This window comes from Tachypleus tridentatus, chromosome 10, assembly GCF_004210375.1.
Source record: "Tachypleus tridentatus isolate NWPU-2018 chromosome 10, ASM421037v1, whole genome shotgun sequence".
NCBI lineage: Eukaryota > Metazoa > Arthropoda > Merostomata > Xiphosura > Limulidae > Tachypleus > Tachypleus tridentatus.
Genome location: NC_134834.1, coordinates 60,497,676 through 60,557,803, shown reverse-complemented (window position 1 = coordinate 60,557,803; position 60,128 = coordinate 60,497,676). Strand labels below are relative to the sequence as shown.

The window sequence follows — 60,128 nt, the reverse complement described above, 5'->3', positions numbered from 1 at the left end:
AAACCACCTTTACACGTTTTTGAACACTGCAAATCAAGTAAACGCAACATAACCATAAAAAACACCCAGATGCTAAGTAGGAAAACAAATATAAACAAACGCAAAATCAAAAGAGCGCTACTTATACAACAACTAAAACCAAAATTAAAACCAATATAAAGGAACACCTTTATACCTATACCAATTAATAACCTAACATCCAACTGCAACTCCCCTACAATCTCGTACCCGTCTATGTTCTCGTCCCTAAGACATGTGTCCGGGAACGGTCAGTTGCAAATTCTCTTTGTTAACCTAAAGATGAGCTAGGAAGGTCGAAACATTGTTCTCTGTTTATGAATAAAAGTGTTAATACCAATATCTGCCGTTCTGATTTGCACTATCTGTGCTCTGCCCATCACTGTTAAGAAAAGCCGGTTTCTAGCGTTGTAAGTCCATAGACGTACGTACCATGTGCCGCTAAGGACCTATGGACATTTACATGAACAAGGTAATATTTACTCTGTTTTCATTGAGCTTACATGAGCTTTTTATTGTTTTACTATTTACATTTCTAAAGTACGCTCATATTTATTCATATAGCATTTTTATATCGTAATGCTTCTTCATTGCTGTTAGATAATTAATATCTTTTTTCTCATCAATAAAATTATTCAGCTGATACCTTTTAGATATTCCACAAATCCTATAAACGAATTTTATTATACAGGTTTCCTTTTTTTAAATTTTTACGGATCATAAGCGATTAATTCCAAATACACTCTAACAGAAGTTGCAAACAGCTTTAATGTTACACCATAGACATAGTCGTGTTAAAGCCAACAAGGGAATATTTCTAAGTTTAGCATTTTATTTTCCATGTTTATGTTAATATCAGGTCATCCCATAAGTAATATAGTTTGTAACACTAAGATTTAAAAGGAGAAAAAAGAACTCAAATAACAACTTTGATCAATTATGTTTTTTTCATCACTTCCAATAACACCCTGACAACGTCTCAAAACTTTTCAATGGCGTACTTATAACAAATCAGGTGGTTTTGAGACAAAATAGATACAAAAGCTATTTTTAACTCATCCATAGAAGTAAACTGTTGATTTTGTTGCCAAGAAGATATAATGTTTTCAGGTCATTTATTGGTTCAATGGAAGAACATTAAATGTTTGTTTTGAATTTCACGAAAAGCTGCACGAGGGTTATTTGTTTCTAGCCGTTCTTAATTTAGTAGTGTAAGACTGAGAGGGAAAGCATCTAGTCATCACCATCCATCCACCTGCAACTCTTCTACAAACGAATAGTAGGATTGGCCGCACATTTTAACACCCCATGGCTGAAAAGGCAAGCATTTTTGGTATAATGGAAATTCGAACCCACGACCTTCAGATTACGAATCCAGCCCCTTAAAATAATGGTCTTGACATTAAATATTTTTTTTAGAATCTGTGACTTGTGACCTCTTTGATTACTGACAGTGCAGTGGAAAGCATTCGAGTTGGACAAAAAGCAGACCAAGTACGTATCATTACTGAGAACAGGCACTAAAGTTAGTTCAAGTATTGTGTACTTGAGTACAGGCAGAACTTCACCCCCGATTGCATCTAACAAAATCAAGTATGAACTAATTCTACATTGGAAATGAAACTTGACGATACGTACTAAATGTATATAGTTGGTAACTCTACACAGTACATAAACAGATGGCACATGTACACATACATAAACTGCAAATCAAGCGTTTTAACCATCTCGCCATACTAACCATAATGTACTCGAGAACAATAGTCTACTTCCTGTGCTTTGAAAGGGTAAGGTCATCACCTTTAATGAGCAAGCTGTATTATGTGGCGTACTACAGCTGATATATGGTGTACTGTCACCTTCAGCATTCCATTAGTTGTCTAGTGCTTAAGGGTAATGATTTTTCTAGCACCCGTTTCTGTGTCATTTCCTAGCTGCTTCAGGTATGCAACAGTTTAATATACGTTATGGAAATGGAAACATTTGTACACACTGTGCACGCAAAGAAGGACAATTTATGCTGCATTACTTATTTCTCCGAAAGCTATTTGAAGAGGGTCACCTGTTTTAACCTTTCGCACCACTATATAGTATTGTGTTGTCTCCCAGTCAATCAATAAGTGCCACATTCCCAGATAGAGGTCCCTTTTTGATTATGTTGTGCACTATTGACTTCGTGATTATGGATTCTCACCTATTACAAGATACCACATGTTACTTACAATGGCTGGTGTGTCATTTATCACGGATCTTTTTCTGGAAGATTCTGGATACCCAAGTTGATACATACTCCTGTTTTTCAATTTTATTAAATACAAAAGATATTCCCATTCTGGAAATCCTAACCCTTCCAATTTGAATCCATCTTTGCGATCCAAATATTTGGTGCCAGGAAGGGCTATTACATACACTTCCCAAAAGGTGATCAATTTTTATTGGTATCACACTAACTACGTAATACCAAACAACGTCAGAATGCAGTTGTCATTCAGTCACAAGTTTAAATCAACTGAATGTCTTGTAACTTTCACAGTTGCATATTAAAATAATATACTGTTGACTAAGTACAGCCTTGGTTTGAATGTAATGGCCCTAACAAACGTATTTCATTGAACATTGTTAGAAAATTACTATCTACCATCTTTCATAAGGAAATTTAGGACACTGTATAAGGTTTTAATATATTTTCCACTTCCTGCTTTTTTGTTATTAAAAAAAGATAGTATATTTTAACACAAACACATGAAGATGGCAAATTGAGTGAATGCAGCAGTCACCTCGCATCTTAAGTTATGTTGGCTACTGTTAGATGGTACAAGATGACACATGGATACAAGGTTGAGGTTTTACTGAAAAATGGAGCAACCAGATTTTGTGCTAAGCAACGACTTCACCAAGTAACCACATACTTCGTTCAGGTGAATGGCGACAAACTAGACATGAATGGAGAGGCATATCTCTAACTTTGTCTTCGTAACATTGTGTATTGACAGGATGAAGTTGCCTCCAATATGGATTTAAGCATTTGATTTACTTTAACTGAAGGATAGTTTTGCCTTGCTACAGTTAAACTGCAGTTCTGCAACAAAACCATCCAGTGCTTGCAGACTGGACAAGAGAATAATGGAATCTATTCATGCACAATGAAAGAATGTCATTCCACTAATGTGCAAGCCATAGTATGCCATATACTACAAACAGTCTAGTGAGTTTTCACCCTCTACTGTAGTTATGTAATCAATGCATGAAGCACACTGTTTTCCGTCTAGAAAGCAGATTGTACTAGTTCGAACAGTGAACTGAGTACTACTGCTGGTCGATAACTATAGACATTCAGCTACAAGCTAGAACGACTGACCTGAACTAAGCACAAAACACGAACTCGGGGGGTTCTTCGAGAAATTTACTGATGTTTGTAGGACCAGATGGTTTATTCATATGGACAATAGCCATATATCCGTTAATAAATAATCAATAGATGATTTGGTGAATTTATTTGTTACTCGCATCTAGTTAGCAGGTTTAGTGCTAAGAATATTGACTTCGTTTTATGACGAAGAAACAACGATCGAAATTAGCAATAAGAGGAATTTGTTAGACGTAGTTTATTTACGAAATTGAGTAAATTGGTAAACCTTCGTTAAACTAAACAGGGAACTTGAAGAAATAAACGTTTTCCTCGAATGGCCTAAAACTTTCATTATTATTTTTACCTATTATTAAAAACAAACAAATACGTCATGGTAAAGAAACCAGCATTAGAATACGACGTTACTACATGTTGTTTCTAGCTACTTAAAATTAGATTAACGCATTTAAACGGCTTGTATTTATGTTCTGCTATTCCAATAAAACTCAAAGCTATAATCTAAATAGGACTCGTTTGTCTATTAGATTTCACGCAAAGCTAGTCGAGGACTCTCTATGCCAACTGTTCCCAATCTTGAAGGGGAAAGGTACTCTTCAACACCGTCCACCTACAATTCTTGGGCTACACTTTACCAATGGATAGTGCGATTGATCGACGTTACAACGACTCTCAAGGTTGAAAGGACGAGCATGTTTAGTGATGGATATTGATCCCATTGCCCGCATATTTTTAGTCGATCGCCCTAAAAACCAGGTCATCATAATGGGTACCATGCATAATTTCCACAATTCTCAATCTGCACTTACAAAAAATAACTGGGACACACAAAACCCTGAAGAAGTTTATTTTCTGACAATAAAAATCACGCGTCAACTGTAATGTTGTTTTAAGGCATACAATATTTTTCATGTCATACATACAGTATTTATACTGTAAAACACACTATAAAATTATAGAATGCATTCTCAGTTATTCTAAAATTACTACAATTATTAAAATCACTATTGAAATTCCCAAACTAGAAACTTTCCGCTACAAATTTAAATGAACACAAGAAAATTAACACATAACCGTTTCCATTTAACTAAAGGAATGTAAACGTGTAGCAGCAGAGGCGAAACACAGAAAGGAACGGTTAGGAATGATAAAATACATTCGGCAGTGTTTATATAGTTCGCTGTGGCAATTAACTAATACCGCTTTAATTGTATAGTTAAACAAACAGCATTCTTAAGTTAGTGTTGTGTCATGTTATTGTAAACAGTTGAACAAACTAACTTTCAGACTTCTAACGTGAATACTCATATTCATACAATTTATTTGGACTATCACCAAGTTGTTTAGTGTTTTGTTTAATACACAAGTTTTCAGCTCAATTATTAAGCCTTCTACAGGTGCGAAATATTTGGTAAACAACAGATCTAATGGAACAATTCGAATCACGTGCTGCCTGGCAACGAAGAAAATCGTGTCCCAATTTTCTTTACAACAATAAGCTAGAAGCCTAAATAAGTTGAAATAAAATAATGTTACAAGATATAGGAACATAGAAAGTCATATTGTTATTATTGTGGTTTGTTAACATAATGCCAGAAAGATATAACCAACAGTAAAAATAAATATCAATAACAACAAAAAGGGGTTATTAGAACACCACTACAGTTAACACATGGTTTTATTTCTTTATTGGAAGTATAATGAAGACCACAGTTATGGGCTACTACTCCCATGTTTTAATTTATATCTCTTTGGTATTACAGTCTTTGGCAAATATTTTTACATTCTTGAATTCAACGTTGTGATTTTCCTCTGTAGAGTGTAATGCAATTGCTGAAGTATCTACAGAAGGATGTGCGATGTCTCTTTGATGTTCTTTCATCCTAAACGTCAATAACGTGTCCAGTCTCTCCAGTTTATTCTTTTTTTGCACATGAGAGTCAAAGTCGGATGTTGTGAACTTGCCTTAGTTAAGATATTGTGTTGGCTATTTAGGCTTTGTAACACAGTTTTAGTGTTAAATATAATTTTTTCTCTCCAAGTCGATTTTTCTGTTTTATGGGGTTTTCCTCAATGAAGTTTTTTGACGGTTCTTTTTATTAATTGTTTTGGATAATTATTGTTAATAAAAGTCTGTTGAAGCTGCAAATGTTCAAGATTATACGTATTCGTTGCTGCATTTTCTACGCGCTGTGGTTGGTAAGACTTTAATGATATGGCTTACGTAAATGAGCCGAAAGCTTCTGAATTACATAAACTAGAAAAACAAACATGTTGATAGTCCAAATACATCACTTAATACAAAGTTGAACAAATTATTGAAAACACATTCTAGGTTGATGCAAAAATCACACATTATTGGAACAATGGATGAGTGTACGTACAATAGTCGTTTGTGTAACAGTACACAATAATGAATTTCAAACATTACGTACAATAATACAACTCGACTCGCTATTTCACATTGTAAAATCAATACTGATGTTATGATAAGAAGTAGGCTGAGTCCGAGTGTTTCATAGATTTTGCATGGATTCAAATTAACATATGGCACAAACAACCCACACAAAGCAACTGTTAAACTAACTTATTTTTCATTTGTTTGATTCAGTACACGTGCACCTACGGAATGAGCTGTTGCTCAAAATCACACATGTACTAAATCACATGTTAATCACGTGCTCGTGTGAAACAGATTAAGATATTACTTTGTTTGAAGTTACATATCTGTGAAACTATTTCCATATCAAACGGACAAGATTTACAGTTATAATAAACATACAAGTCCAATATAAAGTGACCTCTGTTGGTTAGCCACAACCTTTAATACTGAAGACATGGCTGACCGCTGATAGTCACTGAACCTAAGGACACACCGTCCTGTTGAATTGATTGTCAATAAGGAAACATCATTCGTAGAAGGATGAGAGAATGTTGCAGCTGCTGGTTCACTATGAAATACAGGATGGGTCCGAGAGTGTACTGTAAAATAAGAATCAATAACGATTATCATCGAAAATCGGTTATCACAAAATTAAACCTACATATTGTAAGTTAAGTAAATACACTTAGCACGCACATTAACATATATAACACTAAAAATTCGATTTGCGCGTTATCTATCTTATTTTGAAAAAAATGTAATTTAATGTTTCCATGTCATTTCTACTTTCTACCTCTGCACTAATTTCTATTGTAATTATGGAAAAAATGCTGACTGATAAAAAACACACGTCTCATTAATCCTTCATAATATTCATTATGGTAATAACAAAATCGTACACTTAAAATTAGAAGTTGCAGAGCTACGCGAGGGCTATCTGCGCTAACCGTCCCTCATTTAGCAGCGAAAGACTAGAAGTGAGACAGCTTGTTACCACCACCCACCGCTAATTCTTGGGCTACTCTTTTACCAGCAAATAGCGAGATTGACCGTCACATTATAACGCCCATGCAGCAAAAAGGATGAGCATGTTTGTTTTAACGGGGATTCGAACCCGCAACCCTTAGATTGAGAGTTGTACGTCCTAACCACCTGGCCATGCCGAGCCTTGCCAAATCTAGAGAAAAGTTTGTGGACCAGAAAAACAAGTGCAAGATGTACAGGTACTATATCCAGTATTTGGCGTGAATAGCTTTATAGCCCTATATTTCTGTAAAACTAGCATGCTCGGATCTATTCGTGTTGCTCTAATTAAAATGCTCATTTTAAAGTTAAATGGCCGAGACTGGCACATCATCAATCATCATTTGTAATTACGCCACTGCACTAGTAGTGTACTATATTTTAGAAATATAACTTCATTAATTTTTATTATTAAAATCAGACATTCTGAGATTAATGGTCTCTTAGAAGGGCAAAAATTATCGAAGAATTACATTTATAACAACACTATTCTATTTCATAAAAGCTCGGCTGAAATTATCCCCGCGGCATTGGTTTTCCAAATTTGGATTGTTGAATTTCGAGTATTGCTGTTCGAGAGTTATTTACACTAACCGTCCCTCATTTTGACGCGATACACTGAAGAGAAGGCAATTGGTCAACACCACTCACAGCCACCTTTTATGCCACTCTTTATCAGCGAATATCAGGACTAATCATCATGTTTTAACAGCCCCACTAATCAAAGTACTTGATTTGTGTCTGCGTTCCTTGGAAAACAGACATCAATGTCCGAGTCCTTTTTTTCATGAAGTTTTTTTTTTACTTACAACTCTCAAGTCATGAGTGATGGTAAAGGGAACTTTAATATTCGTGACCGACCCTAGTTCCTTGAACCAGATCTGGGAAAGCGAGAAAAAAAATGTTCAGTGAGGGTTTCGATCCCAGAAACCACAATTTACGATAAGAGCGCTTTAACCACCAACTTAAGCAAAGCCTGTTTTCCACATTACATGTTTTACTGCTTCATTTTCAATTTAAATGAAAGATTTCGCGTATTTCTTCGCCCAAGATAATTCAGATAATGTCGGATGTTTGAGAACTATTAAAATCTGTGGCGTCACTTGAGGACTAAAATAGTTCATTTTCACATCAATTACTGTGAGTGTTAGTTATCGAGATTTTCCAAATTTTACACCCACACCCATTTTCTTAATCATAGCTTCAACTTTGAAACCCTACTTTAGCGTCACTCGGTGGTTTAGTTAGAATTTTTCATTATTACAGTATTTTCAACTTTAGGCTAACAGCAATTGCAGAAATTATGAAACTGAATGGAACTCACTAACCTGTGTAATGATTTCAAAGGCTTAAGGTAAAGTAGAATGTTGCTACAATACTTAAAAAAAAAAAAGGTTAAATTTGTAAATGTCATGTAAATAAAAACATTTTCATTTTATGATGCCACATTTTCCATAATATTACTGCTATACAAAAATACCAAGAGTTTTGATCAACATTGGATGGGCATAGCCTAGTGATAAGCGAGCTCATCCTGGGAATTAAAAGGTTCACGGTTAGTGTCCTACTGCTGAAAAAAAAGCGTGGGCACATAATTCTAGTTATCATCCCTAAACCACGACTTTGCACACACATTTTACGTTATATAAAATGCTCTTTCAATACTCCATACACCACCAGCCCTGGTTGTACACTTACATTTTATGTTATAAAAGTAAAGTAATCACACAACTTTAGCCATTATCAACACGTCATGTCTTTACTCACATTTTATGTTACATAAAGTACATTTTCATTACTCCAGATACCATTATCAGTCACTAATGTACACACACACTTTATGTTATATAATCTAGTCAAAAATTCAAGCCATTATAAAAAAGCAACAACAACATGGCTTTACATATAGAATTTATGTTATATAAAGTAGTCTCATAATTTCAAACATCATTAACAAGTCATGGCCGTGCATACAGATTTTATGATGCATACAGTGGTCTCACTACTTCAGACGCCATCAACGAGTCACTGCTTTACAGACATACTTTATGTTTTATAGCGTACTCCCTTCACTAGCCCCAGTCATGGCTTTGCATACGGACTTTGTATTCAAAGGATTTGTTTTGATTTGAATTTCACGCAAATCTACACGAGGGCTATATGCGCTAACCGTCCCTAATTTTGCAGTATAAGACTAGAGAGAAGGCAGCTAGTCATCACCACCCACTTCCAACTCTTGAGCTACTCTTTTACCAAAGAATAGTGGGATTGACTGTCACATTAAAACGCCCCACGGCTGAAAGGGCGAGCCACGTTTGGTATGACGGGAATACGAAGCCCTTTTGTGTTCAAAGAGAAATTTTCACACATCCCTAAATTCTATTCAGTATGATCAACTAAAATGAGGAAGTGGCTGCACGGTTCTATAATAATTATATATACGATTATAACATATCAAAATAACTCCCATTAAACAATAAATATAAAAAGGAATAAATCCACACACGGATTTGATACGTTCAAATCTCCATATAATCAAAAAAGTTCACACGGTCTGTAATATCAAGCATTTTAGCTATTGCACAGATGAACGTTCTTTCAACTTTTGCTTAATTAAAAAAAGAAAATAATAAAATACATCAGAAAGATTACGTTGCAAATCTTACGGCAACTTCCTAGTACTCAAACATAAAGAAGTTCTTTAAAATCAGAGGGTTCTCTGAAGCCTATCACGTGCTCATCACATGCCAAATATCTACGAAAATACGAGTAAAGCGAAGGACTTTGCATTCTAGAATATGTATAATTATTTTTATGTAATGACCTCATTCAACTTAAGTTTCATATGTCGAACAGTTAAAGGATTTTTTTCTGGAATTTGTTTTTTGTTACGTACGAAAAGTATTTGATAAGCGAAACGTTCTCTCAGGCACTGATCTCAAGGCTATTCTTGAAAATGTCATGACTTAACATTGGTTACTTGAATAAAGAATTATTAAAAATAATATACTAATGAATATTATGAATAAAGTGTGGCCTAATAATTATAACACATTGTGAGAAATAACGTACTAAGTTCTTCACATTTGTTTTACAACATAAAGATTTGACGTTTTAATAATTGTAAAATCCGAATTTAGTATTTACACCTTGATAAATCTGGGCTGAGGTCCAACCTACGAAACTTTTATATTTTATGTCTTTGTTTGTCAGTCTTCAAAGTCGTGGGGTCATTACGTTGATACATAAGTTGTAAAATTATGTGGAAATTGAAGACTTCAAAATATGGGTAAGAATAAGAAAATAGGTGGGAATAAACGTGTTAATCACATATAATTTCTGTTACATGTGTAATTGATTATTTTGATCATTATGCTTTAAGCAAGAGAAAGTCATTAATAACTGCAGTATATGATTTGCAAAAGATGCTACGGATTTCGTTTACTTATTAAAAGTGATGTATCATTTCTGAAATATGATACCAAAGAAATGTATTGTGCGAGCAGCAATACGTTATTAAAATACACAAGTCATGTTTCTACTGTCACAGTAATTTGTTCAAATGTGCTTATTTAATATATATAATAGTCTGCATACGAAAAAATTGGTTAATTTTAATATAATTCAAATGAGCCTCCCCCTCGACTGCAACGAATAGAGTGAACAGGTTATCTTTTCCAATAATCCACTTCATGAAACTCGATCAAACACGTGCAATCCAAAAATATTTCAGTTTTGTTTCGTCAACGCAAAGGTCAGGGATGGTCAAATGTTAGGGTTCTGATAATCTTAATATGGGTCTTGTAACTTGAAGGTCTTACTTAAACAGTCACCATCGACTATAAACACATGCGAAAAAGATACTAGTGAAGACTTTGGATCACAATTGGAAAAACAAAATCACGGTATGTTCAAAACTATCCAAATGCATAGATAGAGGACGGAAGAAACTGGAGAACCAATGGTTAATCTAATATTCTGCTCATTGTACTTATCATTAAATTTAGAAAACAAATAATAAAAATAAATGGCATTTTCAATATAATTAATGATGCCATCAATTTCAACTGGAGAAACAGAAACTTAAAATAATTTATCCTAAAACCAATTAACAGAACATTTTCCAGACCTTTGGTAAACAATGAAAGAACACTAAAGGATTTCATATTAACAAGTTTATTTATCAGGCACAAAGCTAAAAATGATGTGGCCACTGTACAGAAATCCGGATTTGGGTGGTATTAATCTTCAGTAATAACACTGAGCTACAGGCAGGGATATATCAGAATGATTAACTTTAATAACAAGTACCAGTTGTTTTTTAAGGCTCACAACGAAGGTAACTTGATTTCGTTTGTTTGGTTTGAATTTTGCGCAAAGCTACACGAAGGCTATCTGCGCTAGCCGTCCCTAATTTAGCAGTGTAAGACTAGAAGAAAGGCAGCTTGTCATCACCACCCATTGCCAACTCTTGGACTACTCTTTTACCAAGGTATAGTGGAATTGACCGTAACATAATAACGCCCACACGACTGAAAGAGCGAGCATGTTTAGTGTGACGGAGATTCGAACTCGCGACCCTCAAATTACGAGTCGAGTGTTTTAACCACCTGACCATGCCAGGCCCAAAGGTAAATACGTAGAATTACACAAGTACATTGTAGCCCGATGAAGGTCGAAAGATCGCAGATAAAAGTACTTTAAAGTAGGGAAAAGTCCGCGTACAATTCTACGTACAACAAGTGACCGTTATATATTGATCAACGTACTTTTTCGCCGAGTAAAGCTTCTGAAACATGCCGTCATTTAATGGTGGTAGTCGGTAACGTTGTTATCATGTATTTTAAAGAACTGTTCATGTTCTCTATTTAAATAAATAAATATATGTATGTATGTATAAAAAATTAAAACAAATTAAATTACCATCACCTTTAACCACTGTCTTCTTGTTCATGGACATCAGAATTTTGGATTTACCTTGGAGCTATACTTGCATATAAAACCAACATTAGCAAACATGTTTCAACAGGAATGTTTAAAGGTGTAATTGTTGGAGTTATTTATAATTTTGACGTAACTGTTTAGACGTACAATTACAATGAAAGTTGAATGTACTTTACTGTTATTTTTACTGAATTAATCTTCGTTTCACAGATTGCGTTCTTAAGTTACAACTATTTTAAACAAAATAGATCACATAATGTTTAGAAACATGTACTAGTGACTCTATCCGAAGTCACGTAAAGAATGCCGTAAGCTGTAAATTGGAGAGCTGCTCAGAAAAGGTGTTCTTGCTTTTTAAGTCTGTAAACTTACTGGTGACTCACTAGGGGTAAAAAAGAAGCTAGATACACGAAGTTTAACAAAATACAGAATATCTAAAAGTAAAGACAAACTATGTGAGTTTTAATCCGATAACTGACAGATTTACTTCTAGGACAATGATAAGAGCTTATAGGCTCTAATAAGTTGCTCTGTCTTATGTACAAATTATTTTTTGGCCCGGCATGGCCTAGCGCGTAAGGCGTGCGACTCGTAATCCGAGGGTCGCGGGTTCGCGCCCCCGTCGCGCTAAACATGCTCGCCCTCCCAGCCGTGGGGGTGTATAATGTGACGGTCAATCCCACTATTCGTTGGTAAAAGAGTAGCCCAAGAGTTGGCGGTGGGTGGTGATGACTAGCTGCCTTCCCTCTAGTCTTACACTGCTAAATTAGGGACGGCTAGCACAGATAGCCCTCGAGTAGCTTTGTGCGAAATTCCAAAACAAACAAACAAACAAGTTATTTCATTAGCTAAATAAAAAATACTACACTATATGTTTATTCAACGACGTGATTTATTTGGTAAACACTTTCTTAAGCTGATTACTCATAGTTTATTAAGTGTTGGCTTTCATTTATTAATACCAGTACACTATCTTTCTCTCCCTTTTTTTAAATTTTGTTTTGATGCACTTGACATTTTTATGACTTAACTAATCTACTTAAAAATGGCAAGTAAAGAAATGTTTGTTTGCTTGTTTGTTTTGAATTTCACACAAAGCTATGCAAGGATTCTCTTTGCTAGCTGTCCCTAATTTAGCAGTATAAGACTAGAAGGAAGGCAGCTAGTTCTTTGGCTACTCTTTTAACAACAAATAGTGGGATCGACCATCACATTATAATGCCCCCACAGCTGGAAGGATGAGCATGTTTGGTGTGATGAGGATTTGAACCCCTGACCCTCAGATTACAAGTCAAGTGCCCTTACCACCTGGCCATGCCAGGCCTATAAACAAATGAGTAAACATGGTGTATGGTATAAACAAGACATCACAGCTTCAAAGTTGGGCATTTGCTAACATATATAAAATTGTATCTATGTAGGAAAATTTCAGCCACTTAAAATATAATAATACTATATTTTGAGTCTAGATATAAAAGCTCTAAAAGAGGTTACAACTTTGAATAACAGAAATAGTACCATCTGGGCCACAAAAGATTCAACAGTTACACTGTTGCACCATAGCTTTGGTGTTATGAAATATACTGCTGGCCAAAATTTTATGGCCAATGAACATAAAGAAAAAATATGCATTTTTGCATTGTTAGATTCAACCACTTATTTGAGTAGAGCTTCAAAAGATGCAAATAAGAAAAGGGAAAATAAAAATAAAAAACTTTTTTAGCATTTAATAAGAAAAATGTGAACACTATGGAATTAGCCTAAATACTAGCTGGTCAAAAGTTTAAGATCATACTGAAATGAAGCATTAATCAGAAAACACGTAACAAAATTTAGTCATTTGTGTTCAAGCATTAGCACTGTCAACATCTCCTGTGTTACACTGGGTAAAAACATAGCAAAGGCATTTACAGAGTTTGAATGTGGCAGAATTGTCGAGCTGCAAATGCAAGGTTTCTCTCAACGTGTCATTGTTGGTGAGATTGGGCAGAGTAAAACTACTGTTGCAAATTTATTAAAAGACCCTGAGGGATACGGAACCAGAATTTCAAGTGGTTGGCCCAAGAAAATTTCGCCAGCATTGAGCAGGAGGATTCAACAGGTTGTCCGGCAAGACACAAGCAGATCGTCTAACCAGATTAAAAGCCTGATGCAGAATGCAGCTCAAGAACAATAAGAAGACATCTATGACAGAAAGGCTTTAAAACCATACATGTCTTCAAAGGCCATGCCTCCTTCCACACCACGAAAGAGCTTGGTTAAACTTTGCTGAGAAGTACCAAACATGGGACATAGAAAAGTGGATGAAGGTTTTGTTCTCTGATGATAAAAATTTAACCTGGATGGTCCAGATGGCTTCCAATGTTACTGGCACGATAAGGCTATACCACCGGAGACATTTTCTACACGATACAGTGGAGGAGGTTCCATCATGAACTGGGGTGCCTTCTTCTTCCATTGAACAATGAAGCTTCAGGTTATACAGGGGTGTCAAAGCTCAGCTGGCTACATTGGCATGTTGGAGAGAGCATCCTTATTGACTGAAGGCCCTTGCTTGTGTGGAAATGACTGGATCTTTCAGCAGGACAATGCTGCAATCCACAATGCCCGCAGGACAAAGGACTTTTTCATGGTGAATAACGTGATTCTTTTGAACCATCCAGCATGTTCGCCCAAACTGAACCCCATTGAAAGTGTTTGGGGGTGGATGGCAAGGGAAGTCTATAGAAATGGTCATCAATTCCAAACAGTGCATGATCTTTGTGAAGCCATCTTCACTAGTAGGAGTAACATTCCAGTCAGCCTTCTGCAAACATTTATATTGACCATGCCAAAGTGAATGTTTGAAGTTATTCACAATGAGGGCTGTGCAACTCACTACTGAGACCTTTTGTTGGGCATTTCCTACCATGTTTAGGACTTCTTTTTGGTATGGTTTTAAACTTTTGACCAGCTAGTATTTAGGTTAACTTCATAGTGTTCACATTTTTCCTATTAAATGCTAAAAGGTTTTTTATTTTTATTTTCATCTTTCGAAGCTCTACTCAAATAAGTGGTCGAGTCTAACAACGCAAAATGCATATTTTTTCTTTATGTTTGTTGGCCTTAAGATTTTGGCCAGCAGTGTATGTCTTATAAACAGAGGTACAAAATCAATGATTTAAGGAGCCAATATGCTTTTAGCTGAAATAACAGCATTGTTTCTGATTTGAGACCTAAGTGTCATAACCACTACAATGAACTGGCCACTTTATAGGGAACCCTCGACAACAATAAACTGTTCATACGATGTATCAAGTGACTGTTTGAACCCTATAAATGCAGATATGTAAATATATCATAGACAAATCTGAGGCAGTACAAAAGAATGAATAACTCTCAGACTCTGAAATGGTAGGATGTGTTATTACAAAATGTGTCCAAGTTACGACCTTGCATCAACTTATAAGTTTTGGCAATTAAAATTAAATGCAACTGACAGTAAGAAAAATTGCAGTTAGTAACTGCTGTTTACTAAGAGTTAAAGTCACTGGGTCTGCAAAATGCAGGAGACATTAGATTAAATCCCAACTGACCAATTACTTCAGAAGTGTTTGCTATTCAAGTAATAGAATCTGCATCATGCAAATGATGTTACAAAATGTGCCATATGGTTGTCTACCAACCATAAGTTGAAAACTATCTTTGATCACAAACAACAAAATAAGCTTCAAAGTTGGTTTAAGCACAAATTGTAGAATAAAAAAGTTTATAATGTGTTCTAATACAGATTGTGTTTTCATAATTTTCTGTACTGACAGTTAAGTAAAAACTTGGACAAAATAAAATTCAGCACTTTGTATTGTTCCAAATGCCTAAGTTGAGATGCACAGTTCAATAGAATAGGCGACATTTTATTTTCAGAGATTGGATCTTTCAATTCCTTTATAACAGAAAAAAACACCCTGCATACAAATGAATGTTACTGACAAGTACAACTACCCCAAATTGCTATATTTCATTCTGATGGACAAAGTGTATTCTAAGAATAAGAAACCATAACATTAGCCATTTTTGTACCATTCAAAATTGGTTCAAAAAAGCATAACAGTGACTTTTATTATCTTCAGTCTCCAATTTCAATTTTTGGGCTGAACTTGAATGATTTACCTCCCTAATCTTCTGGTAACATCAATAAAACAACTACAAATCATATTTCATGAAGAATACATTACACCAGAAAATGTCTTTTAGACCACACCGAATTCACACTACTATTGTATCACAGATAATTCAACTCATTATTAGGTTTTGGTAGAATCTTCATAAAGTGTCTAGCCAATGTATAACTGCCAGTATTATTGAAATTCTGTTGGATGATCAAATGTTATTTGGTCGTGTTCTCATTAATCAATAAAACTTCCTTCATACTCGTAAAATTGATTCAGAAATTCTCTAACAAATAAATATATTTTTGTTTACTCCATCACATTAAAATAGTTGTCATCTGAAACTATTTAATAAAGATATCTCTGCGAGTCTGTGAAAAAAATGATATTGATAGGGTAACATAAAACAATTGAAACAATTTATTATCTAATATAAATCTCACTGTTTCCATCATTGTAATAAACAATCAAAAGTTTTCAGAAAATGTGTACTAAGGTTTAGGAAATATTCCAACACATGAATTTTACAGTGTTGTTGTTGTGAAATTAACACTGTAATATTAAGAGATAATGTCAGTTAATTTTTTGAAACTGTAAATGACTACTGTGATGACAACAGTGCACTACATGTAAGAAAGTAATGATATCCAACTGTCGTTACTCAATCATTGCGACATTATGAATTTCCTAGCAAAACAACTTATCTAAAATAATTATAACACTAAAGTAAAGCTCTGTCAAGGTTGCTGCTCATATTCCTTCTGGGAATTAAAATTTTATTTATAAATTAAGGTAACTTTTTTTTTGATTACCACTGTTATGCTGACTGAACTTTCAAGTTACACACTAAATATCAAGCCATAAATTTCCACATTTATCTCAAATTGGTTTTTACACTTTGGTTAAAAGATGCACCAAATCTTTAGAGTGGATGTTGCTTGAGTTCTCTTATAATTTATAAATTATTGCTTGTTAATTTTGTTAATCAATCAATAACAATATTCATTACAAAATTTGACTGTTTGATTGTTATTTATCATTGAAATAATGGGGTAAGTTTATGTGTAAATTATCCACTATCTGTTTTATTCTTATGTTAATCATGAGTAAAGGTGGTTTAACCTGTCTCAAACTTCTGTACAATAACGATACTTTTGACATCTCAGTATTACTTTTAGAGAGTGGCAGAGCAAAACATAAGCTTTTCCTACCTTTTCTAGATTGAATGAATAAAATATATGGACAGGTATTTTAAATCTTTGATCAACTCTTTATAGTTGTGAGAAATCAAATCACCTGTTATATACTGTAATGTCATTGGACATGTATCACCCTGAAAGTCATGCAAAGTTCTTAAAGCATGTTATTGATTGATTAACAAAATTAACAAGCAATAATTTATAAATTATAAAAGAACTCAAGCAGCGTCCACTCTTAAGATGTGGTGCATCTTTTAACCAAAGTGTAAAAACCAATATGAGATAAAAGATAAAGAAAGTATTATTCAAGCAGGTTTAACTGATAGATCATTCATCTCTTGAGCTTATTTGTTAAATATTCTAAAATTCATTCTGTAGATTAGTAAATTAAACCCTCAATGAGTCATTACATGTTACAAATACCTTCCATTTGAAGTCACTAAAACAGTATCCACATCTTATTTAACAATGTGTACATTTAAGACTTTTTCAATCTACGCTTATCTAAACCAGATCTTTATACTTTTATTAATATCACTTACAAAACGTTAATCTTTTGTTCAATGATATTAGGGATAAATATTCATCATTGGGCAAAGTGCCTACATGTGAAACTTTATACAATGGTAAATGTATTCCAGTGCTGATTGGGGTTAAGAAAATTTAACAAAGTTCCTTAGCAATACTGTATGGGTGTGAAGGGACATGCATCAATGCTTTAATAATGATTGTTAGAGTCAGATCAAGTAATTTTATTAAAATACATACAGCATCTCAAACAGCTTTGATTTGCAAAAACAGCAGTGGCCAAGCAGGAAATATGATTAGCAAATATGCTGATTAAAAAAAACTGATAAATATCCATAAGATATTCTCAACCTCTACAAAAACTATCTAATCTTTCTTCTTTTTTAATAAAATATTTGTAATGTGTATTCTTGTTGAACCTAGATTTTTAAATTTAATACACTTGTTAAAATTGTTCACCTTTGTTTGGTTTCAAAATAACTGTGATTTTTTTTAAAAAATTAGGTAAGCATTACTCACTATCCTACCATCTATTGAATGCAACCTCATTACAGTGATGAGAATATGATAATAACATTAAAATGCTTTCAAGTAATGACTTGAAAAGTTATTTAACAGATCATTTGGTTCATAAAGTATGCAGTCCTTGTTCCAGTTTTCAGTACATTTAATTTGTCAAAGTATGTCACTCTATTTTGTTGACTATCTTATAAACATAAAAATGACGTGGAATGATAAAAGATAAACATAATGACATTCACACATGAAAAAATATTACATTCATCCTTCATCCTAGAAATAAAAGGGGTTAGTTATCTTTGTGCCTGTATAGAAAATAATATTTGAGACCCTATGTACATAGCACATCAGTTTTATACCCATAAGTACTTTGTCACACTTAGCATAAGGATGAAGTGACATATGGTGACTTTCTAATTCTGTTTAATGGCAGGAGTTCAAAACTGGAAAAAAAGCCTGGATAATTCATCACATGAAACCTGATCATTAATCCATCAGCTAGTTTATTACATGTACTGTCTAATTATGATGCATGTGATGAGTTATACCTTCTTTACCAAACATACCAATCTGTTATGTATCTGGGCATGTAACCCTGAAAATTGTAATTAACAATCAAATATCATTTACTTTCAAGTAAATATTTAACAACAGTTATTTTGTCAAATTGGTAGAAAAACCATTATTCCTTTTTTTCTTCTTTCAAGTACAAAAAACTATGCATCAGAATAAAAGCAGTAAACATTTATATTTGTTTTCTAACATCTTACTGTCTATTTCAACATTATGGAAAACAGACCACTTTTTATCTGAAACTCATCCATATAGATAACATACCATGTTTACCTTTAACTCATCAACAAGAAAAATAGATTATATTCCCTTAGCATTTGTTCACATAGAAAAATAAACAAATGTTCACCTAGCTGCACATAGTTCATCTACATGGAAAATAGACCATTTTTATCTTGATTGTATTGTGTAAAAAACAGGCTAAGTTTACCTATAACTAGTAAACTGTGCATTTTCAGAACTGAAATAAATTTCAGGAAGGTCTTTACCACTGAAATACTAAAAGCCTCTCATCACTGTATTGTAACCATGCTGTCAGCAATTGTGCAATTCAAAGTTCTGAATGTTCTTAACACAATGGAGAGCATGCATAAGGTTACTCTAAATTCTCCACCCTTCCAAGCTGAAATAAGCTACATAAGTATAGAATTTCTTGCAAAATGAGACATTTTTAGTGAAACAACTTCTCAACCACAGACACCAGGTAACTGTTAATAGGAATTTTGGATGGGAAAGAAACACTTGGATATGTTACACAATACAGGAATGGATCCAGTTGGTAAGTAAACATTTAACAGAGAATAAAACTCACTTCCTATGTATTCCATTTCATTTGAATAATAACAATAGGTAGCAAATGAATTATTTTAGCTGGAAAGAAAACATTATGGAATAAAGTTGTAGCAATCTACTTGGATTTGTCACATGCTGGCTGTAAGATTTTTATTAATGAATAGCCAGAAACATCACCAATTCAATTTAAAAGTGTAATATGTATGAAATACAAGAGATATCAATTACCCAAACCAATTTGTAAGCATAGGTGGAGCAAAATGCACTGTAAGGTGCAAACAATGTATTTTGAACCCCTTTGAAAGATGACACTCATGCAATATAGAAATGACTGGATATTAAAAAAATGCTTCTTGAAATGTTGCCAATATGGGTATCAAAAGTAAAATTTTAGCACCATAAACCAGCAGACTTACCTCTTAGAAAATGTAAATTTAAAAAAATGAAATAAAACATTTTACAAGGAGTTATACATGCAAGCTATTCATATATTACATAATTTCAAGACTTTGTTTACTGTAACTTGAGTTATGTGCTCACAAAGCAATTTAAAGCTCTGTTAGACACAATCAAAAGTAATATAATTATAAAATTATATTAAAACAGAGAAACTGTTATAAGCCTAATGTTATCAAGGATATATAAAATCTGCAGTAATTCTGAAAAGAAAAAAAAAATTTCATATTTCTTGTGATGGTTACAAAATTGCTCAAACAAACAGTACCCATATATACTGTTACAGTGTAAAAAATAAAGTTTTACTGAAAAATTTTTGGATCTATTTAGGAGGTTCTACAGGTTATACAAATGAAATCTGAAAAATTATAAGGTGAAACAATGTATTTTTAATCTTAACATGAAAACCACCTTACATCCATATTAGTCACAGTTTAAGTCAGATAATGACTCTATAAAGCTGGTCTTTAGTAAAAAATAGTTAATTAAAAAGTTAACATTTTTCCAAAGTGAAAAGGTACTTCTAATAGCTACTTACTTCCCTCACAAAAATCGTTTGACTTGTGCTGCCATCTATTGGCACAAATATTTTCTCACCATTAACCTTGTTACTCATACTTATTACTATATACTGACACACAAATGATCATGCAGTAACCCTCCACCAACAGAAGTGTGATACTACCCCTGTTGTAATTGGCACCCTTTCTAATTGTGCACATATTAATCCCTCTTATATTGATCATAACTAACCAAATCAGTTCACACTGGAATGGGAGGATTAGTAGGAAATATGAGAGGAGTTAAGTATATGTCAGAAATATATTTTCAGTTTAGAAGAATGTTAACCTTTGATACAATATCTTATTCCATCTCATAATAAAAGATGAACCCCCTAACAGAAGCACACAAAAGAAGACCATGAAGCATGAAAAGGAACTAAAAACAACACACTAGTAAGATGACCACAACACTACTGAACCAGGTATATTCTTCACCTTTTAGTAATGTGTCACCAAAACACAAAGAGTGGGAACTTGAAAGGGTCCCAAAAAATACAGAAATAATTAGACTCACCATGGAGTAGAACAGCTGCAGCATGACAGACTGTAAATGGGTATTCAAATTCAATCAACATCTGGTAGCATCTGGAATTATACATCAGGGAAGAAGAGCTCCCATACCAAGAACTGGTCTCCACAATTGCACACCTCCAACACAACAAATACCAGATCTACAAGGAACTGCTATCCAACATATTGCAGGAGGAAAAAGAACTGAGGTAGATGTTAATCTCTGATTCAAAGTCTGGTGGCATTGGTAATTGTTGTCAACAAGTCCATGGTAGAAGGAGGGTACTCAGTCTTACACACTGTAAGTCATACATCTTTGATAGCTACAAATAACCTCAGATCCATCAGAAACCAACATCCAGCAGATGAAAGGAAAAGAAACAGCAAATGTGGTCCTGCAACTCCAGTCCAAAACCTGGTGGCATTGGGAATTGACCATCCAATTTGCAGTAAGAGGAGGGTACCATCCACACACATGTGAAGACTTACATGACTGAATGTCTCCAAACAATACCCAATCCCTGGGAATCTACATCTAGAGGATGGTAGGAAGGAGGATGTCTAAGCCAGAGAGGCAAACTGTAATTTATATAGCAAAGTGCTATATCCAAGACCTGATAGCATCTAGAACTGTACATCATGTCTGCAGTAAGAACAGCACTGTGCACACTCAGGAGAACAGGCCTCCATGGTAATCTAATGGCTAGGAACTGATAAGTGGCAAAAACTCCCACACTCCACTGGAAGAAGAAGAGAAATAATGCACTGGAGAGTCTGAAGGACTGCAACACCAGAAAGAGCTCAATGGGTGACCACAATGCTTTATACTAAAAAGCAGAGTGATCATCTTAACAGAATGCATCATCCAACATCTGGCAACATCTGAAATTGTACATCAGATCAGTAGAAGGACAAGCATCAAATGTAATGAATCACCAAAGATGGTCAGTGGTTCTTGTCTGTTTTACTCATGTTAGTCCATTGGTGTACAGTCCAGGATGAATGTATTTATAAAGTGATCAAATGGAACACCCCATCTAAACAGTGGGCATAAAATGACCTTGTTATTTGTAATTTTGTCTCTTGTTCTACTTTTTATATTGATGCAGAGAGGACATAATAAGGGAGTTGATCAACCAACTCCTGGCAGCATATGGAATGATACATTAGGTTTGTGGTAGAAAAAGACTCAATATCACAGTCATTTAGCAAGTTGTACAGTGATAATTTAAGACTTACCATACTTGGTAAGGCAACAATCACCACAGCGTTGGATCTAAATATGCAATAAAGGCCCCTGCAAAGAAAAAAGGAAGTAATACTTACCACCACAGATAAACAGTTACAGCAATTATGATATCCCCAAGGGAAGATGAAAATGTGCAGCTGGGGATATGATAAGGTGATGAATCTGATGGGAAGAAAACAGGAATAATAAGACAATCATCAGGAGAAAGGGATGAAAATGTCATATAAATGAACTGGCAAATCCAACCTAGAAGGGTAATGGGAAAAAAATCACAGGAGAGGTAAGGCTTCCAAGGAAGAATGAAACAGACTTAGTAAAAATGGAAGAAAGCAGTGCATGTTATATACCCTTGAAGAGACCTAAACTGACAAAGGATGTGGTGGAATAGGAACATTTGAGAGGATCACAACTGGAACATAGGAACAGGAGATAAGTACAGAACATATTTGAATAACAAGCCCACCAAAGGGAAAAAGGGTTGGTCAAGTTCCTCCCAAATGGCATGCGACTAAAAATCATATTCAGGAGTGGGGTTGGAAGCTGTCTACATCCAAAAATAAAATATCAGTAAAAACCTTGTTAGGACAATCAGTGTGTTCAGATTGTAGAATGAAAATGGTCAGCTTCAAATGGACCAAAGCTGTCATTTCATGGACCAAGAATCATAATTTTGACTTGTAGTAATTGAAATTTCACTGCTGAAATAAAAGCAGCTATAATTATGAATACTCAAAAGTGCAAGTGCATAGCTCTCAACTACAAGAGGAGAGAAGATAAAATAAATAGCGAAGAAGCAGAATAAAAACATGAAAGAAATTAACTGGCAGAGAAATTCACAAAATAAAAAAGTATAGATAAGTTAATTAAATACATTTGCTGATTGAAAAGTGATTAAAACATGCATGATTATAATATCGATAGTGTCACACTCCTATTGGTGGAGAGCTACTGTACGAGTAATTGCATGTTAATATACAGCAAAAAGTGAAAGCAACAAGGTTTGTGGTGAGCAAAAATTTGCACCAATAGAGGGCAGTTAAAATTAAGAAACATTTTTGTGAGAAGAGGCAAGACATCAGAATCTCATTCTTTGTGTACAAAAGACTTATAATGTTTACTAAAAACTTGCCAAAGTTCCTGAAGTTACAGTAGTTATACTTTTCATGATTACATAATGGTTGCAAAGTTGTCAAAGTGACCAAATACAGAGAATTAACTTCTAGCTTATGTACATGGAAAACAAAGATTATTTAACTAGATCTCATCAACTTATATACCACATCACATTAACCTACATAATATCAACAGAAACTATGTTTGCTGCATTTAATGACCAGGAAAAAGACCATAGATAACTGTAATTCTACAGGAAAAACACATCACACTAACAAATAAAAACTACATTAAAATCAGACTACTTTCCTGTAGCAGCTCTAATTAACAACACTTCATTATAACAATTTTCAACAGTTCATGCAGCAATATTGCTTTGTTTATTATGTACAATGGGCATTCTAAGCTGTGACCAACATAGATAACAAACTTCATTTTTTAGCATTATGAGCCTTCAGATGTACTGATGCAACATGGGGTTAGTATTATTGCAAATGTGAGGTATAATCGCATAGGTAATAAGCAACTATGTAATTAATTTGAAGTGTATTTCTATAAAGATTCTCATTAGAATACCACCACAGACAAACTTATAATCAAAGAGATATAAAAAAACCTTTCAAAAGTCAAATGCTAATATGGCAACTGTTCAATAATGCAGATCTAGAAGACACAACATTTTACAAAAGGAAACCTTATACTGTCTCTTGCAAGTGAAAATATAAACAGCAGAGTGTTTAAGACAACAATAGGAACTGAAATCACATCATCAGCTTATCCACATAATATCCTCATCTGCAAAGAAAAGGTTATGGTTATGACAGAGAACTCTCAAAGTTAAAAAGTCATTATCATGAAGCCAGATGTACATCCTGATTTGTTAACAAGTGGGATTTTGAAACTGTTTAGGGTTCACAAATTTCTAACCATAGCTTCAAAGCAATAGCTGCCATATGAAAAACATTACAAAAAAAAAAAAAAAAAAAAGAGGAATCACATCAACATCACTTGAGCACATATCTATCAGTTGTCCTTTGGGACCCTTTTGCCCTAAGTCTCTTTAATTGTGAGTTTAAAAATTAGCATCTATGTATAATGGAAAGTCTGTAAAAGTTTTTCCAAGATATGTAGTCTATTAACCTTGCCATGGAAGTTTGTTGCAACAAAATTTGTAGTGTCAAGTAATAAGACATCAGTCATTCACATGGAACACATCAAAATGGATTTACTGGAAACACATCTAAATGGATTTGGATCATTTATTGGGAAAACATGTAAATGGATATCTTTCATTTACTGGGAACATATCTGCATGGACATGAGTATTATACTGGGAACACATCTAAATGGTTATCAATCATTAATTAGGATCACATGTATATGGATATCAGTCTTATAGTAGGAACATATTTACAAGGAATACATCTACATGAAAAACAGGCATTTACTTCAAACATATCTACTTGAACATCAGATCAAATTTAATTATATTTCATCTATGAAAAACCAGAGTATACTGAACAATCAAATAATCAATACAAACAAGAATAATTCCATAATAATGGAATAAAATGTAAGGTTAGTAGATTTTGAGGTTTGTTCATATTTAAATTGCAAACAGTGTAATTTCACAAGGAGTTCCTAAAAGAGAATAAAATCTTAAGACCATAGTTACAGTTCAACACATTACCATGTATGTTATAGTTCATTAATAAAAGATTGTTTTTCTTCAAAAGTTTTAATCTTTTTTACTGCTTTCTGTTCTCAAAATACCAAATAAATCAATCCTATTCAAAACAAAAGACTAACAAACCTGAAAAAGCAGACTAGAACGTCGAAATGTAATGCTGACTGCCATTTTACACTGATTTTCACTCATCTTGGTGAAGAGAAACTCTACTCTTGGTCTGAATATAAAATCACTTTCCACAACCACCAGGGACCGATGTTGGTAACGAACAACTTTATACAGCACTAGGTATTCTCCTTAAATGAATACAGACATCATTATTCTTTCATATTAGGTTTTTTATTTTTTGCATTTTACATAACTGTGTGTGAATATATATTTACGTTACACACAAATTTCTTCAAGAAAAATGTATATGAACACACCAGTTTTGTAACAAAATTGAGATCAGATTCTAATGACAACAGCTCAACACTAGAGAAATTGCTGAAGAATTTCCATAAAAAGTAATAACATTCCTACATATATGTGGCATTACTTATCGAGCCACCTTCAAGTGAAATTTAAATTCCTGTTGCACATAAATGAATAAATCCCATGTTCAAGTTACAAAATTTTTTTGAGAAGATTCTGTGTGTTTCCTGTATTGATCCACTCAGTTAAATCTAGCTACAAAATGAAAGTAACAACAATATATCATCTTTTGTAAAGTTTAGCATTTCCTGTGGTCTCTACAACAACTGCATCTAAGCACAAAACTAAGATAAGAAAAATGTGTGACTATTCCATTCTAACATAATCCCAATGCAAAAATTAAAATATTTCTTAAATAATTAATATATATGCTTAAAAATTAGTATATTCTAGTATTTATTGATTTAAAGCATAATACACATTTTATGATTTAGATGACCTTCTTCTAATATAACTATGAAATAAGAATACTAAATAACTTATTACAGAAAAAGAAAATAATAGTCAATGAAAAAATATAATAGATGAAAATCTGTTTAATAAAATAAACTAAATTTCAAGTTTTTTTACTTTAAATCTAGCCAAAAAAAGCTATTTTTTATGTACACATAAAACAATTTCTTTTTATACTTCATATATATTTAAAATATAAAAAAAAAGATTTAGATTAGCAAGTAAGAAATAGGGCACAAACATTCACACACAATTAATTGGATGTTTGTGGGCATCCTTCAGGTCTGAATCTAACATCTTATTCATCAGGTTTTAGTTCTTAAGTATGAAAAGTTTCTAAGGCCACAACCCATTATTTCTTTCTATTATATTCAATGAAGAAACTTGAAAATGAATGACAAAATTATTTTAATAAACTATTTGCTTTCATTTTTGTCAGAACAAGATAAACACAAAATAGCATAGAAGAGACATTCCTGACTCAGGAACAAATGTTAAAATATACCATAACTGGATTGTAATTAATTTATGGAATATAAAATATTATTTAACTAAAATTCTATTTTTTCTCTATCACCTAAATCAACTTTTCCCTCAATCATCAGTAGAGAATACTGATCTTAGAGCGTAAGAACGATGACCTTCCAAAACTATTTTATGACTGAATCAGCAAAAGATAGAATGTGAATTATAAAAGCAGTTTTGACACTTTCACAAATACACATCTTGTTTTGGTTCCAAGTGAGCCATAAAAACATGTTTATGGTTCATCCCTGTCTCCATTCTTACTCTTACAATAGTAAATTGCCAACCATGAACGTTCTTAATTTCTACTACAAATATAGCCAAAAATGCCTAAGTTCAGTTTAAAACCACTTCTTACTTCTACTAAAGTACAGTTTATACATTCTTGTTATTTACTTTACTTCCAACTAATTTAATTCATTTATCTTTAATGATAGCAGTTCAGTACCACAAGTGCAATCAACCTTTGTTTCTGTGATTCTTTGTAGATCTATTAAATATATACATTTTTGTAATCTTCACACTGTGTTTTACTTTTTTCAGTCTTACAGTGACAAATGTCATCACCTCTTCTTCCACAACCAAGACTCTCTTACTGTTGTTGTTTCTAGATAATAACGTACCTTGGAATACTGAACAAAGATATTCCTTTCTTTTGTTGTTGTTGTTGTCTAATAACAAAATTGTATTTCTTATTTTGTGACAGTAATGTAAATGCACAGATAATGAGCTGAAATGGACAATAAAAATCTACAGAAGTTTTGTCAAATTCTCCATAGATGTTTCTTTGCATACCATGAGATTCTACTGAAAAGTTGCATGTGTTCTGGTTTATTTTGGTACCCCACTTGTACCAAAATATTTTAATATAACAAAGTAATTGCAGGAAAAAGTCATTAAAATAAATTTTACATATTTAAAATTAAAATGAATTTCAAACACGTTTTTATCTCTAAAATACTAAAATCCTTTTACAGTTTAGTTTTTCTCACATTATTTTAAATACCCTTGACACAACACAGAGTATGTGTAAACTTCCCAGAGTTCTCAACCTTCCCAAGCATCAAGAGAAAATACACAAGTTCTGCTTTCCAATCATGATCCCCATTTTCTCAGTTGCAGTCATAGTGAAGAAAGTATTTACCTCCCAATTTGAAATTAATCTTTATCCGACAAATGTTAAATTCAAATCAGACAAACTTACCTCTAACACAATAACTGTCATAATACTCACAGTGTGATGAAGGAAGAAATTAGTCATAAGGACCACTGGTTCACCAAAAACTGGACTCTTAGGCAGGAAGATATAACCTAGACCACAACAAATGAAAGATGTGGTACAGTAGAGTTCCAGAAGAATATACAACCACAATAAGAGCGGAACCAAGGGATTAGACTCACGAGAAAACTGAGTGAAGCTGACCAGCCTCAAAAGAGAGTGAATCAAGTACGAATAGTCAGTAAAAAAAAATATGCTTCTAAATATAATGCCCCATTACTCTAGACATCCTTTAAATAATAAATTTATAAAATGGGGGAAAACTGTGCAGTATGTATGTAGCTAAGAAACCATGCATATTCTCTAATGTGGTCATAGGTGGTGGTACAATATGTACCTATGGTCATAACACAATACACTGTCTTTTATCTCTAGCAGAAAAGTCTCAGAGAGAATACCAGTAACAAGTAATTACTGTACATCCTTCTGGGACTATGGCTCACCTCCCCTTCATTAGGCTTGCAAAGTCAAGAAATCAGCCTATTCAGTAGCCACCCAGGGAGAATTGAAAATATTCAGGCAGAGCCAAGAATGAGTTCAATAACTTTACACATTGCAATGAGAAACATCAAATAAAGTTAAGAAAGAACAAATGATGTTATGACATTTTTCTGTCCTTGTTTGAAGCCATTAGACATCACATAGAGGACAATTATATCATCTCTAATATATTGAATACTACACAAGAATGCGTAAGCAAAAGTAGTAGAAATACTTACCAAGCACTACAAGCATTATTAGCTACCAAATGGCATCCTCTATCTATTTTCAGAGGACATCTTCTTTTCATAGAATACCAGTACAGAGGGTTGTATTACGAACAGAACAATCACAGAAGTATGTGTAATGTACAGTATTCCAGACAAAATAAAATTTATTCAAATGCAGTCTAATATTATAAAGAAGATACACTGATTTTGTTTTTAATCAAATGATTTCCAAATCTCAAATATTTCTGTAATTGTTAAATACTCATACTCAAGTTGCCAGATACAATCTGGGTGAGGACCCAAGTGGTAATTGAGCAGGTAACAATGAAGAACTTACTTGCCAGGAATTCCATTTGGCTTACAAAACCACAACTGAAGGCAAACAGAATTTTAAAGCACAATAAGCAGTAATGCAACTAAATATTATCATAATGTATCTTGGTTTACTCATATGCAAATCTACAGAACATACTTTAAAAAGGTATGAAAAATGATAAAAAAGGATTTAACTGAACAAAATCCAGGTAATACGACAGATGGTAAATGGTGGATAATTTTACTTGTAATCAGTAGCATATTTGGAGTTGAGAGTGAGTGAAATCTTCGTTTTTTTGTGTTTTTTTCCTGGTGACACAGAGTTGGCTGTACTACAACATTATTTACTTTTTGGTGTTTGCTTTTTCAAGTTAGCAACACTCACTCATATTTTGTTATAATTACCCTACATTACTTAAATTATGGTACGAAAGTAACCAGCAAGTTGTACTGCAGGTAATGAGAGAAAAAACACCACTTAAAATGTAATAACATTAAATTAAAAGCTCAAAATTGTGAAGCACTTAGAAGAAAGGCAACATCCTACTGTTGTTGCATAAAATGTAGGTCTTCCTGCAACACCTGTAAAAACAATTTTCAAGAATGCAGAGGAGATAAAGGGATCAGCTCATACCAATGCATCATAAGCTTTAAGTAAATTAAGCTATACATGAAACAGCATCTTACATAAAAATGGGAAGATAAATAAAAATGTAGGTTATCAACCAAAATCAGAATCATGTGCCCATAAGTCTTTTTATCATATGTAGAACATTAAATTATGCTGCTGGAATACAACTCCAACTTATAACATTATGCCAATGGGGAACTAGGTCTTTAATAACATCATTTCCAATAATAACCCAGTTCTCAAGAACATAATTAGGATGTAAATGAAGGGGGGAGGGGTCGACTATATTCAGATCCAAATCTGGAAGGAGCATAAGACAAGGAAGACAAAGGCAGAAAGGAAAAAAATAAAAAATGAGAGAAGAGTATCTGGCAATGATAATAAAATTCCTGATCAAAAGAAAGTTTTACTTTAACAGCCAACAAAAATTGGGGAATAGAAGAAAGGAGATAGAAGAAAACATGATGGAAAGACCAACTATGAAATGTGTACCCTTGTTGTGGATAGACAAGGAGATGAGAAAAGCAAACTGAACAAGAAAGAAGGTACAATACACATAAAGAGAGCCTGAAACATCTCATGATGCACTGAACAAAACCCACACATTAAGTCAGAGTGATGACATTGCTGGTTGGGAGAGAGAAGAGTAAGGGTTTCAGGACACTTGGACTAAAACAAGCTATTAAATGTACTAGCACAGAATGGACCTAGAGAGAAAGATCAGTAACATGGAAACAGGGTAAGTGAGACAAAGTGTCCCCTGGTGACTGATAAAGAAGACAACTACAAACTTTATGTATCATTAAGAGACATCTACAAATCACCTTAAAAGATCCAAAACTTGATTTACTGCCAAAAGGTCTAAAAGACAAATTTTAAAGGGGAATACGTTGTGGTACTAATGACACAAATTCATGCAAGGGTCAAAACATGCTCCATATTCCATCAAGATTGCATCTAAAAACATGAAACCTACACAAAAAGAAGAATACTCTCTATGGAAGCAGTTTCATCAAGCCACCAGGTGAAGTCTCTGAATAAAGGAGAAGGAAGGAGAGCAGCTGACAACAAGGGATACCAAGCAAGGATCTACAGAATGTGCATTCCATTGTAGATGTTGCAAATGAGCACAACTCAAAGGGACACAGGATTCCATGGAAGCCAAAGTCCCCAAAAGAGAAAGAATCTCTCGGACAGTGAAGGAAAGAGAAAATACAGCACAGAAATCCAACAGCACCATGTCCCTCAAAAGCTGAGTAGAAGTCTCGGCCTAGCAGACATACAAACAAAAAAATACTCAGATGAATTAGAAATGAAATAGGTATGGGATGTAACTCCTCCAAGATGAATCAACCCAAACATGCTGCCTCCTAAAGGAGAAAAGGTTTGCTGTTGAAGGCTTGTTGGGATAAAGACAAATGAGAAAAGAAGCATCCAATATATCCAACTCATCTCACGACTTGGGGCAAAAAAACACCATAAGGTGAGAAATTTCCTATGAAAAAGCAAGGTGAGACAAGAAACTGACTGAGAAATGAAAAATGTAAGACTCAACATCTATCTACAGATCCCCTTGGAACCATTAAAAGACAGGAAGAAAAATCTGGAAAAGGATGAGAAGCACATAAAATAGTGATTGCAGCCATTAGGATCAACATTGCCATGGATCAATATTGGCAAGAAACAATATCCCTCAGATGATGTAAATAATGGGAACAGGAGAAGGAAAGAAAAAAATAAAGGTTAAGGCTCTCTGACAGAAATCCCAGTACTCAACAACTAGCTATAAACAGGAGTCACAAATCCAAATACAAAACAAACCAGACTCTGACGACCTTGGGCCCATAGGACAGCCACCACCACATTTACAAGTGGTGAAAGGATAAATGAGAAATGGTGACAGGGAGTAAAAAAAAGGACAGGAGACAGAGAGAGGCCATAAAGAATGGAAAACATGGTAAATCAGTGAGGATAATAAGGCATAATATTGGCATATAATCTCATATAACACAAGAGACAACAAGCACACCAAATGGAAAGAACAAGAAGGCATATAAGATATTGAGGGAAGCAAAAACATCACACACCAACCAACTAGCAAATGATAAATAAGTGAAAACATGACACCACTGTGGAAAAGATAAGTGCATGAGCTTTCACTGAAATCTTCACAGGAAAATAGTGGATTACCCCCCCCCAAAAAAAAATTAAAAAAATAAGGAAAAGGATAGTGTGTATAAGATGAAGGTGGGAAAAACTAAGCCTAAGAAAAATGAAACAAAATACAGAGGATTTGACCCCAACTCTACATTAAAATATTTTAATATAAAAGCTCTATTTTTAATTAATTATCTGTTCAAGTGCTCAGTCAACCTCATATCCATGTAACTATACAATTCTGAATTTAGCAAGCTTTCAGTAAGCACCACAAGTCACAAAATTAATTTTTTTTTTGTAAGATATATTTTACTGAAGATTTCTTTGTGAATTACAAAGCCTCTGTTGAGTCATTCTAAGTTACACTAATGCAAAGAACAGAAATACCTCTTTCCATCTTACAGTTTTCTTATTTCATTTGCATAATCTTTTAAACCTTCGAAATGAATGTCAAAAGTTTTTACATGGTTTCCTTTTAAGTTTATGGTTTTATTGCTATAGTTGTTGCATTAAAAGCAATAACTCACAAAAGGAGCCATTTAGCCATTTTCTATGAACTAACTTAAACACCACATGATTTATTATTTGCCCATATCTCAGCAAAACATGAAGGTAGGAGCTTCAAATTTTAAATTATTTCTTGCAATTTTGTGTGATGTTTTTAATTGACTGAAAGCTGCAGTAAGTAATTTTTGATTTTAGAAAATTCTGAAAAAGAAAAACATACACTCAAATATATCACGTAGCAAAGAGAAATGATGACTAAGAATCCTTTAAGTCGTGTCTTTTGTTTTGTTTTTTAAATTTAAGTTATCTTAATATGCATGCACTAAGACAGCTGCCTCTCAGAGGTTATGTAGCCAGTCAGACTTACCAGAATATTCATTCTCTACTGGCAACTAACTGTTGAAAGTCTTTGATTAGTATTTACTTATTAATGGAAACTCTATATACACATACAGATAATTAAATGTAAATTAATGAGAGTGAAAGAAGAAGAAAACTAAAAAAACAAAACAAAAAACCACAACTATAATAAAAACATCCAACACCAGGTCACAAATCATAAGGTGAGTAATGTAACTTGACAACTGATCAAAGGATAGGCAAACACAGTTATTTACAGATCAAATATGAATATTTTTTGTTTGACAAGGAGTTAGCACCTCTAACATCCAATGGAAACTAAATTTTAAGTAAAGTCCAAACTAGACTTAAAGAGTTCAGCTTTTTCAAAATAGTTAAAAATAAGGTTAAGAGATTTGCAATGTTAATTTAGCATTATCAAAAGTTCTCAAATAATGTCTGTCTTACATCTAGAACAGAGGAAAGTATTGTAAAACTGCTATTACACTTACTAAAAACACATAAAACTGTGTTCATATCTAATAACAAAATTTGTCATTAGTAATTTTAAAATACTATCCAAAATATAATATTTTCACTTACCCCATAGAGGTAGATCATAAACAGCATAGTATTTTTTTCCCCTCACTTATGGGTCTACTGTCTGCCTCCCTGATACGAGAAGCAAATGGAAACCACTGAAAGTGAAGATGTCTTCTTCAAGAAATGAGCCTACTTTTATGAATTAATATAATACTAATTCATGAACACAGCTTAAAATTTATTACAAGTCCTCTTGCTTCTTTCTAACAATAATTTCTTAGATTACTTAATGTGTGATAAAGTTTTCTTGGAGATGTAAGTTTTTTGAAATTTTGGATACACTTAGAAGAAATTAATTGTATTAAAGTTTTTTATAAAAATAAATGTAGTAATAATAAGAAAAAAACATCCCTAAATAACAATTCTATTTTAACATGTCAAATTAAATTTCAAATAAAATTTAGATGTTTAAGAGTCAGAATCACTCAAACACATATTTTCATTTATATTTTATAATGTGATAGTACTGTTTCAGAGCATGATCTCTGTTAAAATCATAAAACTTTCTGCATGTTGTATAATTATACTCTCACTTGATAATACACACTTTAGATACTTAGACAGCATTAAATATGTGAGTCTTGCTGTACTTGTAAAAACATTATTAAACTTTAATACGGTCTTGTATGGCTATATTTCATGCTACTGTTATTAAAGGCTTCTTTCATTCCTTCCTCTATAAATATTTCACACATCAGAAATATTCAAATAGTATTTATTTTCAAATATTAGCTTAGAAGTTATGCTCAAACAAAGTGTAGAAACACAGAAATTGATATATTCCAATATAGCAAGGTACATAAAGAAATAAAATGTATAAATATAAAAAGTTACCTGTTCTAAAATAGCTATATATTCCATGTTAAATATGCATAAACAAAGAAATTCACCTCTCTTAAAACAGCTAAAATATAGAAGACATTTATTTTAAAATACCTAAGTACTTCATAAGGGAAGTTATAAAGATTAAAAATATAGTTTGATTTATATGTAGTTGCAAAGTACTTTTCAAAAACAACATTATTACTTAAAATAGTACTTCATGCAGACAAAAAGGACATAAATTTAGAGCAATTCAATTAAGATGCACTATCCAACCACCAATTATCAACATGGTGATAGTAGTAACAAGTAAGATTCAAAACACATGTCTATGGTTGAGACTAAAACATTTTGTTTTTTTATTATTCTCTGTATTTCAGTCAAATTTGTATATTATTAGTTTGTTGTTTTGCTAAGTGTATCTAAACTTTCATGGAAACTAAATTTCAAGGCTATTGAAGAAATAGCCATTCACTAGAATAGTTTCAAACAACACACAACTGTGTGAGCAGAATATTTTTATCAGGTGTTGACAGGACAAGTCAGGTCTACATACTTTAGAAAGATGTGTTGACATCTAAGATCAAAGTCCTGAATCATATGCCATTAATCTTTTTAAAAGCTATTTGTCAGGAAGAAAAACACTTGAAATATATATATATTTCAATAACATCTAATCATTTAGTGTTGAAATCCTGTTTGATACTGATAACGGCATGGTCATAACTTCATTGGTAGATAACAGCCATGGAATTTTCCATTTCCTTTCGATACATATATAATGTTTATGGAAATCACAGCTATATTGACTTCACAAAACAAATTACCATTTTTTTCAACAGTAGGATAAATACAAACATAAATAGAATTGTATTGTTGGCATATTTAATAACTTATTTTCATTGCTTGCATTTTAATATCTAGGATGCATTTATTCTTACATGTATCTACAATATTATTTTCAAAAGGCAATAAGATAGAGAAATAACTAAACATTCTGGTGTGGAGCTTTGAAATGATTGATTGAGTTATTGATTGATTTAGTGATTTATGGCACAAAGCAGCTAGGCTATCTGTGCCAAATGTCCAGTAAAAAGGTAAAAATAAATTAAATGTAGTAAAATACAGAAAAGGAAATGAAGGTAAAACAAAACATCATTAAAAAACAGAAAAAGCATAAAACCAATGTTAACACCTAGTTTACAATGGTAAGAGAGAAAGCAGAGTAAAAGAAGTTGTAAAGTACTTACTATAGCAAAATGGTAATGATCATAACCCGCCAGGAAGACTAACAGGTAAGTACAAGAACCACCATCAGTCACCTGAAGTTGGCCTTTCCAGTCCTGGTTCCGGGTTATGTGTCATAGCAGCCATTATCAAAATGTAAAATAATAGAAGTTTTAAAAGACATATTTGAAAATCGTAATAATGAGTAGCCAAATGTCCAGTAAAAAGATAAAAGTAAAGTAAATGTAGTACAATTTGTAAAAGTAAACAAAGGTAAAAACAAAACAGCAATTAAAAACAGAAAATTGCATAAAACCGATGTTGACATCCAATCTATAAAGTTGTAAAGAACTTCTGTAGCAGAATGGTAATGATCATAACCCACCAGGAAGACTAACAGGCAAGTACCAGAACCACCGTCAGTCACCTGAAGTTGGTCTTTCCCGTCCTCGTTCCGGGTTATGTGTCATTACGGCCAGTACCAAAGGGTAAAGTAATAAAAGTTTAAAAGACATGCAGCAAAATTTGAATAACAACTCGCCAGGACGACTAACAAGTAGTTCAAATGGATAGTTCAAACAGCAGCGTTAGTCACCTGAAACTTGGCCTTTCCAGTCCTGGTGTCAAGTTATTTAATGTTCTAGCCATTTTTCAATGTCAAATTGAACTAGAGAGAATGAAACTGTGAAAAGGGAACCACAATTAAAAAGGTGTAATGAATAAATATCCAACACTTAAATAAGGTTAAAAAGATTAATGGCCATTAAAAAACTAAAAACTTTATCAAGGTGGACAGTGTCACCATCACCAATAACACTGTCCAATGTTACAGATAAACTCTGGGAAAAAACATGTTTAAAATATTGCCATCGTTGAGAATCGTAATGATGGCAAGAAAGTAAAATGTGGCTTACAGTGATTTGAGTGTTACACAAACTACACACTGGTACATCAGTTCCAGATAAAAGAAAACGACAAGTTAAAAAACTGTGACCAATGCGTAGTCTAGTTAGAACAACTTCCTCCTTCCGAACCTTACGGAAGCTAGATGGCCAAAGCCCAATATAGGGTTTTATTTGAAAAAGCTTGTTGTCGCATTGCTCACTCCAAGTGGACTGCCAGCTGGCACGGAGCTGAGCCTTGAATACAAGACCATAATCCATGTACGGAATAGGCACAGTGGTGATAGTGCCAGAGCAGATAGATATTGCTGCTGTGCCTGCAAACTCGTTCCTGCAAATAACAACATAGCCTGGTATCCAGAAAAACTTTATAGAAGTAGATGTTAAAGATAATTGGGCCAGTCGGTTTTCAATATCAGTAAGAACAGGGTGTGAACTAACGTGAAGCAATTCCAGGGCCAGTAGAGAACTAAGTGAGTCAGTATAAATAATGCAGTTTGAGTACTGCTTAGCTTCTATATGATCCAGGGCAAGAAAAACGTGTACAGTTCAGCAGTGAACAAAGATGCTGTAGAGGGGATTCTGCACACCACCACAAACCATGCTTTGGTAAGGAATGAAATTTCGAAGTATACAGTAAAGACAGTTGCAAACTGTAGAGATGGAAAGAAGGTTAATCAGACTCTATGTATAAGCTCTGAACTGGGGAAGTGTGGAAAGCTCCGGTGCAGAAACAAAGTCCTTGATGATGAATGGGGTCCAGCATCTTTAAGGCCGAAGTCTTGGCAGAGCCATAGACCAGTAATCCATAGTCAAGTTTCAAACAAATAAGAGCACAATAACTTTTTAGCATAGATCAGTGATCCACTTCCCAGGTGATGGAAGAGAGGGCATGGAGTTTGTTCAGTGCTCTCGTACATTTGACCCGTAGTTGCTTGATATGTGGTATAAAGGTCAGCTTATGGTAAAAGATAAGCTCCAGAAACTTTGTCTCAGGGACCACAGGCATCAGGAAAAACATTCTCCTGCCAGATCTGGTTAAAAACAAGCAGAAGAATAGCCAGAGATAGATGGCACAGCATTTCATAGTGTACATCATCAGGTCCAACCGATATACTGCTAGACCAATGAAGGGCTTATTTGAGTTCCACCAGTGTAAAGGGACAATTATAGTCATAGAGACAATCAGCTCAAAAGGACAGAGGTGTTTGATCTACCTGAGTCTTGATAGCTAAGAAGGTGGAGGAAGAAGCAGAAATGCTAGATACCTGACAAAAGCTTTCACCAAGAGTATCAGCAATGCTCCAGGTGTCAGCTCCTTCCTGGCCATCAGAGAGCAAGATTGAGAAAGGAGACAGAATTATACTGCCCACTGACCTTTCAAACCTTGTCCTATACAACTTTGGAACTGGTGATAGAAGATATGCTGGTTGTAAACTTAATCTAAGATTCCTTCTGGCTTTGACATATTACCCACCGAGCATATGCACGAGCCTGCTTTCAAGCGACGTGGTGCAAGAGTGCGAGATACCTACAAAAAGTATCACAGGTCCATTTTTGAGCCTTCTGTGCCATGTGGCAGGCAGGATTTGACCGTGGATGAGGATATCATGGAAAACGTACATTGAGCAGCTGCTTGTATAATACAGTCAGTTACCGTTGCCACACAGTCATCTATTGATGGCTTACAGACAATGGCAGGATCACGTTCTGCAAGAGCAGTGGAAGAGGACCAGATTGCTTGATCCAGCTTTCTTCAGGGCATGCAGGTTGGGTGGCATCGATCACGGCCTCGTGGATTACTGTCAACCCTCCAAGAAAAACAGGAGAATAGTGAAGGGGAGCCAACTGAGAGGTCAATAGCAGTAAAGGAGTTACTAGGTGCATGAAAATAAGTAAAAGAACCAGTATTGAAAAGATAAAGGTTGTGATCAGAGAGCATATGCTCTATGGAGCGATCCCTCCTATCAACATCAGCACTTCTCCAGAGGGGATGATGTCCATTAAAGTCCCCCAGGATTAAAAAGAGAGATGGCAAATGTTCAATGAGAGCATCAAAGTCTGATTGATTATATGTCTCTCCAGGTGACAGGTAGAGACAACAAACAGTAATGGTACGACACAAGAAAACACGAATGGCTACGGCCTCCAAGGTTGTGTTGAGTGACAAAGACATGGTGGGCACATGCTGATCAAACAATGATGCCACCCCTCCATGCACTCATCCATTACACAGCCTATCATTTCTGTACAAAGAAAACTGCCAAAAGGTAACTCTATCAGCAGGTTTCAGAAATGTTTCCTGTAAGAAGAGACATACAGAATGGTAGGAAGCAATCAGTGTTTTGATGTCATCCAGATTAGAACCCAAACCTTGAATGTTCCATTGTATCAAGGTGACCATTATTTTTACATGTAGGTGAATTTGATGGAGAACCCTTCTGTTTACAACCACGTCTTTTTTCTTTACTGTCTTGATCACAGGTAGATCTATCGACGTCCATGGATCCTGCCCTAGGTCGATAGGAAAAGGATTCCAGCAACTGAAGATGTTCACGAATGATCATTTTGCATCATGGGGTGGGAGACAAAGATGTATTCAAAAAATGCCTGTACCAAAACTAAAGGAAGGGGATCTTGGGATTTGTTGGAATGTATGGAAGGGACAAAGATGGGTGTTGAAGTTGATTCATCAACCTTTTTAACCATGGAGGTCAAAAGACTTTTCATTTGTTTTGAGAACAATTCTTTCAGAGGAACAGAGAGATCTGTCTGCACTCCCACTGTAGTTGTGGAACAAAGTGCAGCAGCATATGTCCATGATGAAGTTGTGGACAGCAACTTGCAAGCCTCAGAATAAGTAATGTTATGTTAATGTAATTTAGGGCATAAATGAAAGTAAGGTAGGTGAGAACCATTGCAACTGACACAATGAGGGTCTGTTTCACACTCGTAGGCATCATAGTCCTTGCCACCACAACAAGCACACGTCAAGGAACCATGACATACTGTCTTTGAATGACTGAACCATTGACACTGGAAACAGTGAGGGTTTGGAATGTATGGCCATACTCTGGAATTAAAATAACCTACCTTTATGGTGACAGGTGGGCATGGTGACGTAAATGTTAGAATGAGAACATTGGTTGGCATCATAATTCCATCTTTGTAAGTGGAGAGATGCTTCACTGCAGAAACTCCTTGGGTGGATAAACCAGTGAGAATCTCCAACTCTGGGATGTTCTTCAAATCCCTTTCAACAATAACTCCTCGTGATGAATTAAAAGTAGAATGAGGTTTAACTTCAATAGGTATATCCCCAATCACCTTTGAATGCAAGAGGAGTTCATTGTGTTGAGATGTGGATGTTTCCAACAATATGTCACCAGATTGAAGCTTCTTTACTGACTTTGGAGAGCCAGCAAGTCCTTCTAGTCCCTTCTGAATGAAAAAGGGAAATATTTGCCCTTAAGGTTTCTCTGAAAGTGAATGCAATATAATAAAATGAGGTATAACAGGTGGTACAGATGGTGAGGACTGCTGCTCAGAACCTTCAAGACATGGTCTCTACCTATAGGCTATTTTATTAAAATGTTTAATTGGAGTATCCATAATGAAAAAAGGAAAATTTTGGTGCCCACTGGCCCCACCCACCATGAAGCCCTATGAGGGAATGCACTACAATAATGAAAAAAGGAAAATTTTGGTGCCCACTGGCCCCACCCACCATGGAGCCCTATGAGGGAATGCACTACAATGTCAAACAAGGACACTGCAGCAATGCCAGGGTTTCGTGAGCACTATACCCAAACACCAGCATCAGATACAATGTCCACAACACCTGTTGAAAACATCCAACACTGGTACTTAGTTGACCCTAGCCCAAGTGGACCAGCTGATTCAAGGCCAAAGTGGTGTGTTAGGTTTGGACCCCTCAACCACCAGAATCTTCTCCTCCCTTCACAGGTTGCCATGAACAGTAAACACATGGGAGGACATTTAGATCTTAGATGAGGTGAACTGAAAGAACAGAACCTTCCCTGGGAGGTCCCCACGTACAGGAAGCCACACCAAGGAGAGAGGCGAGTATTTCTCTCAAATACATTTCAGTTAAGTAAAATGTTAACTTATGAAACGCTACTACTCATCCCTCTGCATCACAGAGTTAAGATCCCACACTGAGGATGATTAAGGAGTTAGTGCAAATAAAACAAAGATGAGCTCCTATGTTAAAACAGGATCAGAAACAAAAAACCCATGGAGTGTGAAATATTTGAGGTGAAGGTTAGTCTAGTGGGGCAGCACAAACAGGGAATACTTTTTGCCCAAAAGAAATGGTAGGACAAAATATCTTGTCATAAGAATCTTTTGCTGCATGCTATTATGCCATTAAGGTTGGCATAATAATGGTAAATTGCTCAACCATCCATTAGCTCACAGTCAGACAGTGCAACACAATTGTGTAGTGTGGCTAGGGTTATTCCATACTGGAGAAATACTTGCATAAGATAACAGAAAAGTCAGGTGCCTTCTGGCAATTGGGCTAACCACCGAGAATGGTTTGGTTCATAACACAGTAGACTGTCCCATAATACATCACCAGGTAACAATCCAAATTTGGGACATGTCTATTTTGGTCTTGTTTCAGTGAGCACCACCCAATGAAAAATTCTTCATATGAATGTATAAGAAATGAGGATAGAATTCATGTGGGAGAGAATACTGGAGATGGGTGTGGACTATTTTCATCAGGCATAATTATCTGGAATTACATTCCACACCACTCAATGGATTACTGCAACTAAAGACAGGAGGCATAAGCTTGGTGCTGTTAGTTGGTTTTTTTTTAGCAAGTGAAGAATAATCTGAAGAGCAGAATACACATACACACATAGACACTGACAAAGTAATCTTATATAAAATCACATCTGAATAGAAAGCATTGAGCAAGAGCAAATGAGTTATGAGTTGAAGAACAATGAGGCCTAAGAATAACAAGGAGTAAACAAGTGAAAAACAAGTAACAGTACTAACAATAGCTCTTGGGTAGATTGAAGAATGACACACAGTGGAAATTAAAAGCCAGACACTGAAAACCACCATATGGTTGAGATAATGTGATACAAACATATTAGGTGTTATCCTAATTCTGGCCTGGAAAGATCTCATCCAGGTGACAATACTGATGGTGAACTTGATGGGAGGTGCATTGATAAAATATACAAGCATTCTCACCCAAAAGTAACACATCAACAGGATGAGCTTAAGGATCTACCTAGTCATAGGTAACAAGTCATGAGACAAAGAAGCATTATACAGCAAGAAGAGGCAGTGGCAGTTTTCATTCAAGGTAGCAGTTTGGGAAAGATATCAATGAACAGCCTGAACCAGATGTAAAAGAAGGCTCAGATCTGAATAATCATATAAAGATGAAATGGGAGCTTGGAGATAACATCTGATCAACCTCCCAAATAGCACAAGTTTTGGAGAAAATAAAGTGATCTGGAAATGAAAACAACTTTAGGAGACATCCAATGCATAAATGTCTGAATAAAAAATCTTCCCATAATTATTCAGAGACCAAGCAAGGAAGGCAACTGATGAGAAAAACCATGAAATGTTCTATCATAATAAGAGAATGAAACAAAGAAAACCAGTAAAGCAATGGGAAGGGACAGAGTAGGATAATCCAGCAAAAGGAAGTGATAAAAGGTCTAGCAGCAGTAAACAATCCATTTTTGCTGATAAAGGGCCAATGTAGAAGGCCAACAAGAACAAGCCAAAAATAAACTAGTCTGCATGAAAAGTCCAACCATCATGCAAAAAATTTGACAAATCTATGTGAAAAGACAAAGCTGCAACACCCCATTGTGAAGTTGCTTTAGATAACAAACAGCACAAGTGGGAAAACCTTGACTTGGCCAATCGAAAAGCAATCATAATGAACCAGCAATGGATGTTGCGAATGAAAGACAGAACACAGGAAAGAAGACAAAGAGAAGAACAGAAATAAAGAGGTTGGACCAAACAAGGCTCTACATTAACAACCAGAGTTGCAAAGTCTGAGATAGGAGACCAAAAATGAGAGGAATTATCACAGAATGTAAGAAAGGCATCAGTCAGAGGACCTTCTAAGATGGAAAAGAAATCTCCTGAAATAACAAAGACTGAAATGACCACTTCATGATAAAGATCTTGCCTAAGTTAGACAAGTAACTGACGATAGCCCAAAGAGATGCAAACTGATAAGTTAATCTTATGCCAACAGTCCTAAAAGAGAAATTCCAGATTGAGAAATTATTGGGCCTGAGAATAAATGACACTATTATGGTTGAAATGAGACACAACTGTGGAATTGTCCAAATGGATCACCATCAAATAATCCATGAACTCAGACTGAAAATATTGAGAACCTGATAAGCAGCCAATGTTTCCATGATACTAATATGAAGGGGCTGCTCATTTATAGACCAAACCTCTGAGATGGTGAAGGTGGTCAGAAATTCCCCATTCAGAAAAGAAGTCATCTGTTTACAGACATAACTGGGTCAAAGACAGGAGAGGTAAATATGCAGAGTAATGTTGGAGTGATTAAGGCACCACAACAGAGGACAATGGTAGAATCTCAAGGGCTGACAAAGAATCCCAGGAAACATTACATGGATCAGCCAGGGTTCACAGAATGAAATGCAAACAGATGTGTCTGAGAGACATAAATAACTCAAGAGAAAACAGAGGCCTCCAAAACAAGAACCTCCCATGTTGATAAAATAGGAGACAGAAGAACCTTGCAAACTAGAATTTCTATGGTGTGAAGATTCTAAGAAGATGGCTAAGATCACCCCACACATGAAATGAAAAAGACACTCAGGTGAATCAAAGTAGAGGTTAACACAGACTTGGAGCAATTGATCAGCCAACTCAAAAGGTGAAGGGAGATTACTTCCATGGAAGCTCATTGAAACAGAAGGAAGTAATAGTCCACATATAATGGAAGCATGGACTCAAAGAATATATATCTGAGGGTGAAGTTTGTATAACTTGATTTAAAATATAATGGGTCATGACTAATCTAAAGGAAAAATGTGATTGTTGTGGACAAGCTAAAGGGCAAATCAGGATGTGAAGAAATGCATTACAAATGACAGCTTTGGTTATTCACAACCTGTTGCAGACAGAAATAAAAAACATCGATCTTTAATCAATAAATGTGAAGAAAAGTTACTAGATTATAAGTTGATGACAGAATGCCAATTCTCATTTTTTAAAGAGAGATGGATGTAAAAGATAGTTAAAGTTGTGAACTAATGACACAAACTCAGCACAAGCAACAAAAACAGAACAGCAAGGAACCTGAAGGAGAGATGAATGAGGCAGAAGAGTGCTAGCAATCTGATGTACAATGGAGGTAATATTGTTGACAAAGTACCTTTGGTAGCTGTTGAAAAATCAAGAGGAATATCCTGAAATGAGTGTCAGGACTTTCAAATATCCCAGAAATATGGTTGGCATTTTTGTTCTATAAATTTGCAATATATATGAGGTACTCTAAGCTACACTAAATGACAGAGATTAAAAACAGAAGTAATGTTAATATAATCAAATTGTCAACCCACAAAATCTGATGAAAAATAAAACAAAGGAAAAACTAATTGAAACATTAACAGTGCTGAGTAAAGACTGAGTCTATGTTCATATGTCAGTACTCATTGGGAACACCACAAATAAGAGGATACATTGCCCTCCTATCAATGGAGGGCTATAGTCTGATGATGGTTACATCATAGATTGACAAATGTTGGCATGTTCAGAGGAAGGAACTTTGTTCCAGACTTGTAGCATGCTTGTTTGTTTGTTTGAAGTCAAGCACAAAGCTACACAATGGGCTATCTGTGTTCTGCCTACCATGGGTAACAAAACCAGGTTTCTAGTATTTTAAGTTTGTAGACATACAGCTATACCATTGGGGGACTTGTGACATGCTCAAGAAACTATACAGTGGTGTATGCAAAGTTATTTGTAGTTCAAAAAAGTGAATGATATTTCTTAAACCAAAAAATCATGAATTTGTTTTTAAAAAACTACTAGAACACTTATAAGGTATTCAAATTATTTTTACAGTTAAAAATAACTTATTTTCACAAAACCAATTCAGAACAGCTTCTTTAAACTAAAAGTGAAATAAATTTGTTCATTTTATATAACTCACAGTTTTCTTTCTTGCAAATTCAAATTACAAAACAGTATTGTACAAAATACAAGTTCCTTTCACACATCTACTTATTGTTCAACTTACTTTGTTCACGTAATCTGTTGTAGTAACAAAACCAAAAGCATCATCCATATTTGCTTTGATGGTTAGTGCTTTCAAAATAATCCAACGATTGTATGGAACATCTATTTGGGAAAGTATTCCTAAGATAGCTGTGAAGAAAACTCCTAAAGCCTTCCATGTGATATACTTGTAAAAGAAATGAACAAATATATATATAAACAAATATGTACACATACATCACTTTTTTATATACAACATTCAATACATTAAACCTGAATTTATGTTGAAATTGACATCCAAGTCAAAACAGAATGAGCTTAACATTTTTTTTTTATTCTGCCAATGATTGGAAATTTAAAACATTCAGGTGTATCTGACTATATGATTGTAAAAGTGGAAGTATTGCAAGTGATATTTTCAAGATTTTAAGTGTTTAGATCATTCTGTAATGGTTACACTGTGACACAGTCAAGATTAGTGTGTCTATGACTGATGCTTTGCAAGTAAGGTTTTCATTTGTGAAATGCGTTAGGTGTACTTTAGATTTTGATAGATCTGCTAAATGTTATTTGAAATACTATATTTAAAAGTTAGGCCTATAAGAAAATATAACTTGAAACAAATGTTATTCACTTAATGAAAAAACAAGTCAATATCATCACTAAGTAATCCAAAAGAACTTGGCCAAAGACAGAACACATTTACAATAGTGATGTTAAAAGTGAGATTATTTTAATAGAAATAAAATAGAACTTTGACTTAATTTTAAGATAACAACTTGCTCCAAAAGCAAGATAAAACTTTGCTAGAAACAACACAACAACTAAAAGGTCATAAACTAAATGGTAGAAAATTAAAAGAATATCAAAAAAGAAAGAGAAATGAAACTAAATGAGTAATAACAATGAAACAGAACATTGGAAAAATGTGATAGAAAATTAAAAGATCAAGAGGCAAAAGATGAAAACTTAAGAAGGTAGTTAAAATACAGAGATATGATGCTTAAAGGAAAATTAAGAAGAAAATACATTTGAGAGAATATACAAAATGCTAATGGGTATTTAGTAAAGGAATAAAACAATAAGTTTGAAGAAGTGCAGTGAGGCATTAACAAAATACATAAAGACTGTTATTACAAAAGTGAACAAATGCAAAATAAATTAATGATAGAGTTAAACATTTGGAAAATGAATTGATAAATCCAAAGAAAACCAACTGCATCTCTTTCTGCCTCTATCCAATAATTCCAAACTGAAACACCATCTACTAGATAATATGGAATAGGAGAAACTATTTGATCTAATCTTTTCACCATTACTGCTGTTGTGCTATCTGTGACTAAGAGAACTTCCTGGTCTACTCTAGTTAAGTTATCATCAAATTTGGTTCTGGAGTTTAGCTGGCCAGTTCAACAGTATCATCTAATCAAGAAACCAATGGACTATCACAGAGAAGTACCATGGAGGCATTTTAGGCTCATTTGGAAATAATTTCTAGAGGAACATGTGAAATACTGAACAACAAGCCATTCATCTTGTGCTCATTTAAAATGCCCAGCTTTAATAAAAGTAATATTTTAACTGAAAGCCATAACAGCTAATAAGCATTTGTAACTAGCTGCCTTATTTCCCAGGTTTGCAATGACACACCAAAAGGAAATAACCAAAGCAAAGTTTCCAGAGCAGAATACTTGTTAAAGATATCAAGAAGCTTGCCAAATTATCTTATTTGAATGCTCAATGTGAAATGATGGATTTAATGGTGCATAATTAATTTAATATTTGTTGTTTTCTTGAATTTTGTAAAAGGCTACTTGAGAGATATCTGTGCTAATTATCTCCATTTTAAAAATGACAGACTAGAAGAAAGACAGCTAATTAACATCATCCACCACCAACTCTTGGGCCACTCTAACTGAATAGTAAGATTGACAATTGCATTATACCACCTCCATAACTGAAAGGTTAAGTATAATCACCAATGTAATTTAGACTAATGAACCACAGACTTCTAATTGAGCACCCTCACCAACAGGCGATACCAGTTCAACTAATAATAGACAAAAATATGAGAATTAAGCCAAAGCAAAATAGGTGTATATCTTTAAAGGAAGCTCACCAGTTGATAATAGAACCTGAATCCATTAATGCCATATTAGAGAGTCTATCAATTTGACTAACCTTTTAAACACCATGAAACAATACAGTAAGATTATGAATTTACTAGGCAAATTGTATTAATAAAGTACTTCTACTAAAGGTTTGTTCTTGAATTTCTGAATCCTTTACTGAGTTAACGAGTCCAAAGTAATTTTCATACTAAGATAAATATACTTCTTTTCATCTTACTGTTTCATTTCATCTGTTATTTCCCATACAATAACTGTACCTCAGACCTACTACATTAACTAGCTGCAGTTAATGCTACTGAATTACAAGTAGCAAATTGTTCAACACAATGTGTAATGGTGTGTGATTTATAGGTTATGGCTGTATGCTATATATTGTAGTGTTGGCCTAGTTTACTGTTTACTAGCACTAGTCTAGGTTAGAAATTATACAAAAAATACTAGCAGTAGTATTGTTTGGAAATAGAATAGTGACTTTATGCCATGTCAAAGTGTCTCTCTGTCTATCTGTCTTCCCACCAAAATTTTCAAAGGGCTGCTGTGTGAATACTAGGTAACTGATTTCCATCTATCTTGGTCAAGTAGTCAGACATGTTGGGATTGAATTTTTGGGGGAGAAATTAGGCCTTTAAGCTTCTCCTCCTCCAAGGTATTTTTTCTAATCATTCTAATCATAGTTATACAAAGTAATGTATGGATAGAGGTTCATAAAAGTTGTATACAATTGTTAGGTCAATGGTCATTTGAGGTTAGGGGGGCAAAACCTAAAAATCTTATAAAGCACTTATTTTTTTTTTATGTGTAAGCCTGATCCTTATCAAAGTTGATAAATTAGTAAGTGGATAGAGATGCATGAAATATGTTTATGATTTAAAAGGTTACCAGAGATCAAGTCCTGGAAACCTTTAAAATACTTCTCCTCCCAGGGATTTTGTTTGATCTTTATCAGAGTTAGATCAATTAATGAGTGGAGAAAGAAGCTTACAAAATTATATTTAATTTTCAGGTTAAACATTATTAGAGTTACAAGAAAGCAAAGCAAATGGATCTTATTAAGGTCACAGGGCATTTTAGAACAATGCTAACACTTTTTTTTTTTTTTTAACCTGAAGCTGATGTAGTGTTACTTTACATATCTCACTGGCTAAAGTTAATAGTTACCTACCCAAAAAACATAACTTAGAAGAATAGGCCAGCTCTTCAAGCCCCTAATGAAAAATATGAATGGCATATTCACTAAACTAATTCCAATTCCACTAATGGAAAACCAACTCTTGACTGATTTTTTGTTTGGCTTTGGTGTCCTTGAAAATGGGAGAAAAGTCAAAAACAAATGGCCCTGCCCAAAACATTATGAATTTTCTGGCCTGCACAAATTTATTAGAATCAAACACTCCAGTATGGCCTGAAAGATTAATGGCTGGAAAAACTCTAATGGATCTGAATAATAAAAATGTCATCATTAGGGTTATTAACACAAACCATAAAATTTTAATCAAGTCTAGACAATAAATTGCAAGAAGTGAAGCTGTAAACATAGTGCTTCCACAGTAAAGAACATTCTACATAGTCATCTCTCACGAAGAGTGTAAGAAAATCCATTTCAAATCCTCAAATAAGAACAGATTAACATTTCACATGCAAGAACTGTATGATCTGAGCTGTTAAAGTCTTGCAACTGATCAGTGGCTGAGATTACATAACTTGCTCATAGAACATCAAGATAATATCTTCAATGGGCCTCACAGCTTAGAAGGAACAAATAAAATGTAAGTTTGATACCGTAGATGCAGCCTCAATTCATCATTAAGCCAGAAGATTCCCATTTGGACAATGGATCAAGGCTTTTAAATAGAGAGAGAAGCAACAAACAAATGAAAATAACTAGCACCAAGTATTAGTCTGTGACTAACAACTATTATACTTATATAGAAGGTTAACATTTTCCAAAATTTAAATGTATTTTCCAAAAACACTTACAGCTATTTCTCAATCTTCTCTTTGCTCATCTGAGCATTGGTCTCACTTGCTCCAATCTTTTATACTCCAATTTTTGAACTTATGACACTCTCTATCTACATCAATGTATTAGTCTATCCTGGTTATGCATATAACCACCTCACTCAGATAATTTAATGACTTTTTTGAAACTAATCACCTCAGTCATTAACACCAGCTCTATGTGGGAAGGAAAGGCAGGAGAGTATCAGCAGAAGTAAATATTACTGAAAATGCATTTTCAAAGTAAGAAAATGTTAACTTCCAAAACATACCACCTACTGATCTCATAGCTAGAATCCCACACTGAGAAGGTGGAGAGATTGGTGATGGAATTATCCATACAGAAAGCTCCTGCACAGAACTGGTGTGTACCAAGCTGAGAATGGTATACATCCACAAAAGGTGTGATCTTCACCTGGAACATAGTTCCTGTAACAACAGTGGAATAGTACGAGCAATCATCATTATAGTCCAGCCCCAGTCAGACAGCCAAGGTTCCAAAACTCAGGACTGATATTAAGAGGTCTTGGTCTCTATATTCCAAATGAGTGGCTAAGGCAACTAGACTGCAAAAATGAAATAAGTAGATATACTTTGGATTGGATCCAAATCTGTAGCCATAAAGTGGTGTGTTCCAAACCACTAAAATCATGACAAGAAAGTAACAAAACACCAAAGCAGACAAGCTTTCTCCTCCACCTGAAGAAGTCTGAAAAACAACACCCCAGGCTCAGAATGAGGAGATCATGTACAGTTATGACAGAAAGTGTTCATACCCCTACGTTGTGAGTAGTTTTTTCCTCATAACTTAAAAAGTATCATGGTTAGGATAACGAAAGTAGCGTATATTATAACTATTATACTAACACACATCTATATAAATTTATGTAAATTGAATGAAAAATAAACTGTTTATAAACAAATAACCAGACACAGGAGGGGCAGAAAGTTATCGTGCATCTACTTTAATGGCCAGTTGTGTAGCCTGTCAGGTGAATTACTTGGTGCAATCTCTCCTCATAGCCCTCCATGATCGTTTGACAGTATTCAACTGGTATTTTCTTCCCTTCTTCTTTACAGAAGGCCTCCATCTCTTGCAAGTTTTTCGGATGACGCTGATGAACCCTGGTCTTCAACTCATGACAAACGTTTTCAATTGGGTTGAGATCTGGTGACTGCAATGGCCACTCCAGAACGCTTATATGGTTCCTCTGCAACCAAGATTGCACATATTTTGATGTGTGCTTAGGGTCGTTGTCTTGCTGAAAGATCCAACGACGCCCAAGCCGCAAGTTCCGAGCATCATTCTTGATATAAGTGCCTAATATATTAATGTACTCTTCTTTTTTCATGATTCCGTTAAGACGGTGAAGGCTGCCTACACCTGAAAAGCTGAAGGAACCCCATAGCATGATCAAGCTACCTCTGTGTTTAACTGTAGGGACGGTGTTCTTTGGAAGATTTCATTCTCCCTTCTTACGGAAAATAAGAGTGAACATCATTGTGGCCAAAAAACTCAATTTTAATCTCGTCTGACCAAAGAATACTCTTCCAATAGGTAAAGGGTTTATCTACATGCTTTCTTGCATACCTCAATCCTGCTTCTAAATGAACAGGCTTTAAAAATGGAGTTCTACAAGGATGGCATGCTTTGAACCCAGAAGAACGTAACATGTTCATTACTGTAGAGGTGCTTACTTCAACCCCAGTTTCTGTATGTCATTACGTGTTAAACGAGAGTTACTACTAACTTCTCTGAGAACCTTCCTCTTGGTTCTCTATGGAATTTTGGTGGGGCATCTGGAACGAGGGAGGTTAGTAGTTGATCCTGTAAACTTAAACTTCGCAATTATGCTTTGAACAGTAGATTTTGGCACACGAAGTTGTGTAGCAATACCAGAAAGAGACACACAAGACTTGCACGTTACAATAATTCGGTTTTTTAGTTCACTGGACAGTTGTTTCCTGTTTGCCATGATGACCAAGCAGATAATGACAAAGACGGTGCTAAATTGCCAGAAATAATTTTTTTGCTGGCTAAATTCCAATAATTATGAACTTAGTGTCTAGTTCTGTAATGTAGTTTATTTGCCAAACTGAACAAAATTTTTATGGGAATATCAGTTTTTTCACACGTTCTGAACTGTACGAATACTTTCTGCTCCTCCTATTTTTATTATTTGTTTATAAACAGTTTATTTGTTGTTTAATTTACATAAAAATTTATGTAGATGTGTGTTAGTATAATATTTATAATACATTATACTTCTATTAGCCTGATGATGATACTTTTTCAGTTATGAGCAATAAACCACTCGGGATGCAGGGGAACGAACACTTTCTGTCGTAACTGTATGCTTTACTCAACCAATGACACAGGACTCATTCAGTTTGGAATTATGAACATTCATCCTCACTCTTCAAGTGAGTGGGCAAGGAGCATTGTACTTGCCCTCAAAATTATGGAGGACATGGAACACTGTGCTCAACCAAGTATTTAGGATGGAATCACTCTGCCTTCAGAATTATGAGAAGATAGTAGACTGCCAGATAATTAGGAAGGAAGAAACTAACAGGGTATAGTAGGATCAAAGGGGTGTGATAAAATTCTGTGCACATGTAATGTAAACAACCCCAACTTACAATATCCACATGCCAGTAGCAACAAAAATATTCATAACAGGAAATGTGATACATGGTACATGAGGCTAAAGGCTTGAATGGATGTTGAGACAAAACATGTAATAACACACTAATATCCCAGTGAAGTAAATAAAAAAGGGCATTTGTGAAGAATGACCAAACAACTGGAGAAGACTGAATAGCAATGAAGAGTAGAAAACTTTCCAGTGTTGAAAATAAAATATAGTTGATAAAACTGCCTTATATAAAATTACAGGAGACAAAGATAGACCCAAGTAAAAAAAAAAAGATGTGATAGACATGTTTGGGTGAAGTGGGTTCAAACTCATTGTGCCTCATAAGTAACCTGAGTTCAACACTTTACACCCAAACAGTCCCAAGCTCACTGAGGTTGCTTCAACAATAATAGCCAAAGAGAAAGAGGGAGATGTGGATTCTCCTGAAGATACTGTAGAAGAGGAAACATGGTTAAGCCTTTAATCTGGGATTATCAACAGCTCTCAAGTAAAAGATCAAATCACTGTCAGAACTCTGAGTGACAGACAAATTAGGGAAAAAGCATAGATGTGCAATCCCATCCAATCTGGACTGACTGCATCTATTGAAGCCTGAATATGAGGTAGTGAGAACTCAAAATGTCTGTAGACAAGTGTCAAAGAGGGACAAATGTTCTGATGTTTGGAGAATCAAACTGAGAGCAAATCCACTGGAAAACCTTGCAATGGAGAATCCATTCAGTTAGAGAATTTCATCATTCCAGAAAGATGAAAAATCAGGAGGTTGATATGATGGGACTGAGCCCCCTAAAGAAATAATTAATGTTAAAAAAAAAAGTCCAGAGAATGTGTACTCCCATGATAGGAAAGTTAAGAGACTGCTGTGAAAATGATGGAAAGAATCACAGCAATATTTCCCTGTAATAAATTGAGAGCTTGAACCACAGCCTGTTAGAGAGTAAAAAGTTTGAAATTATTGATGTAGCAAGGAAATTTATCTTCCATTCATATATCCTGAAATTCTTGACCCTCAATATATGCACCTCATCCCAGCAGTGAAACATCTGCAAAAAGATAAAGCCTGTAACACAAGAGTGGTATAGGTACACTGAAGTTAAATGTTGAACAGATCCAACCATCACATGAGAACTAGGATGTAGCTTCTGATGGAGACTGAGTGATCAAATGGATTGGAATTCCTGATCCATTGGATACACAGTGACCACTAATGCCTTGATATATATATAGATATGGTATTACGTTAGTTAAATAATAAATCAATACAAACAACTACAGGAAATGCTTCGCAAGCATTTGTATTTATTTTCATTTAGAAAAATAATTTATAACCTTGGTAGATGAAAAAACAACTTTAGTAACAAATTTTTCTTTTTTCATAAGTTGGCCAATCTGTTCTTGTACATTTTTACAAACATAGTGAGATATACCCATATATAAAACTTCCTTTGCTTAAATGAAACATTTCTGGGATAGCTTATACTTCAACAATTAGCTATTTCTCTTGGTTCTGCCACAATGTTTCAACTCCTCTTAAATCTGCCAGTGGGTATTTTCTAAACTAATACAACTCTCTTTCCTACTTGAGTTTTCACTGAACACATTCATATTTTAAGCCAAAAACATTTAAGTTAGTAACAACCTCAAATTTCCCTCTTATATTGCTAAGCTGTCTTCTAAACCAACATGTCAAACATGTAAAAACCAAAAAACAAAGTTCTAAAATCTGAAATACAAATGGACTAAAGTTTCTGCACTTGAAAAACTTTTACCAAACCACAGAGAAAATGACACTGATTCATATTTTACATTCAATAAGAAAGGATCAAAGGTGAATAAAGTATTAAACACACAACATAGAGAAAATGGTAGATGCATCTATTTACTGCAGCAATGTGATCATTATGTGTGTGTATAAAGTTTACAAACAGAAGTTCTTGCAATAAACAAGGAGTTCAGAAACAGCTTTTAAAATCAGTATGTTCAGATATATTCCTTGATTGAAGTTTGTACCCAGGATTCTCAGTTGACACTAATGTCATACCAACTGAATAACCAGAACTCAATTGCTTTTGTTTTAGAGCAAAGCCACAATGGGCTATCTGCTGTGTTCACCACAAATCCAATATTTCAGCATAATAAGTTATAAACATACCACGGACCTCCCCCCTCAGAGGACTCAAGATACAAATTCCATTAAGACAGCCCAATCTTGATTACTGTACAACCTTCATCTTTAAGCCCAAAACACAAAATATAACATCCAGTTGACTACAGTCACATACTCTGAACACTAAGCTAATCACAATTCTGGAATTGTTGGGAAACAAAATACTCAGTTTAGAACAACTGTTATCAAAAAAAAAATAATTTTAACAAACACACACACTGAAGGAATTTGAAAAAACAATTTGCCAGTTTTTTTGCCACCACAGGTAGGAAAGTTGACAGTACAAATAGCTTTTCAAGGTAGACTAATGTATGGGTGTATCAAATAAATCATAAATATTTTACAGATTGGCTCAAAATAAAATAACAGTGCAATAAACTGTATTTAATGGTCTTATAGCACCTGATCTATGAAAGAATATATGACTTACCATATTTACCAAGGTGTAGATCAACAAAGCAGAATTAACCTAAAAGTAAATAAGGCAAAATGAAAACATATACTGAGTGAGTGGCTTATATCAGTTACAAAAATTCTTCATAACACTTGTTTCAATTAAAATAATTTTCTTTTTTCTTGGAGGTTTCAAGAGAAACAGCTAATCATTTACACATTCTTCATTGGATCTAACTACACTGATAGTTTAATCTTGTTTAATAATATATTATTTTCTGAAGAAATACTTTTTTGAGAAAATAAGAATTTATACACAAACCATGTCACTGAAATGACAAATTCTGTGACTTACATATTTAATTCCAACTTTGTAAAAATTGTATAAGCCTCTCACAGTAAGTGAAAATAAAAAATACAAGCACTTTAAACTCTTTTCATCCAACCATAAGAAAAGCTATCATATTCTGTGGCATCCTCACTTCATTCTATGTTGGTAAGAATTTTATAAACTTTGTGAAATGAGTAAAAATAGAGGACACATTTCTCTTTTTTAAATTCTTTTGTCTCACTGCAAGGAAATCTTATTATTGGAATGTTGCATATTACAGCTGACTCATTTTGTGAAACTTAATTTTGTCTCATCACAAAATGGCAAAACTCTTAACACCAATACACACAGGTCCATAAAATACTTTATATCAATTTTCTATTAAAATAGTTTTTATGTAAGAGCATGCTCACTCAATTTAAATAAGTTAGAAAAAAATATCCTCTAAAAAAATCACAAAAACATTTCCATCAACCAATAAACTTTAAGTCTCAAACAATTTATTTTATATGATGTTCTGACTAACCATATTGTTCTACTTTCTACAATTAAGATCAACCCGTGTTGTTAATGGCCTTTGACAAACAGATGACTCTAATCTGACAAATGTTCAGATGTACTATTAATAAAAATGCCATAATTTAGAAATATTAATAACAGTTTGACTTGTGCTAAACCATTTACTTAATTCATTGGAACAGAATGCATATTCTAAAAATAATGTATTAATAGAGATTCAAAGAATATTTAAACACATTATCAAAAAATGAGAACTAAATTACAACCTAAACGTGACTGTATTGATACCAGCAATTGATGCTAAACCTAAAATTTTATTAATGACACATTTCTAGTACGGTGACAAGGTCAAAAGGAATTAACTACTTTTGCTAATTACCCTGTTAAAATTCTATAAAATTTACATATGAAATTGAGAAAAATAGCATTTTGAGTAAAAATAAGGATAAACTGGAGGCTAATATTTATCAAAACCTTTCTCTGAAATTATTCCATTACATCAAAAATTTTGCCACATTGAATCCAGAATCCACTATTCTTTTAATCTTGTGTGGAAAGGATACCAAAATTATGTTATAAACAAGAAGAGATTGATAATGAGTTATTACTAATTAACCCTAAGCAGTAGAAATAGATTTTGATCCTGAGATGGTTGAAAGAGTTGACAAAAAACTAAAAAAACAATGATGAAATTATTAAACTAAAACCACTTGCTGAAAAAATTAGAAAGACATTTTGATATTATCATTTATATCTGGCTTTTCTTGTCAAATAACAAAGTCATTTAGTCAGTAAATAAGTATTTTTCCAATATATAAGCTGCTAAACAAAGTTAAATTCTTAAAATAACTAAAAGATAAAATTTATTAATTGCAAAAATTTGGTATATATAAAAAATATCATTTAAATGTGAAAACCTTTATATAGGACGAACCAGAAGAAATTTCAAATACAGAATCAATGAATACAAAAAAATGTTAAGAACAATAATGTTACTATTTCATCATTTAAAAATAGTGTAACATACTTATGAAAAAACTGAAAATATCATTACAATGAATATACAAGAATATATTGGGACTACCAAATACAAAAAAAGTAAATTTAAAAAACTGAATAAAGGTGATGGACCTGAAGGAAATGTAAGTAGCAGATAGAGTAAAATTCTTTAATATATAAATAGTATTATGGTAAACATTTTGTAAAGATATAAATACATTCCATTCTTGCACAGTATTACTATCCTGAAGATGATGAAGCAAACAAGTTGAAACATGTTAAATGTATAAGACTGTTTGCAGTCTCATTAGGGTTGTTTTTTTATCTTGTATGGTAAGTTATTTAATATTTTATTGTATTTTTTTAGACTGAAAACAACTGCATGTTTAGAATTATGTACAAGAAGAGAGCAACCAATCCAGTGATCACGTGAATCATCTCAAAGGTGAGTGTGATGAGCCAAGAAAACAGTGTACAATTTCTTTGTGTATGTAAAGAATACATGGTCTGGCACCACCACCACAGAACGGGATCAAAGAGACAAAATTTGAAGCAAGGGTCCATAAAAGAAATAAATAAATAAATGAATGAATAAAGACTTACCTTGTTTCATAGCTGCACCACAGTCTGAAGTGTAGTTGCAGGTGGGAGGTGATACCCTGAGGAAGCAAAAACTGCAATATAACATAAGTTATGGGAGACAAAGGTATGATGGGTGGCCCATTTGCCTGACTGCAGAATCTCTACCATATGCTAACTAAGATGAAAATCAAGGGAAAAGATAAGGTGTTGGAATAGATGAGAAGTAACACGGAACAAAGCACGTCAGAAAGGAGACAAATGGAAATGAAACAACTGAATTAAATGATGAACCCAACTGGTAAGGGTAAAGGGAGAAAGATCTCAAGAGAAAGAGGGTTGCTATGATTTAAAAAGATGGGAACAGGGACCCATGAAAAAGCTGTGTGGTAACTATTACAATGAAGGGTATACAGCAGGCACAAGTGTCTATCTAGATCAGGTCAAGGTTAGAAATAAGAAACAGAGGGAAGGGAAATGGATGAAAAGGATGAGTTACCCTCATAAGCTGCAAAGGTCTTGGAAATGAAAGAACAAATTAGATAAAGGAGAAAATAAGTTGGTTTGTACAGTGTGCAAGTGACAGAAGTAGCAAACAGATTCAACTGATGCCACCCATAGGCTAAGAGGAGACAATAGACTCAAATGGAGGTAAAGTAATGGAATGAAGTAGCACATTAATGTCCTAATCCAGAAATACAGGAAGCCTTGGCAGTTGATGCATCCATAATGAATGGATCAAATGGCAAGTAGACAGGAAAAAAAAGATCCTGTGGTAACTAGAAAAATGGAAAGAATGAAAAAGTGCTGCTCAATAACCTGATATTGAGGAAAACAAAGACCACTTTTCAAAAACTGCATAAGAAACTTGAAGATACCAGCAACCACAGGATGAGAAAATTGGATACCATAAGCAAGAGACCAGGTGCAAAAAACATTCCATTTCTACTGATACACAACCATGAAAGAAGGATGAACAGAATGAACTAAGTGAAATACCACCTGATGTGAGAAACTGAATCTCCTCACCAGGGACAGAACAAATGCCAGGCATAAATATGGAAGACATGAAATGCAAAATGCAGAACTGGTAACTTGGACTGGCAAAAATGTCAGATACTAAAGGATGATAAAGAGTATGGTAGACCTGCAACTGGAATAATTAAGGAAACCACAGCTGAACAGGCCAGTAAGGAGCAATCAGAAGATCTTTGCAAGAAGTGGTATCGACAAGGAAGACTACCCGATGATGTAATCAAATTGCTAAAAAATAGAATTGTTGGACCGATTCTGACTGAAGGCATCTACAGTTAAAGCCAAAGAATGGGGAACTGAAAACATTTTCAAACCACTAATAAGAAAATAAAACAGCAATAGTCCAATATTAATACACTAATAATTGTAATGCAACTATACGTGCATACCAGTCCAGACAGTAGTACTACGTATATATAAATAATACCAATAGCAGTAGAGTACTACTACTAATATTTACGTAATAAATAGTCCCTAGTATACGTTAACTTACCCATGAAATTTAGAATCAGCTTGCAGAATGCTACTTGCTGATAACACTTTGCACGACAATCTACGGTGAAACACAAAATCCGTTACCATGGGTATGGTATAATAACAGTAGCCCCATCTCCTTAAAAATCGATATTATTTATTAACCCTAACTCCCATTCACTCACACTCGAAAATACAATACACACTTACTAGTTTCTATATAATATCCATTTTAATCAACCTTACATTTTTTTTTCGACAAAATTATCCAAAATATGGTTGAACATCACATTCTGTTAACAATACATCATTAAATACGTTTTCTTTTATAGAGTAATGGATTGCTTTTAATAGCTGAAAGACAATGTGATATCTGCTGTGTCTTTCTATGGTTATTAAACCCGGAATTTTAAGTTCATAAACTTACCACAGTCTTATTTGGGAAATTATTTTATCGAAAACTGTTTAGACAGTTCCTCAAAACTTCTGACACCAAACATACAGATCGGCAACTCATATATATATACAAATTTCAAACAATGAAATTCTCGATAGCATTAACATACACACAGGCACATATTTATTTATTTCGTATAAATTTCATTCAATTTTTAATATGCGTTATAATTTTAAGTTTCTTTCAGTATTTAACAAATGTTCATTATAAATGTATTAAAAGTATTGTTTTCAAGCTACTATTATATTTACATTAAAACCGCAATTCAGAACTAGTACATCTACTTATTTCTTATTATTTCTATAATGAGAATATACTTTCTCTGTCAGTACAGTCACTGTATAAACACTGTTCTACTGATATCATCCCAACATTTCACCAGGCACATCAATTACGAGTACAATAAACAAGTATTTCAATGAAGTATTATTGTTTTTGTTACATTTCTTAATCTTTGTGTTCTCAGGCTAATCTTACTTGTTATTGATAATTAGAAGTTTATTTAAAATTTTGTGGGATTTAAAATATTTATTTAATTTTAAAGCTACAACCATTCTTTGTGATCTTTACAATAAAAGATTGTATTTGAGTTAAAACGTTAAGAACTGGCCCTTAATAAACGAATATTTAAGGTTAAGAAATCTGTGAGCAACAAGCTTTAAAAGGTTACAGATGTTAAATTACTAATATGGTGCGTCTACTTGCCTTTTCTTGAAAATAAACTTCTGTTTCTTTCGCTAAAAATGAGCTTTCTAATTATGTATAAAAGATAACCATATACTAAAGCCATTTATGGAAGCGTACACGAAAGTATTTTAAAGTGTTTGAAGTTCGTTATATGGTAACAAGATTTCATCTACGAAATGAAATAGGAACTGTAACACATGAATACTCTTGGTATTATGTTTGTTTTTGAATTTCGTGCAAAGATACACGATGGCTTAAACTTTATAGAATGGACGGCAACTGTCTGTTGTGGAGACACAAGTGTAAAGGACGACGTTTCGCAGGTCTTGCCGTCCATTCTACAAAGTTTCATCATGAATACTCTGCCTAAACAATCTATCAAATAATACACGAGAGCTATCTGCACTAACCGTCCCTAATTTTGCAGTGTAAGACTAGAGGGAAAGCAGTTAGTCAACACCACCCGCCACCAACTCTTGGGCTACTCTTTTACCAACGAACAGTGGGATTGACCGTAGAATTATAATGCCCTCATGGCTGAAAAAAGCAAGCATGTTTAGTGGAACAACGATTCGAACCCGCGACCCTTGGATTACAAGTCGAGTGCCTTAACCATCTAGCCATGCCAAGACAGCACTCTTGGTATTCTTAATTATTTCGCAGATAGTTATACAGTAAAACTTGTCTAAGGTTGAATCGCACGGGATCAAGTAAAATTTCCGAATTTAGCAGGTTTTCTGGCTTAGACATAGTGAACATACATTTCCTTAATTATGTATAATTTTTAGCGGAATATTATACTTGCTCGACTCAAGGGAAGTAAGACGTTTGTGAATAAAGTTATTTTACTGTCTATGCTATATTTATTAGAATAAGAACAAAAATAGACATTTAAAATATACATAATTACACAAAATCTTAATCAAATTTATTTGAAGAAAGGGTCCAATTTTAACTATTTCATTTTCTAATGGGCTTTCTCTTGCGGTTAAAAGAGAACGCCAATTCTACGGCCTTTTCATGAAGTTCATTTTCCCCCTTCATTTTTGCATACAATTTGATTGCGTTAATATAACTTAACACTTATGATGAAGTAGAAATTTCTGTTTCCTCACTGTCCTTTCCATTTTGTTAATCTTCTAAATCTCTCACATTGTTACCATCTTGCGATTCTATTATAGATTTTAAATCAATTTCATCAGTTTCTGTTGAAACATTCTTGTCAGTGTTCACAAAACGTTCCGCGTTAACAGAATCATCTGCATCATTCTTCTCAATCAGTGTTTGGATTTCACTAGAATCATCATAACAAACAACTTCTCCACAATCTCCGCTATTATGAAGAATAAATCCACAGTTTTGAAAGCACTTTATTATGCATTCATCTTTTACGCATTTGATTAA

The 60,128-nt window shown here is 34.1% G+C and overlaps 1 pseudogene across 1 annotated transcript; it reads right to left on the bottom strand.

The window, feature by feature from the left end:
* Positions 1–4,215: 4,215 nt before the first annotated feature.
* On the bottom strand, positions 4,216–57,977 carry LOC143229390 (uncharacterized; annotated as a pseudogene). Its single transcript, XR_013015845.1, has 6 exons — positions 57,827–57,977; positions 53,681–53,719; positions 44,316–44,480; positions 33,069–33,163; positions 25,199–25,371; positions 4,216–6,367 (listed from the first exon to the last, which is right to left on the bottom strand). The product of XR_013015845.1 is annotated as an uncharacterized LOC143229390 (transcript).
* Positions 57,978–60,128: the final 2,151 nt, after the last annotated feature.